Source organism: Musca vetustissima, unplaced genomic scaffold (assembly GCF_032173495.1).
Source record: "Musca vetustissima isolate MV318-11 ecotype Yass unplaced genomic scaffold, APGP_CSIRO_Mvet_v1 utg6013, whole genome shotgun sequence".
NCBI lineage: Eukaryota > Metazoa > Arthropoda > Insecta > Diptera > Muscidae > Musca > Musca vetustissima.
In genome coordinates this window covers 483,954-556,042 of record NW_026889308.1, presented here as the reverse complement: position 1 = coordinate 556,042, position 72,089 = coordinate 483,954, and the positions used below count along the sequence as shown (strand labels likewise).

Below are 72,089 nucleotides of genomic sequence, written 5' to 3'. Positions count from 1 at the left end.
TTATAAATGATAAAAAGCAAATATTTATCCGGAAAACAGCAAATAAAATGCCTTTGGAAATCCTATTGATAATGATGCCTGCTGAACCAAATATTGCCAAGGAATGTATAAAGGTAATAATGAATATTTAAGTCGAGTTTGATGCATTTGGGAGGCGAAAAACAGACATTTTGGGTGAGGATCTGTCTCTCAAGAAAAAAATTATAGAAAAACCAAATTTGCCTAATGAGCCGCTTAACAGTGAAAACTTAAATACAAATTATAAAGCAACACAAAAAAATATATTTTTTAAATTATCGTTTGCATTATTTGAAGGAAGAAATAAAGGAGTAGTTCACTTTAAGAATTTGGAGAGATAAAATATCGAAATTAAATTAAAAGGCACACAATTATGTGCCTGTGTTTTTGCCATCATATCTCTCTCTATCAATTCGCTTACTGGCCGACCTTATATAGGCCAAGGTTTATTCATAAGATTCGAAATCTTCATTGACTGCCAATGAAGACTTCGAATTCGCCTCCCTGATAACCATATGAATAAACCTTGACCTTGATATAGGCCTTGGTTAACAGGGAGGCGAATTCAAGGTCATCATTGGCTGTCAAATTTATTGTTTGTAGAATAAATAAACCAAAAAAATATACAGGGAGTGTAATAAGTATTTTGCCTCAATACAAATTTGACGAAATTCCAATATATACGCCTAAAGCCAGCATACTAAAGATGTAAAATGAATTATGTATGATGGGATATGTTTGTGGACATATTTAGATCTTATTTCCGCAAGAATCACTGCGAAAAACATATTGGTCAAACGCATTAGTATTTGACGAAGAATGATGTTTTCTCCCAACTTCATGTGCTGTCTTGTAGTTTCTGTTGTTTTAGAACTGTTCATTTCTTAGAATCTGACCTCCTTATTGCTATTTTAATCGCATATATTGGTTCCTAGATTAATATTAATGAACCATAAAGTTTTCAAAGTCTGAAAAATGGGGTTTCGCGATATTTTTTTAATAATTTGTTTGTCGGATTTTGGTTTTAATAGTTTTTAAGGTCCTGTCCTCGATATATTTTTTTTCAAAACCTATTATTTGGGATGTTCTGAATCCGCGAGGACTATATCTAATACTCTCATTTTGAGATTAGGACAGAAATTACCATATATTAAATGAAATATTGCTGGAGAATGTATTGAACGTAAATGTGAGAAAATATTCGCGAAAAAATGATGTGGTTTATTGGAATCGTCGTGGTTACCCGCAATGGTAACTATAAAAAGACAAAGCGTGTGTTATATAATGATTTTTTCAAAAATAATAATAAAAAGCAAAATACTTTTTTGTGATAATCATTTTTGGGTTGGTATAAATTTTGGCCGATATCTTCGAGACCAATAGGTCTTTCGCAGTGATTCTTGCAGAAATAAGATCTAAATATGTTCACATACAAATCCCATCATACATAATTCATTTTACATCTTTAGTATGCTGGCTTTGGGCGTATATATTAGAATTTTGTCAAATTTGTATTGAGGCAAAATACTTATTACACTCACTGTATATTTTTTTTCGATCCAAAATATTTTTTCACATTACTATCATTACTTTTTTTAAAAGATATCTTAAATTTTTATCCTGTTCCAAGGTAGATGTATTAGGTAGTCGAATCGACCCAATTGTTTGTAACATTAAATGTCAAAGCAAATTGTTGTAAGTTTTAATTCGCCTTTAATACATAAATATTATTATTTTTTTAATAAAATTCGTGAATTTTTCCAATTTTTTTCGAGAGATTCGGGTCATAATTGTGGGCTGTAAATATAAACCAATTACTTGAAAGATGCCGGTTTTAATCGACATTTGAATCGGGTCGCTAGCATAACTTATTATTAAATTTTTATTGTGTCAGTAGATCAATAACAACAGCTCTTGAAATTTTTGGAATAAAACACCAACGAAACGTTGAGCAAAATATGAAAAAAAATCGTTTTATTTTCGTCATAATTACCTGATCAAAAAAAATCCAACAAAAACGTAAATAATAATGGATAACTTTCAGACAAAACGGCTAAAATTGGACTCGTTAAATTTTCTATGTAGGACTGGAGTTCCTAATGAACGTCAGTAGACGTAATCATAGAATTGCGAAAATGCATTCGCAATATCTATGAAAAACCGACCGCGTCAATTATTATATTCGAATTGAGTGAACGAATAAACCTAGAATCTGGAACGTTGGTATTGAAATTACGGTTTGTTTGTAAATAGTGGTTTATGAAGATGGAACAAAATTTCCGTCTATTGATTGTAACAAAAAAAAATTAAAAATCGCCAAATTATAAAAGTAATCTCCACTTCTAAACAAACATGTCCAATTTGTGGAATTAGGTAATTCAAATACAGATACTTGTAAAACTGTTCAATATTATAAAGAAACAAGTAAAACGTGGTTATGTTCGCCGAACCGAACTTTTTACTTGCCTAAATCCGAACGGTCTTCCAGGAGTTACATCCCCCATAAAAAGGTCAAAATATGTTAATACAATAAAAATCGTCGTACGCACTTCAGAATATTTCTTTCAAATTAAAATCAAGTTCGAAGATGGGATCCATCGGTCCATTCCTTTATACTTTATTATTTATTCATGGCCAGTATACCACACGTAAAAGAATTCCCACCCCACCATTCTCGATTTAAAATGTTCAAGATTTTCAATAGGCTGGTAAATGAATACAAATGATTGTTGAGATTTTTAACTCAGTATATATTTGAAGATTTAAAACAGAAGCAAACTAATTTACAAAAACTTTTTGTTGGTTTTGTGATTGAAGACTTTGCTCAAAAATTACAAAATTGGCGGACCTTTGATTTTTTTTTTTGAAAATCGAATTTTTTACCACAAACTAAGTTTAAAAATAAGGGTGATCACCGATTGGTAGCTATCGTTTGATAGCTATGTATGTTAAATGTCAAAATTTGGAACTGATTGGATTAATAGGCTTTGAGTCATCGTTCCCGCCATTCGTAAAAACAATATTTCGAAAAAAACACGTTTAAGAATAACTCTTGCCGTCACTGGATGCTAACACAAATATCGGCTATATCTTCAGGGTATTTGAAATTTTCACTTATATATATATATGATCTATTATTGTAGTGTGGTATAGCACAGATTTTTGAACATTCACATAATGCTAATTTCCTCTTATATAACATATGTTTAGCATTTAGCTTAAGTGTTGTATAGAAGTACTGGGGATATTTTAATTTTCTTCCCTTACTACTTGGTGTATATCATCCCCAATCTCCTGTTAACATGACGTATCTCAATTCAATGGACCTTAAAAATATTCGATTTCTTCCGAAGAAAGTTGAGTTTTCAATGCTTTTAATCAGAACGCATCACATTTTCGAGGCAACTGCTCTTTTTTAATTCGTTCTAAAGAATTCTGCATCCCCAAACCTAAGGCAGCCCAACAATCAGAATCAACGTGGCCAAAATGACTGCTTGCGATCATATCTTGAATGCTGGTGGTGAGGTAATCAACTTTGATCAACTGATTTTGATGCCGACCAATGTTTCATGTTGCAAGGCATTGGAAAGGCAATTGGTGAACCTTAAACGCGCCCGTGGCGGTCGTCCGTATTAAATTATCTCTTTAACTTTTAGATTTTCTTTAAAAAATGCGTCCAGATCTTCTTCATCCCGTTCAAGAAGTATTCTATAAGATGACATCCAGTTCTACTGTAGTAAGATATATATCTCTTCCTAAGGAAGGCCTCAGCTCTTCTATAAGAAGATATATAGCTCTTCCATAAGAAGATATATAGCTCTTCTATAAGAAGACCTCCATATCTCTTGTGAAAAGATTTGAACTCGTCTATAAGAATACCCCCAGTTAGAAAACTAACCCTCTTATATAGGAATATCTCTCCTTTAATAAAACACATTGAGCACTTCTAAAAAATTCAGAGTTTAAACAACAAAGTTAATTTTATTTCACTACCATACGCATTTTTATGTGGAATATGAGGACGTCATTGCCTGAAAAACACCACTCTTTAAAGTTATTATAAACCGATTAATACTTATTGAATGACTTACCTTTGGACGGCTGTCCTATCCTAGTTACAAATTTACCTTCCTCAGCATTTACATGTATTCCTATTTCTTTTAAACAAATTTGTTTTTCAATTTGTTGTTTGCCTTTTCAATTTGTTTTTTTTTTTTTTGTTTTTTCTGTTACTGACAAATGTATGTATTTGTCACATATACATACATATTTATAAAGTAAATCAAAATCATTTTGACGATGAAGGGTTGTCAAAAAGAAAACAGTTCGTCTGCGGACGGCTCATTCGTTAAACCTTCGCTTAACTAACACGTGTTTATCAAATTAGACAAAATTCTTCGTATACGGATAACCTATCAAATCACAAAACATCAATTAATTGAAGCTGAACTCGTTCGATTTATTAATATACATTTCTTTATATTTATAAAAACACGTCAGAACTTTATGAAACTATAATTCTAAATAATAATATAATTTTTACCAATATTCCAAAGCATGCTATCATTGAAATTTAAAAATAAAAATGTGTTCGAAAAGTATACGACATTCTCCATGACATAACTGGTCTGTTCCCGTACTGCAAGAATCTACTACTTTTTACTACGATAACAAATTTTCCCTTATAATATCGAAGAAAATCTTGCAGTACGGGAACAGACCAAACATGTATTCAGTCATGATTCCATAAATTTCATCAAGGAAATTGTCATGCATAAGAGTATTTTCTACAGGGTATTATTAAGTAAGCCGTTATAGTAGCTGAACAAATATTTTGTTGTAGGATAGGTAGCCAGCATAGAAAGAAGTGGAGATAGTATTTGGAAATACTGTTTCATTGCCATTTACAAATTTTGGAATTTCGGAATTTTGTCGGTACTACTAACAACGCAATGCCATGATACTTGAAATAATTTCATAATTGGTTGCAATTAAAATACATCATCGTAAATCTTTCAGAGTGTTTTATTATTGGCCGGTGCTTCCGGGTGTTTTTGACTAATTAGCATTTGCCTGTCGTCGCCTCAAATCACCAAATACGGTACATAAGACACAGAAAACCAACATCAAAATAGTAATCTTTTGTTCTCGGCCGAACATGAAACGACACATACAATTTTATTAAAACACTGATGCACAAAACACATTACATTATGTACATTGATTAACTCTTACGGGACAGCATACGACTACACAATATCATGGAGATGATCACGCCTGGAAGAGGCTGTTCACCAATGGGAGGTGCTCTTGATGTCTCGAAGTAGGTACACAGAAAGGAAGACCAACTAATATTTAGGATATTTCGACGTGGAATAGTGGGGACATTTATGTTTGTCCCCTAACCAATCTCTTATTGAACGATGAATCGGGGCTGAAAGACACCTAGTAGTGTGTACGTTTCTGTAAGTTACTGGAATGTCGGCCTTACGTCATGGCAGCAATTGCTGCCACTGGCATCGTCGTTAATGGGGTGACAATTTGTATGGATTGTGGACACTGGCGTAATGATAATTGTATGTGACAACGTGTTATTTTACACTCACACATACATACATATGTACATAAATACGTAGAGAGGAACCTTTATATGCGTTGTGTTGTGTTTGGCGTATGTCAAAAATGAAAACGCCCACCCCAGCCAACTCACATCGTGTCTGTAGACAGCGGTTCGAATACAATCGCATATGTTCGGCGACGGGGGCAGGAAAATGGACGACTAAAATAATAGACAAACAGTTCACAAAGTCGTACGATGCAATTCATTTTTTCAGCTTGCTGCTCCTGTACGCAGGATCTAATTTTAGGTTTTCCAAAAAGACTGGCTGCATGTCAGCAAACCAGGCGATTTCCTCCCGCACTTTAACCGGACCATCTTTGCAGGTCAGCCAATAGGTGCTCATAAGGCCTTTACCCTGCAAAGAAAGAGTGGGGATAATGATAATTACACATGGCGGAGCGGTCTACATAAATACGTGCGCCAAATATGGAGCTCACCTTAACATCAATCCATCCACGATGCTCGGTCTTAAAACCGCCAACCTTCATCAGGGCCTCGTTCATTTCCTCGGTAATGTGGATTTTATGAGCCTCTCCGGTCGACTCCATTCGGGATGCCGTGTTGACGGTATCGCCAAACAAGCAGTAACGCGGCATTTTTGTACCAACGATGCCAGCTACCACAGGACCCGTGTGGACGCCACATCGTATTTGCAAAATGTCCATGGAACGTGGTATTTTGAAACATGAGGAAGCGTCCAGCAAATCAAGAGCCATTGTTGCGATTTCGGTAATATGTTTGTTTCCTGTTATATTAAAAAAATGAAGAGAGTGTCCACTCTGGTCAATCATGTCCGTACTTACATTTACATACATATGCATGTATGTATGTACATACGAGATTTAAGAAGTGCGCACATACATACATACATGTGTATGCGTATATAATTAGGGGTAAAACTTAATGTTCTGAATTCGCCCGCATAGTATATGTCTATTCAAAAATATGCAAATGTAAAATGTATAAATTATATTTTGAAAATAAAAAAAACAAATATTCCCCCCATACAATTATACATACATATGTATGTATGTATTTATACAGTTGAAATCGTTTATAAAGACGACGTTTCTAACGACATATCGGTGACAACGACGGGACGCGATATCCCTTTAGTCGATATCGTATAGTGTATAGCGACTATCGTTTATAGCAATCAAGTTCACAGGTTCCTTCACCGTCGTTACGAGTGATTTCGACTGTGTTTGATGATGATGTCAAGGGTAGTACTTGGATGTGACATCATCTTAAGCCAGGGGTAATTTCAGTTATATTATATACCTGACAATATAAGTCGAAAGTCACAGATAAAGAGATTTCATTTCAAGTTCGTCAAGTGAACATTTTTTTAATTACTGAAGTGGGGAAGTTGTTCGATGAACGCCTTATCATATGTAATTTGTTTCGTGAGATCACTTTAGTGTGACCTTCGACTAACACCAAGATAACTTACCATTCTTAACCGGTAATCCAGAGGCCACCATATATGAGTCGCCTATTGTTTCAACTTTGTAAACATCATAGCATTCTATACGTTCGTCGAATACCCTATATATTGAATTAAGAAATGTAACGACCTATTCCGTTGCACATTAGCAACAGTCCATAGTATAGAATCCAGTGAAGCAGCATAAGGTGCACCACATCGCAGGCCAACGAACGGCAATGTCACGATTGAAATAAAAAAAATAATTTATATTCATTGAAAAACTGTCTTCATTTTTATATATGCATGTATGTATGTATATTCGTATGTTTGTTTGCCGGTGCGTATAAATTTGTGTTGGTCTCTTGCAACTTCTTTAGCAAGGATAATTTATATGGACCTCAAGAAATGAACATCGAGAACCATGGCATACTAAGAAAAGTAGCCGCATAGGCGAATTTCTACAAAAAAAAAAAACAAATGTTGTAGTACAATGATACGTCCAGGTCGAGTAAAATTTTTTGTTTACGTTTTCACACGATTAAGTCAAATTTTGGAAGTTCGGGTGAAACCATTTCGCTTATTACACGACCTGTTTATTGGGCCATGGATATGTCAAAAGTATTTTGCAAAAACAAACAAAGGTTCATGCGATTTTTTAAACAAATTCACTCAGAAAATGTTAATAAATGCATTGCTGAACTAGATCTTCAACATTCGGAGATTTTCATTTATAATTCTGTTTTTAAGTTTTTTTGGTTTTAAATTACAACAACATTTTTGACATTTAGTTGTACTTGCGGCTACCTTATTAAATCTGCCTTTTAAAGAACGAAGAGAGGGAGAGAGTTCCCAAAAAACGCTGACTGACAAGCTATTCAGATTAAAAGGTGCAAGTTTTACGCCATTCCGGGTGCATTTTTCAGTTACAGTGCATTAATAAAAATTTACCTCTAACGGTGTGCAACGAGCAGCTATTTCTGTGAACCCCACGATATCGCTGAAATATACAGTAGCCGATTCATAGAGTTCTGCAGGCACCTGTGAATGAGACAATAGGGTATGGAGGCTCAGACGTGTTTTTGGGTCATGTGACGCTGCCCTACCTGTTGTGTCTGTTTCAATTGCATGGCTACGCTGGGTGGTAACATCTGAAACAGCAATGAATCGCTTTTTCGCTTCTCCCGTTTCAACTCCTTAGCCTTTTCAGCCAAGTTCAAAGCGTACATCTAAATGAAGAATGGATAGGATATATCAGCTGGAAACGAATACACAAATTGAGGAAATACAAAGGTGTAAATCGCCACGTCACCTGTATGGTAGCTGCTGCATTCTTCACCAGCACAATGATAATGGGCGAGACACAAAGTACCACAACTAAAATCGAAATGCCAATAGCCTCGTTCTTGGCTGCCACCTTTAGAGTTTCGCCCACGTATTTCCTGCGTTTGAAGTGCCTTGTTATAGCCGATCTATGCCGGGAAATGGGCGAATTAGTTATATACTTACTTAATTTGTTGCCTCAGGTCCTTTTGTAAAATCCTCAAGTCGTCGGTATAGTTGTGCATTGCGTCGTAATACTCGATGGCGCTCTGGATGTCGGATACATTGCGACGCTTGTTCTTCAGAACAACCGAACTCCTAGTTGTAAAACAAGTGTCAACTGTGGACTCGTGGGCAAATTGAAGGCGCCTTAGCGCAATTCTATTACTTACATATTTTTCATTTTCCTGTAGGTGTTCGTTTCTGTAATGTTGATGTACATCTTCCTTAGAGAGGGCACGTAATTTAAAGTGGAATTTATCAGTTCCCTGGCCAGGAACTCATGCCGAATGAACGACGCAAAACCCTCCGAACCCAATAACCCCCGTCCATAGTACTTGATGCCGAACGAGGAGGCTATGTTTTGGCTTTCGATGCTCTTTAGCAGATTTTTAAAGCCAACAAGATATCTGAATTAAAAAAATAAAAAACAAAACAAACATTGGGGTATCCATATTAGATGCCGAAAGTTAACAGATTGGCCAATGGCCAATCCAAATGCTAACCTCCATACACCGCTGTTGTCCGCCTCCTTGATCTGCTCCGAGAGATGGTGCAGCAGAGCCTTGTTAATCGCTGTATACCAATTCATGACATCGGTGATTGAATTATCCTCAGGTTCCGTCCGTACCCTATCCCTATGGTGGGGGAGACATAAAACGTCAAGCAAGCATACATAATACATGTCCATGCAGGGTTTACAAATTTACATATTAATTACATTACACACACACTCGCGCACACAAACACACGCTTACACACACTTCTCTGCAGGATGATTTTATGCTCACACTGGTGGATGCTGTTTTTAAACATTGTAATTGGGGATTTACCTAAATTCATTAAGACGACTTTGGAATTCGCTGCGATTCAATAAAACCCCATAATCGTCGTCATCATCAAGGGTGGGGACGCTAACCTCACTCCATGTGGTCATGTTGTTCAATGCCTGGTCCGTAACAGCAAAGCGTTGTGTCAAATTCGAACTATAATACAATTAATATAGTATGTCTAACACACACACCCATACACGCCTTACCGAACTTTGCTGCCATTCGTAAATATATAAAAAGCTACCTCCGATCTTTCCAGCTGCAGATGTGTAACGACTTTTCCCAAATCCGTAGCAATAGTTACCTGAAAACGGAGTCGCAAAGATGATGAGAATTTAGTGAGTCTTGAAATTAAAATTAATGTTCCGCCTGATTACGACGTAGAATCCATTACACAGTGCAACGAATTGAATATTCCAGCCCTAATTATTTTCCATTGAAATGGCCAACACACTGTTTCCACTTCGATAAGTTTGCGCAGATTATTTCAGTCTATTTCAGATACATCTATATCACCACAGAGACATATCGATACAGTTAGGTGTAATAAGGCAAATATATCGATTTAAAAAAAAAATAAAAATACAGTTATCTCATTTTTTTGTTGTTGTTTTACATTGATGAGTAAACGCGCTAAGTTCAATTCAACACACTTTGCTGGATTCACATCCACTTTTTATTTTTAAAATTTTAGACACGATTTTCAGCCGAATTGACTGTAATTTTGTATTTTAGGTACTTATGGTGTAGCACACCTTCCAACAAAAAATTATCAATATTGGTCCACTTTTTAGTTTGGGTAGATTTTTCAAACGAATTGATATTTCATTTTGTTTAGTGGTAGTTACAGGTAATTAACCATATGATCACAATTTTTCAGAGTGTATCCGACTTCTGTCAATGTACTATTATGTCTGTTGCAGAACTTGCAAGGATGTGCACACTGTAAGCAAGTGTGCCTCGTACGGTACATTATTTTTTTCGAACCCAGGTGTCATCGAATTAATAATATTATAATATGATCTTTGCTAGACCATTAACCGAACATTACATCTGGTGCAGTCATCACACCTTAGCAAATGTGTCCATTGAATGACTATTGTTCAAGGACAAACGTCCATCCTATTCACTATCGTTCTCTTCTCTTTGCCATAACTAGAGCGCATCCACACACACACACACACATATGTACATTTGTATGGGCATGTGTATCCTCCAGATGGGTTGATGTGCAGCCCGAGTGTAAATATTTGCACGCAACTGATATCCCTTTCCACGACTTGTCCTGATCCCACATATTGATTGTAAATAGAACGCAACGAACTCGAAGTGACACCAATGCTATCAAGGCGTATGATTGAACTGATGCGATAAATTTTAATTACCAACAGTTAAATAATGTCTTCGTGAAAAACGTTTTGGTGCTTTCATTTGTTCCATTATTTCGTGGGAGGAAACAAATACATTTACTCAGACACATACATTCACACATAAGTATGTACTCACAAAAACACTACGATAATAATGTGATTTTGAAACTATGGTAATGTTGGGGTTGTCCAGTTGTTCTAAATATTCGCCACGCCAAACTGACCCATGCTCATGGAATAGAAATAATGACGACTGCCACTGTGTGATGAGTTTATATACTCCACCACGGGGTGAGGTTATATTAAATTGTTTGTTCCGTTTGTACACCTCAGAAGTATTTTGTCGGGGACTTCAATAAAGTAAACCCTCGATAATATTTTTGCAGGGAGTTTCCTTTCCAAGGGAAGTGAATGCAATTTCACAGGTTGTTGGTAGGTAAAAGGTTCGAGTATTATAAACGAGTCATTCGTTTATTATATTTTCAGTATGCCATCTTTTCGACGCTAAATAAGTGAAGTTATTTCTGAAGTGTTCAGATCATCATTTGTTATCAACGTTTATCTACAAATATAAGATTCTCATTTATCCGCACACAATTACCAATCTTAAGTGTGGACATCATTACATATTGCTCTTTTCTTACAATATAGTCATGTTTCTCATCTCTCGGCAAATAGTACATAGCATATATTGGACTGATTTTTGTCCAACTTTTGGCACAATGTTGACTGATCTGAACTCATTCCTACCTCACATTTTCATGCAAGGCACTGTGCATTGTACTGGTACCTATTGACACCATTGATCCAAAAAATACCTTCGGGATCTCACACTTAATGTAACACTTAATGTAACCGACTCAAGTGACACCAGCATTATTTTCTACCAACAAATTTGTATGTGGATGTTATTTCCAATTGTTGACCAAGACTTGACGTTAACTTATACGCTTATGCCAGGCTGACGAATATAAAAGTCTTATGTAAAAAATGATGGTAACTATACCTGTGTCTCAATGTCGGCCACCTCTGCTCTATATTCCAGAACATCGTCCAGCGATATAGATGTTTGCACAATCAATGCCAGTATTGGTATGAACGGTAAAATAATCATCTGCAACAAATAGTAAATAATGTTAAATGTTGAGCCATAATAATCAGATCTGGGACAGAGTCTGTATGCATATACATATGTCTAAAACCAGTGAGCGGAGCAGTATAGTCGGACGGGGCCGACCATATGATACCCTACACAACTTCCACGAAAATCTAATTTTCTATGGTTCGATATTCTGAACTTGGGCAATATTTAGCGATATTTGTACCCCCTTGACCGACTAGACATCTACAAATAATACTAATTTTCAGTACAGCTCTTCTTGCTTGTCCAGATCTCTTACTTGTCCAGATCCCCTTCACCGTGGGTTGTGCTGTGATGTCCGGCTTTCAATAGTGGGCTATAAATCGACTCAAAAAAAAAAAACAAAAAATTAAGTTTTCGGGTCACTTCATCCAAATATTATTATCTGATCATCACCGAAAATTATAGGCGTTGTCCATGACCATGCCTGGATTCTCCTGGAAAATTTCATTTCTAGTGTGGTAATGCGCTACTAAATAATATATGAATACGTAAGGACCTGTAAATATTTAAGTGAAACTCCCACATCCGAGTGCACACGACAATGCAATGGGTATCAATGTAAAGGTAAACCACCCCTCTTGGATATACTATCAACTTCTCGGGTCTATGTCCTTCAGGAGTAAATATATACGCCATAGAATACAAATTTTGTAATTTTCCACACAAAAGTCTGGGTCTATTTGACCCGCCAAATATTGACCAATCTTTACCAAAATAGGCATGCTTATTCATTGGCCCGATCCCCTTCTCCATGCAAAAATTCGCGGTGTTTGGGTCATAATTGCTGCCTCTAGAGCGACCAGAAAACCCGACAAAAATAAAGTTTTTGGTCCATTTCATCCCCTAAATATTAACCGATCTTTTCCAAACACAATAGGGGTCTTCATTAGCCAGAACCCATCCTACATACTGTGGCCTGTATCTTGTTTACAAAACATAATGGACAGATCGACTCAGCTAGTCGAGATATGACGATCGGTATACTTAAAGGTGGGTCTAGGACCAATATTTCGCGGCGTTACAAACATTTGGGGCTGCACAAAGCTATAATACCCTGACAACATAGTTGTGTAGGGTATAATTACTTTATGAACTAATATAACATAAACTAGTGAATTTGTCTTATTCTTTATATTTCATTGACATTTGTAACAATCGCATCTTTTAGAACTAGGCGGATCTTTTGGAACACTGATGAAAATATTTATATTTTACTTGATTTTATCTCGACATAAGTTAATTATAGATTTCGCAAGTCTTTTTAATTTTTATACATTATAATTTATTTAAATTCAGTATACATATCTTACTCGTCAAACTGAAATATGAAATATGAATATAATTTTTTCCAAGCTCTTACCTGCATCAGCTGTATGCGGCGCCCTGTTTTTATAGCTGGGTTTCTGGCTGCGGCACTACAGCATTGACCATCGTTCGAAGACGATATGTCTTCGGAACTTACTGAATGGACGGACATTTTGTCAAACTGTAGCTTGTCTGGTGCCCGTACAACGGCTATGGTTACGTGTTGACTCATTGACTCAGAACTACTGTTAGCAATGACATCTTTTGTTTTGCTCATATTCTTCACCTCCCCCGATGATGTACTATTTGCCATTGATAACGTCTGCGGTCTTTTTGCTGTAGCCAATTTTGCTGACATCGCTGTTGAACGATCCATTAATAAATCGCCTGGTCTACCGTTCAGCATATTGCAAAAGGTCAATGAATTCTAATGAAAAAACAAAAAGTTTCTAACAGTCAGTGCTGACGATTACGCATACCAATTTTAATCGATTACAAATATATTGGACAATAATTAAAAAATTAACTGTCTGCAACCATTTTTTAAAATTGCATTTACACAATTTGGGCGCCATCCGCATGATCATCTATGCACAAGTAGTTTTGTAAGTAACTAAGGATAAAAACTCGGACTATGTGTATATTGTTTGGCGATATTATACTGTATTACTCTCATCCTATTGCTTCGGAAGAATCCTGATTTCAGATCATTGATTGAATTGTTAATGTTTTGATAGTACAAAGAATTGATTTTTTTTTAATTTGTGAACGCACCTCTATACTAATCGACATACAATTTATTAAAAAAAATGGCAAGTTCTTATAGTAAACCTCGTTAATTGTAAAATATTATTTACAACATTCAACATTCGTTTTGTTTGTCGCACATTTATTTGTTTTGTGACAGGCTTGTATCTAAACCAGGGTGCTGGGGAATGATTAAAATGCGCTCTTTGTGATAAAGATGCGCGAATAATAAGGTTACAATGAATGAACCAGCATTTGCAATCTTTCGCGAATGTTCGCATTGCTTTTTTTTATTAGTGAGCGAATGTCAGAAAGAATTTCAACCACCAAACGAAATGAAAGATCGTTGTTGTGTGCTCTCACTCGTCGGTGGTGTGTGCGACCATTCCTTTGACCAATGCTCTTTTGCTAAGAATTTATTGCGATAAATTCATAAGTAAAAGGAGCCCAAACGGATAGAACGTATTTTGAACCATTCGTGAGCGATTTTTTGCGCACCCTGATCTAAATCACGCGCATAATTTCATTTACCGTCAAGGTTTATCCAACTGAACATTTTTCGACACATTACAAATATTTTGAGTTTATTACCCAACGTTCAACCAACGGTCTAATGCGTATAAGTTGGCTATTTTCGTTGCAATCCGTCAATGTTTTGATCAATGGCTTTTCTGCTGTTTACATATTTTTAATCAAAAGTTACAAATTTACATCCTTCGAAAATGTAACCGTTGACGACTAAAACCAGACATACACATGCAAACAATTCTCGCATGTAAACGCCATCTGGATAACACCCAATTTAATCCGGCACATTTGTTGCTTGGCCGTAATAACTTTGAAAGTTGTTCCACCCCAATATACGTTGATGTCGCTTTTGCCTACAAAGAACTGAAATGTATCCCTCTATCGGTTTATTGCTGTCTTTCTTGATAATTAATTACAAATTAGTTGTGGGACATTTAAGTTCATTAGCACTCCTTCAACGGTCAGCCAGGGTATTGTCCCTCACACTTCATATTTAACCGCAGTAACATAATCTGACATTGTGTATTCTGGTGGGTGGTGATCCGGGGATCGGATATCCAGTATTTTGGTTGACTCACATTTTACGTACTTACAGTACAATAGATGTATGTCAGGTGTTCCCAGCCGGTCGTAAATTTTACACATCTCTACGTGTCAGTGTGTTTGTCTGAGACCAATGGCTGAGCAGTGTAGCATTCATTTTTGATTATTGATTTTCATTGATTATGCTTTCAAAGAGCAACAAATGTAATATATTTCACAGGCCGCGTTTGTATTATTTAAATTACCCGATATTACATAGTAAGTAATCTGCATTCAGTTTGATTTAAATTGATATGAAAATTTGCATGGACTATTAACTTCGCACAAAAATTAATAAAATTGGAGACCTGTAATGTGAAATCAGCTATTTCTTAAAAGTTTTTAAAATCACCCTTAACATTTTTATAATACATTTATGAGTACAATAATTGGTATGTTCCCGTGCTGCAAAAATCGACTATTTTTTTACAATATTCGTCGATATCATAAAGGAAAAATTATTATCGTAGTAAAAACTAGGAGATTCTAGCAGCACGGGAACAGGCCAACTATAAGTTAGGATAACTTGAGTTAACTAACAAAAAATCAACTCAGTAGGTTGTTGTTGTAGCAGCCCTATTGCTTTTACACAATGGACTGAGGTGACAGACGTTGGCCGAGTAAGACTCGGGTCGTTTCGGATCGTAGATCCCTCTGTTGTGGAAACGAACTCAGTAGGTAGTGGCTTCTGTTGTCAAAAATAAAATAAATAAACGCAATGAGTTCATATGTTTATTTGAATATTTTCCAACACCTAATTAAAAACACGAAAAAATAATGAAATGCTATGAGTTCTTCCCAAAACTGAGTTGGGAATGCCGAGATATGTTTGCTTCATCATAGTAATTCCTTCCGGACGATTGCCGTAACAAATGGGTTTCATGACATAATTAATAATGTAATAAATATCTACATTTTTGATCCACATTGTTCTTAAGCTATATCTACAGATGCTACAACTTATATTTATAGATTATAGAGGCTGGGAACTTCAAAATATTAAACCTGCAAGCATGTACAATTTTTTACGACGATAACAATTTTTACTTTATGATATCGAATAAAATAGTAAAAATTAGTAGATTCTTGCAGTACGGGAACAGACCAAAGTGTATTTTGATTTGATTGAATAAGCCACCTTGAGAAAACTTGTAATCAGTTGGTAGCTATGCCCTGCCTTTTAATAATTATGACTATCTTGTAATGATTTACGTTAATATTGATAATTTTTGGTAAGAAGATTTGCTAGCCAATGAGCACCCAGATTACTAAATTACAGCTAATTTGTTTAAAAAATGTTCCGTAATACCGAATAATTGGAGGTACCACTTTATGGATATTGCGGGCTCTATCGTGATGTTAAGAGACAGACGAACGCGGCTAATTCGACTTAGTGTTTTATTCTGATCAAGCATATATACAATAAAAAACACTCAATTCCTACACTTTTGCACTTATAATCAAAAACCAAAACATTAAGTGATTTTTTTATTTTGTTCGCCATATTTGCTCCTTTACACTTTGAATGCGCATTGCATACTCTCCACCAAATTGTTTTATGATTTTATTTGGGATTTTGATCCATTCCTCTTGTAGTTTTTGCCCGAGTTGGTGCTCTTTCATACACTGTCATGTTCAATTTTAAACGACTCACATATTTTCAATAGGCTTACTTAGCTGGCTCAAGGCAGAACATTTGATCCATTAGCCGAGCTTAGGATTTCCATGTTTTTGAAACCATGGTACAATAACAAGATTGAGGCTAATGGTAACGACTGATTACAATTTTTTCTTGTGGCGCCTTTTCTATCTAATGTGACATTACAAGACATTACACTAGACTACAGTCTTTGCTCATTACGTCAAGTAATCCTACCTCTTGTTATTATACCATGGTTGAAATGGTAACTCTTCTCGGAATATTCACTTTTCTCCACATATTCTGGATACATGATTTGAAGAATATTGAGATAAATTTCCTTCTTCAAACCTCTGCGGTCTAATTTTTCGTATTTTTACAAAATTGTCGTTTTTTGTTGATAGGATTGGTTAATTTTTCTTGACTGCAGCAACTAGACCAATCCTACGTAGTGATCTACGAACAGTCCAATCACTAACGTGTGTATTTATTGCCTTGGCTACTAATTTTGGTATAATTTCAATCTTGAAGAACAATCTTGAGCTAGCAGATATATATATATATATATATATATTGAAGTGAACAGCGCGCTCTTCATAACCAAATTTGTATTTCAAGCAGAGCTCCGATTTGCTCGATTTTACTCGCGAGTGAAAAATACTCCCGAGTGGGAGTAAGCAAAGAGTTTTTAATAACCATGTGTCTACATCCACTCTTTTATTTTGTTTGGGAGTGCTCGCAGGTACTCCTTGATGAAGAAAAAGAGTGTGAGTCAAAATTCTAGAATGTGTTCACTCAAAAAATCCAAATAAATTTGGTTGTTTGGTTATTTGTGTGTGTGTGTAGTAGCAAACATTTTTTGATGTTGATCTTTTGTGTGCTGTGGGGAGATCGATTATTTTGTTTACTGAAAATGTGAAATACAAATAAAAATCGTATACCATATAAGATTTTTATATGTTTTTTATTTCAATTTATAAAATGAATTCAACCGTGTGATTTAATTAATTCAATATTTTTTTAAAAGCATAAACACCTCCAAACAAATTTTTAAAATGGTATTCATTAAAAAATGTGGAAAAGTATTCTCCAAAAATATTAAAAGAATGCATAAGTGGTTCATTATTTAATTTTAGTATCAAAATATTGTCGAGGGTTTCAATTTGGAGGCTGGTTCGTCTTGCTGTCACTATTTCAGACTTACATAAAGTGAACGCTTGTTGATGCATGCTTTCCCAGCAGTATAGCAAACCAAACATCACAAAACAAACAAACAAACAATGAACACAAACAACATCGAGTAAAACAACGGTATCACAACAAAAACATAAATAAAAATAAAAGAGTACTCGGCAAGAGTGTAATCTGCACGATTTTGCACTCCCACTCGAAAACGAGCAAGCACTTGCGCTCTTATTTGAGTGGCAGAGAAAAATATCATTTACTTTTTCTATTGAAGTGAACAGCGCGCTCTTCATAACCAAATTTGTATTTCAAGTATGTATGTAATTTTTTGTGCGAGAGAATAGTCACCATGAGAAAAACTATATGGTGCACTCCTTATACTAAGGTGACCATACGTCCTCTTTTTTAGAGGACAATCATCTTTTTTAACTGGCAGTCATCTATAAAAGTATGTCCTCTATCTGTCATCTATTTCTATAATCTGTTATCTTCGTCATATATATTTTTAAAACTTTGATCAATATTTATTTTTGTAAACTAAAACAAATTAATAAATTTTATGAAATTGCTGTGAAATATTTAGAAAAGGTATTTTCTTTATATTCAGGATTTTTAGACATATTTTCCAATCGAATTAACTGTTGTTGTTAACAAATTTCCATAAAAAATATTAATTATTAAATGTTGGTATTTTTAGGGTTCATGGCCACGTATTGCAACCGAATTAGCTGCAATTTGATATTTTGGGTTATATAGTCTTCTCATGCTGTCAACAAAAACTCAAAATATCTTTCGGAAAAAATAATGATAGTAATGTGCACATATATTTTGGATCGAATAAAAATATTTTTGTTTATTTATTCTTCAAACTAAAAATTTGACAGTCAATGAAGACTTCGAATATGCCTCCCTGTTAACCTAATGAATAAACCTTGGTTCTAGGTGTACCAAATATACAAAATCCCAGCTTTTCATTTTGAAAAATATCCTTGAAAAACATAGTCGACGTTTGCTATGTTCTATATATAAAGATCCCAAGACTATTCGCTTAGGACAAAAAAAAAATATGATCGTAATTAACGACTTTTAACTCAGTTTACATATTTTTTTATTAAAAATATACTTTTTTCTTTTTATCATATATTTTCATTTTTAAAATATCGTTGCCTTACTTATACACATATGAAATAAGATGGTGAGCGCAATATCGTCACATCCATTCATTTATTTTCCTAAATTAAATAACATACATTAGTATCCCCAATAATTCATTATCCAATTTGCAAGTATAATAATATCTTTACAATGAAATAAAAAGGTGGTGGCAGCTGCCACCCCCATAAGCTACCAACAGAAAGTTGCTTTTGAAATACATATGATATGTATTCAAATTGATTTATGTTCAGCTACGTAATGCATACGAATTTGAATTTGAATTACGAAATGTAAGATATTTTTTGAAGAAATCCAAAGTACTCGCCTCTCAGTTTTTAGAACTATTGCCATTTACAAAGACACATGATAACAATAATCTCTGTTATTATATTATTCAAATCAAATCCGAAATATTCCCAAACCAAAAATACCTTCTCATAGGAGCCAGTAGTCGACACATTTGGGATAGTCGGATAGGATATTTTGTTAACAATGTTATTTGTTAATATTCCTCCAAATACAAGATTCTCGCGTATGTGGGTAGTAAGGACGTTCAATAAACGGTCATAACACAGAGTCAATTCCCAAAGATTCATAGCCAATCATACAGAAAAGACTTCAGTGTCGTGTAGAAGAATAAAAAATTCTCATTTTTTTGCAATTTAACTGATTAAATATAACAAACAAAAACATGTTTTGCCAATGGTCCAATTTATTCCCGGATGTTACATTTAATATAAATCCAACTCTGTATAGCATACATTCAACGTTAGTGAAAATGTATTCCAATATACCAAAACTTGAATATATATGCAAAATAGTAGTATATTTAAAAAATAATTGATTTAAAATTTCTTCAAATGTATTCTTTTACAAGTACATTCTGTCTCTTTTTCATAAAAATCTCGAAAGGTTTTGGTAGGGAAGCCATAAAAGTCAAAGGACGTCTGCCATCCTGGGATTCTGCAGAGTAATGAAATATGTATACCGACTTATATCCTGCTTTACTTCTTAGGACATAATTATTTATTATAATAAAATAGTTGGTAGGAACTCTCTTAAATGTTTTCCATGTACACCTTTTATGCTATGAATGTCTGAAGTGGCATATGTAAAATGTGATATCGATTGGGCATACGTGACGACTTTGACGCATAATTTAGATGAAATGGGAGTTATATCTAAACCTGAAACAAGTATCACTCATTGCCTCAGGTTTCATCCTTGTATCGAGCAGACTAAAATATTTAACTCCACATCACAGTTGATTACTTTAGATTTGAAGACAATAACAACATTTTTTAAATACGCGTAGTAAATTTCTACATCAATCACTCTTTAACCGGTATACAAATAATAAAAGATCAATGTTAATGTGGCCGTTTCATTCGAATTTTATTATCGATCGGCAAACTTCGTGCGTGCTTCGATTCAATCAGTTCGTTAATTCTAAACACATTGCATTTCGTTGTTGTATTGCAAAGTCAATACAACTGTTTTCTTTGAACACATTTCGATAATTATCGGAAGGAATAGTTCATTAAAATTCTTAAAGTGTTTTTGCACTTTTATTTTTGTTCATGTCAAACCATCAATTGAAATGTAGCACTGTCTAATGTTTAAATGTCAACCGACCGTTTTGATTATTCCTGTTCGACAGTTACTTTGTATACGTCTCCAGTTCTTTTTAATCCACACGCTTCGACTTCTGGTTGAAAACTGAAAACCAACCTGTTGAGTCTCTTCGTGTTTATAGCAATACAACGAGCATCGTAATATGGTTTGTGGACATTTTCACAAAGTAGGGATATTTGCAACCCCAAAAAGTGACCGAGTCACCAACACATCCTCGTTGTGTATGTGTGTACGTATGGGGTGTTCACACTGGAAGATTCCAATGTAATACGTGACTACTGTTAAAATGTTGTTCATATCAACTCCATTCACTTTACCAAAGTGTAGATTCCTCAAATGCATTGTTCCCGTAATTTCTTAACCCAGATATAGCATGTGTAGTACAGCTGTTAAGATAACAATTCTGTGCCATTGGTTTGTTGAGCGAGTTGAGGCTTTGCAGACCATACCACTTTATTGACCGTATGTTCTCCAGAGCTGTGCCAACAAAATAGCATTTGTTAAGTAATACATTTTTTATATCTTCTGAATTAAATTGTAGTTTTGTCGTATAACAGGTTTATACTTTAATTTTTTTATATCAAAAATATAATCAAAGGCAAATGTTATTTGGAGAGTTGTTTTTAAATCTTTGGCAAGTCAAAAATACGTTACAGTTTTATTATCTTCTTCAGTGGCGCGATTCTTCAACTGTTATACGACAAAACTACCGACAACAACCTATAACATTTCATGTGCTTATAAGAAAATATTCGGTTATTTTACGACTAAAATAAAGTAGTCGCTAAGTCCTACCGACACATATAAAAATTGGCAATAATACACGATATTTTACTTTTTCGTAAAGGAAAATTTGTTACCGAAGAAAAAAATAATTCTTGCAGATTCTGGAACAGAACAAATGTTTACTTCATTTTTACTTTATCGACAAAAAACATATTTCTGATTTGGAACTGGGATTTGGATTTATTATTTATTTGCAAAGAATCTTCCCAGCTCTCATATTTAAGCCAAATTGTTGAAATTGTTGGTGATACGTCCACGAACTGCAAGTAGTTACTACTTTTTACTACTATATTAAATTTTCCTTTATAATATCGAAGAAAATAGTAAAATCTAGTAGATTCTAGCAGTACGTGAACAGACCAATAATTTAATCCAGATAATCACCCCTATTCCGTAAGTCGTCGTCGTTGTCGACGACGTTTCTCTTTCGACATCACTTCGCATCGACATCGACATCACTTCGACACTGATTTGGTATTCTGTAACACTCATGCGACGATGTCGACTATTTATCGATAATATCAATAAAAACAAAAATTTTGTTGCATATTTTTGGGCAAAAATGTGTTTGTATCCTTCACCGCACTGTGGCACAGGGCATTATGTCAAATGTGTTTGCACTTTTTAGTATATAGTATGTACATAGAATTATTTTTCAGTCGATTTATGCATGTCCCTCCATTCATGTATTATTTTAAACAAGTATATTATGATCCGATTCCAATTAGGATGAAATTTTATTTCCACATAGACATTGGTAAATATCGGTTTAGATTTATATATAGATCCCATATATTTTTCTTTATTTACACTTTATTTTGCATTAAGTATTGAATAGATTCTAGAATGATATATCCTGTTCTTGTCCGGTCATGTTTTTTTTTAATTTCAAAAAAAAAATATTCAAACGCTTCACTCGTCAACAAAAACTATGACGAAGAAATCTAATGTTGTCACACATTGTTACGGAATACCAAAAATGTTTCAATAGTTATCGATAATTGTCGACAACGACATAGCGAATACCAATTTGCAAAAGACGACTCTCTTCGACGTCGTTTCGTGTCGACGACGACATACAGAATAGGGGTGAATATCTCGATTTGCAACCATGCTTTTGCACCAAAAAATTAACCAGTTTTCCTAAAAGTATGCATTAAAATACGTTACAGTTCAAACAAATCAATTTTAGACAAATCAATTTTAGATCTTTTTAATACTAGTCTAAACAACTAGGATTTTGTACCTCGATTTATAAATAGATTCAATCAGCTCATCAAATCTACTGTATTCGATTATTAGTGACATACATTGATTTCCCTAGGTATTGTTTGATTGACATGGCCTTATCGCTTTATGGTTATGTCATAACTAATTCTACCTATAGTCTAATCCCGTCTTAATACATATTCAGCCTTATTCTGGATGTCAATTCCACGTGAATTTACTCGCTCTTTTCCTTCGTCTTATTCTGAACAACATTTTTGTGTGAATTTTTTCGCATTCTCGCTTTCGCCTTATTCTGAATGAAGTTCGAAAGCGAAAAAATCCGCTTTGGGGAAAAATTAGGTATTCTGGATTACAGGGAGTAGGAAATTTTGTGCGAAATTTTTCGCTAATAAATTTAAGGGGAGTTGACTACAAAGACACAAGTAATTACTATTTTTATGAAAAATATTTACACAATACTTATTGTATGACGATTTAGAATATTATAAATGATAGTAAGCACACTTTTAACTGGAAAACAACCAATAAAATGCCATTGGAAATCCTATTGATAACGATGCCTGCTGATCCAAGTATTGCCAAGGAATATATGAAGGTAATACGGAATATTTAAGTCGAGTTTGATGCAGTTTGGAGGCGAAATACAGACATTTTGGGTGAGGGTCTGTCTCTCAAAAAAAAAAATTAAAAATTATGGAAAAACCAAATTTGCCTGATAAGCCGCTTAACAGTGAAAAACTTAAATAAAAATTATGAAAGAACAAAAAATATTTTTTTTAAATTATCGTAATCATAACATAACATGTCACTTTAAGAATCTGGGGAAATAAATATCGAAATTAAATAAAAAGGCACACAATTATGTAGTGAAATAATAAATTGAATTAATTAATTCAATCGCAGATTTCTTTCCATTATTCGTTGTGTTTTTGTCATCATAAAAATGTTCTTTTATTTATAATCTTGTTGTAGTTGTTGCACCAAATTGCATCAAAACAATGAACAGCTGTTTCACATGCCATATTGTAGGTTGCCATATTTTCAAACTTTAATTTATTTTCTTTTAAATACAAAGCATTTATACAGCGGATTCTTGATATTTCACATTTGTATTGCTATATAGTGTAAATAACAATAAAAAGTAACAATTTTTAATAACAAAAATCAATAAATAATATATTGAAAAATGTTACAAAATTAAATTACAATGGGGCAACACACATTGCAACTTAAATTACAATATGGCCACACACATTGCAACTTAATTTACGATATGGCAACACGAATCTTTTTTTCAACCACCATTTTCGAAAACTCGAATCTGCATCTCGCATTTTTTGCATCTCCCCATTCATTCAGAATAAGGCGAGAATGTGAAAGCGAAAATTTTTTACATGCGAGATATCTCCCTAGCAAATATCCAGAATAAGGCTGATTGTGTTATGTAGTCAGTCCATTCCGTATTTGATCCTATACTGGCATAATTATAGGTATAGAACATTTCGACGAAATGTAGTGGATATCGAATGTGGTCATACCAAATTGAAAAACTGATAAAACAACTCGATATCGACTTCAGATACACTTGGAATATTCGTTTCCTCTTTGGCCACGTCTTCATCGGTTTTGCGAGCTACAGAGAGAAAAATCAGAAAAAAATTACATAAAAAAATTACATTTTACAAAAGGCATCAAGTCCTTTATTACGTTTTAATTCATCCAGTTCTATGTTATTAGTCTACGAAAAACTATATCAGTAACATACATTGTGGTCGAATTTTGAAATTATTAAAAAGTCGTTACATTTTTATATATTGAGAAGATTTTTATGCAGAGACACCGCTAACGATTACACTGTACAACATCTTACGGTTGTTCGGTGCTAACACATTTAATCTGCAAAATCATTTGCAATTTCTTGGCAAACGTGTACCTTAGGGTACACGGTCTAGTTAACCTCGACGCGGCGGCTTCAACAACAACGATTTACAATTATATTTGATTGCATAAAGCCCCTGATTTTATTACTAATTACATTACATTCGATACACATCTGCTATTATTCATATTAATATATTACACTCTGCATTAATAATCTTCATATTATTCCAAAGAGTGTCAAAATATTGTGTAGTGCGACAGGAAACTTATACATAGAGAAATTAAATTGAGATCTTCACTAATATAATTGAGGCGATGCGTTTTAAAAACATGAAAGAAATTTAATTACAAATTTAGATTATTACAAAAATCGTGTTGAACGAAAAACTACGAAGAAGGGAGATAAATACTATTTAGATTATTTGTAGACCAAGCTACAAGGTGACTCATATCGCTCATTTCCTGCAAGACCAACTTAAATAACAAATTCACATTTTCTGCAAAATCATGTTTTTTTTTTTTTTTTGCAGCAGTTGAGCGGCATATACTGCTATAGATTCAATCGCCCAGCACATGTATGTCGTCTTCTGGATCATTTTCTCGTTGGCGCATTGCAACTGCAGTCTCCACCAGCAGGTACAAACATTTGAATTTGTCTATTATGTTATTAGAAACACCTGAAAATTGCAAAGATTTGTTCAAAATTAAAAAACTATTAAACGAGTCAACACACCTTTAAATATGTGGCTAATTCCATTATTCGAAATAAAATCGTTATGGTTTAATGTAAGGTTGTTGATTTGATTAGCGGCATTATTTGACGTCATTATCGTAGCTTCAGCACCAACACCAGATACTTCAGGACCAATAACCTCTCCACTCGGTAGAAGGACACTTGTTGATTGTTGTTGCAAAACCACACCACCTATTTTAAGGTAAAAAAATTGTCGTTGTCGTTGTAATAAATATAAAATATACTTTAGTATTAGGCATATTTGATAACCCAATAAGTTGTAACAATTTGTACAAATTGTTAATGAATCGTGTTCGATGATAACTTAAGTCCAAGGCCTACATGAGGTCAGACAGTAAGGACAGCTGAGTATTAAGTTTGCTGTGAAATCATATTTGGAAACGTATACACACATACAAGATTATATTAGACGTCAAAATAAAAATATTTATAATTTTGTCAACATTTGGACTATTTCACGATTTTAGAGAACATCTGCAATAAATTATCTTACAAAATTTTAAATTGTGTTGTGTTTTTTATTTAAAATACAAAAATGCGAAACAATTAGTTTTCGTCTCGACAAATTGACGTTAAACTTAATAGAAGCAGCTGTTTTCTCTATGAATTCTCTTACTGGTCAACCTTGCTTAAGTTAGTAAATCAGAGAGACATTTTGGGAGTTGTTTACTGAGTATCAAGGTTTATTCATAAGGTTAATTCGAAGTCTTCATTGACTGTCAAATTTATATATTGAAGAATAAATAAACAAAAACAGAACAAAATATATGTGCACATTACTTTCATTACGTTTTTCTGAAAGATATTTTGAGTTTTTATCCTGTTCTGGTTGGTATTTCGCGATTAAAATGTTGACAGCAAGAGAAGACTAAGACATTAACCTTATGAATAAACCTTGCTGAGTATTGAAAAATTATTACTGGTTAAATTTTACTAAGTAAATATTTTTTTTATGTTTATCTTTTGTTGTCAAATATAAATTGTCGAACAGCAATTTCGATTTTTAAATTTTTGAGATATTATATTAAAAATTCTAAATAATTTCGAGTTACAGAAAAACTCCATATTGTGACGCAAGCATTTTGCGAAAAAAATCTGTTTTCTTGCTGGATTTGATATATCCACTGAGTGAGCGAACTGTAATTTCAAACAAGGATCTCGCTTAATCTTATAAAAGAATTTACTAAGTAATGATTTCTGCAAAAGTAAGCAGACGAACCTATTGTAGCCAGTTTAAAATGCACATTTACCTGTGGGTGTCCTTTCGGCAGGACGGCCATGCGACAAATTAGAGTGTGATGATGACCAGTATGTGTTGTTCGCTGCCGCTGGACTGCTTGTTGTCACTTCTTCAGTACTAATAATAAAATGAAAGTACGTTCGATTATACAAGAATTGAAAATGCGAGAACGAGATTCGAAACTTACTTCATTACCGATTGCCAAGCGTCGGAATTTTCGAATTTTCCCTCTTCTCCACTTTGAGCTTCGCAGGTATCATATTCGTTTACACTGTCGTCCTCCGACCTATATGGAAACATGTCATTTTATAACTATATACATGCTATTCACATCAAATTATTTTAATTTTAAAGGAAAGCAGCTACCTCAATTCTTTTATAATACTTTTGTGAGAGAGTTCTTTATTTTCTAAATGAAAAATTTGATTTAGGGTCTGCGAATGTAAATTGTAGTCCACATGTACTGAATATTGACTACTCATTGTTGTACCATACGGAAGTTCTGTTTTAAAAGTAACGTCTGCAGACGATGACATTTCGGAAGGAATTGGACATTTATTTAAAAAAGTCAAAGGTACAGCACTCGAAGTAGACATTTCTTGCTTTTCATTGGTTGTTTGAAATCTTGCTAAAACCTTGGACTGAACTTGTGGACAAGTACTCCAAAGGTCTTGGGGATTGCTTTCATTTTCGCATCTTTTTAATAATAATTTCAGAGGCTCTCATTAATATAAAGGGTATTCATATAGTTAACCATTATTTTTCTGTCACAAATACATACCTATAAATAACACTATCGTCGTATTCTATATCTGGTTCTACTTTCACCATTTGCCCTCCTGGTGTTTGTACAAAATGGCCCAATGCTGTTAACACGTTAGCTACTCCATCATGAACTTCCTCGCCTTCCACCTCCTCAGTAGCTCCAACAATCTGTGCATGGTTTCCGTTTTAGACACTTTATTACAAAGGATATTTAAAATTAAACAAACTCACCACTTCTGATGCCGGACTGCCGGTAATAGGATTTGGCGCATTTCCTGATATGTTAAGGCTTCCCGTCGAATTCATGGATGAGTTAAGTTTTTTACCTCTGCGCGAAATTGTAAAGTGCAATGGGTCATTTCCTTCACGTCTAATCATTTCGGGCAAAATGCGCCTCCGTGCATTTATAAACCAATTACATACCTAGGTAGTACAGTATTAATATTATTTTATAATTATATACATATGGAATATATTAACGCTGTTGTTCTTGACCTATGATTCCTACCCAATGCGCATAGGCAACAATAGTAGGATCACAGATCCCACTGTCGTAAAAATTCTTTATAATATAAATGATTTATTATCTAAATCGAATAATATAATTACTGCATATATAGGAAAATATAAATAACCTGATGGCATATTCCAAGAGATTAACATTTTGTTTATAAACAAATACGGTACCTGCAACACAGTTAAATTGGCTTCTTGTGATAGAGTGAATTTTTCAGCATCGCTCGGATACGCATTGTATCGGTGTTCGTATAGCCATCGTTTAAGTATCTTAACGGAATGTTTCGGAAGATTTCCTCTTCTTTTGCGAAGCATACTTCCGTCTTGTGAGTCCATAAGAATGTCTTTGTATTCTTTAGTTTCATGTATATCGGACATATCATGTTCCGAAACGTCTTCCTCCACTATCGTTTCATGTTGGTCGTCTTCCTCCACCACTCCCAGAACTGTAACGGCACCGTCGTGGCCCATATTTCCATGTCCATCATCTTCAACACTAGAGGTCGACTGATATCGTTCTCTTGCTAAACAAATAAAAAAGTTTGTCAGCAGCACTCAAAACTCCACAAAATGCTTTACCAAGTTTGTATTGTTATTCATGGCAAATGACATTTCTCCAACTAGACATGTAGAGAACGACGTTTGTATTTTTGGTGGTATGTCGTATACATACGTCAAATTACGTAATCTGACATATAGCTTGTTGGAAAATATTATGGCAGCCAAATGACGGACGTTACCGTCCGTCAATCAATACACAACTTGGAGAAGCCAAAAACATAACAAGCAGACACAACATACCTTCGTGCGAAATAATTTGTGCTTGGATTTGGGCCTCCTGAGCCATATCTTGTATGTCCTTGCGTATCTGACGATCTAAGGCCGAATTCACCTCCTCTTGGTGATGTAAATCTGGCGACAGCATTATTCCGTCAATCAAAAAGCTGCGTGCCAGTACAAGTCAATATCGGTGAAACAAATCAGAAACTAGTCGCGCCTCCTCCGATACCACGCCACGTCCTAGCTAGCAGTGTTTTATTGTAAGACTATGAAAGAATCGTCAATCTACAACAGAAAATCCGAAATGTATTTTCAACGCCTACTGAGCACGCTTGCTTTGATGTATATAGAAATCAAACATATCCCAAAGTTCCCAGTGTTTACGGTTAACAAATCATGGAAGAATCGGTGTTAAATTAAATTTATTCGCTCATTTGTTTATATTTTATTTATTTGTGCTATATACATGTATATATATATATATATATTTAGTTTGCGCCAAGACTTTGACAGACAACTATATGTCAATTTATTTATTTTGACTTAACTCGTAATAAAAGAAAATGGCTGACGTTTGCCTGGGATTTGCTTCTTTCTCTTTCTCAAAACAAAATTAGCAGGGACCTACAGATCGATTTAAGTTGTCAACTGAAAAACGTGTGACGAAGCATTCAGATCGATATCAATTGTGAAGAATAAATGCATGGCCCAAGATCTATTAATATGGTCACCAAGATAACAATCGAAATCGGAAAACAGCTGTTTTTTCTCAAGTCTAATGTCAAAAATTTCGACTTTGTTTACGTTTTCATAATGGAAGTCAATTCACAATAATGCATTTTGACAGCAAACTTGAGAGGTATCAATAATCAGCTGGTCTCCCTTGGTGACCTTATTTATAGGCCATGGCATGGCCCAAGATCTATTAATAAGGTCACCAAGATAGCAATCGAAATCGGAAAACAGCTGTTTTTCTCAAGTCTAATGTCAAAACCTTATTTATAGGCCATGTCATGGTCCCCAAGGGAGACCAGCTGATTATCGATACCTCTCAAGTTTGCTGTACGGGAACAGACCAAATATGTTCATTTACAATTTTGTTTTTTAATTTTTTTGGTTCAACATAACAACAACATTTTTGACATTTATTTGCACTAACAGCTGGGCCGATGCGGCTATCTTATTATATATACCTTTATGCAGGCTTTGGCAATTTTTGTTTACTTGTTTCGAACAACAGGGCTGACTTTTTACACTAGAAATTCAAAGAAATTATTTTATCATTGATAGAAAACCGTGGTACAAATATACAATTATACAAGGTAGGGTAGCTTTTGTCAGAAGAGAGAAAATACGCCTCTACCTTATGAGTAATAATGTCAGAATAAATAAAAACAAATGCAACAAGTCGTTCTATACATTTGACATATATTTAAAATTTTACAAAAACAAAAAAAAACGAGAAAAATGAATGGAATGTCAGGTTTTCTTTTCAAAATCGAGTTGAGGATATCATTTACATATTAATTCATTCACAAAACATACATTTCTTCTTACAAATGTAAAATTCATCTTCAAACAAATCGATTTTCGAATATATTTTGTTATATTTTCAAATTATTACACACACAGTCACACTTCACAAGAAATAATTCAAAGAAATTATTTTATCATTGATAGAAAACCGTGGTACAAATATACAATTATACAAGGTAGGGTAGCTTTTGTCAGAAGAGAGAAAATACGCCTCTACCTTATGAGTAATAATGTCAGAATAAATAAAAACAAATGCAACAAGTCGTTCTATACATTTGACATATATTTAAAATTTTACAAAAACAAAAAAAAAACGAGAAAAATGAATGGAATGTCAGGTTTTCTTTTCAAAATCGAGTTGAGGATATCATTTACATATTAATTCATTCACAAAACATACATTTCTTCTTACAAATGTAAAATTCATCTTCAAACAAATCGATTTTCGAATATATTTTGTTATATTTTCAAATTATTACACACACAGTCACACATTTTGTATATGACTTTGGCATAACAAGCCACAGTATGAAAAACTTGTAATTTATAAGATGGTGTACACATTATATTTGAAATAAAAATACGATAATACAATTTCAGAACTAAATCCAATCGATCTCAACTGTCAATTCCATAGTGTACACGTCAAATACAATCCACTGTATTTGGGAACATGATTAAGGTGACGTATACGCTATGGAATTGACATTTGAGATCGAGTATATCTAGTAGTCTAAACGTGCTCTAAGTTGTATTTGGGTAAAACTCCTTGTACATTAGAACTTTTTACCGGGTTAACATACTTTATGAGGATTTATTTGACATATATGCAAAGGAAATGGCAATTGAAACCCACTGGGTTAACGAAATCCGGTTAAATGTAAACGTACTGTAACATTCATTGAAATACATCTATTTATTTTTCAGCGAATAAAATCGTACGCATACGCTTAAATTTAGGTACGCCCATGATCCAAATATAAAGTCATCCAGAAGGCGAATTCCTACCAAAATACAACCCTACATCTACATTTATTGTCAAACGTTATTGTTTTATATATTCGTTCAACGCGAACGACAAAATTAGTACACGCACTGATTTGTTGTTAACCAATTATTTATTTTTCACACTATTTGATATAATTTTCTTGCATTTTTACACATTTGTTTTTGAAATTGAAAAATTATTTTACATATTTTTGATAGCCAACCACGTTTTTAATTAGAAATTAAATATTTTGACAATAAAATGTAGATAGCAGCTGGCCTTACTGGATGACCTATTATATAGACCATGGGTACGAGCATCAGAACTACTTATTCAGAATTAAATATATTTTAACTTTTTTTGTGCATTTGAAAAGTTAGGCTGTGTTTCTGTCACCTAAAACTTATATTGTATATTCACCTTTAAATTATATTTGGAAAACAAATGATATTCTAATCGGAAATAGAACTTTCGATTAAAAAAAGTCGACTACGATTTTTGACATTCCAATACCATTGGGCATTAATCGAAAGTTGACTTAGGTATCCCTAATACCAAGTTCCAAATATAAACTTGTTGTGAGAATATTTTTTGTTCGTTTGGTTCATTTCCTAATTATATTGCGTATATATGAATAAAAAGAAACAATATCCAAATTTTATTTCAATTTTCGATAGAACATTTTTGGAATTTTCGTAGAAGGATTTATTGCATTTGGAAATGTTGTTCCAGCTATCGTTTTGACGTAATTAAATCGGAGAGTATACACAATTTTTCATTTACGATAGTTCGACCTGTTTTTTCTTGTATAAATACACACAAGAATGTCGTTGAGTAAGTCCAGCGCGAGTGACGACGCAAACAAATGCAGCGTTAAGACGGATGACTCGACGTCAGCTGCGTCGAAATCTTCAATTAATCTGGTCGTTCGTAATTATCAAAACTCGGATGAGAACTTGCGGGCTCTCTTCGACAGCGTCTTGAATCCGAGCGAATCGAATCGACCTTTACAAGTGCCTTTCCGCATGCGCAAGTTGCCGAATTCATTCTTTACTCCGCCCGCTGCCAGCCCGAAGTCCCCAACAGTGTCACACTCGCGAGCCAATAGTGTTGACTCCGCCTATGATTGTGGTTCCCAACCCAATATTAACCAGACTTCGGTGGCATCTTCTCTATCAGACTTACAGACAAATTCAGCAACGGCTGTACAAGTGCAACAACAGTCCACATCGACAATTAATACGCAATCAGCTGCTTCCACTTCGGCTGCACCTCAAGGTGAACCACGTCTACAAATTTGCCATTCACGTGCCCACAGTAGCCCAGCATCTCTGCAACAAACGTACAACATACATGGCGGTGGTAATGTGGCTGATGAAACACCATTTTTGCAGCAGCAGGGTGACGTTGCTCGAGCAGGAAACAATGCAACAAACGCTCCTGGTTTTCCCAGCAATTTGCTGGGTTACAACGCGGCAACTGCTGCTGTGGCCGCTGCAGCAGGTCTAAACGCCAACAGCATATTAGGATTATCTGGCGCCGGAGCCACGGGTCCTCTGCAGTCCTATCACATGAAGCAGCGTTCGTACGACGTTATTAGTCCAATTCAATTGCAGAATGAATTGGGTCCTCTGCCACCTGGATGGGAACAGGCGAAGACTCATGATGGTCAGATTTATTACTTGAAGTGAGTACATGTTTAGTTTTATCCCTTCATAGCTACCTTTGCGCTAAGTGTTATTGCTAACTATGTTTATATATCTTTTGAAACTATAATCTTTCTACATGCTGCTAATAACAATTAACCCATGCAGAAGTACGACAATTCCCCAGTAAGGTAATTAATTGTCTTACATATGTACAGCGTTACAATCACGTATTGAATTATTCTCAAGTATTAATATTTCCAACTATGTTCCTCACCCCAAACTATGACATTCAACAGGTTGCAGGAGAACAAGCCTAATGGTTGGTAAATGCTTTTGTAAAGTAGTGATAGTAGTCTCACTATTGTATTGTTTGAAATCCAATAAGATTTTCGCATATGAAGTCTAATTTGAAAGTGAACAATCGATTTGATGAGAAACAACAAGGGGTGGGTGATATTCTGCTGATTTGTTTAATTTTTTCTTAGTTAAATTTGTATTCATTTTTATTTATTCACAATTATTTCAAAATCCTTAACTAATGCTTAGTTAACTTATTGACAAATGTGTCATGTACACGATTAGTGATCATTCATTTGACATATTTTCAAGGTAATTGACAATTTAGATCTACTGGCTTAAATTCAGTACAATGTAAATGTACTACATATGTTGTTATTGAAATATTTTTTGAACGAAATTAATAATCCTAGTTCAAATCGAACATGTACTTTTCTAATCCCATTTGAATTTTTGACTCTGCTGCTCAAGTGAGCGGTAATCACGCCAGCACACGGTGGAATCAAATGCAGATCAAGCTAGAAAATAAAAGAATGAACTTAAAAAAAGCTTTGAAACAATAATATTGTGTTAATCTATAGTGTTGACCTTTTTTATTTATTATATATATTGTCTTGTCATTTTTCTAACGACTTTTGCAATTCCTGTAGTTTTTTTACATTCCATTCTAAAGAAATGTCATTTTTTATTAACTTTTGATATAACTGATCAAAAAATATGCATCTGCATTTGGTTACATAATTACGTATAAGAAAATATAATTTGAAAACTCCGAATATTACAAGAGCGAAGTGTCTCCAAATGCGGGACCCCATATTCTCAGATTCAACAACTCTAGAATGTCTCATTAAAATTTCAAATGAAGATCTGAACTCCTATTGGAGTTATAGCTGATTTATGGTGTCAGCATCAAACTAAGGTAAGTGTGATTCTTAAGAAATAAATGCGTTTTTCCTTGTAACAGCGTTGTTCACTAGAAAGGTGGTGGTTTTTAATTCCTTCAGTGAATATACATTTATTTTAAACTTATTTCTCTGACAAAATATATGAAATTAAAACGGAATCCTTAGAAAAGGAAATCCGTCGAAAACCCCAATTACCGATATACCGAAAATTGGGCGAGACTCTCATATGGGGGATATGTCAAGACATAAACCTATAATGATCATTTTCTGCGCAGAACTGTGCTTGGCGAAACACCGAAATGGCAAATTAGAACGTTTTCGGTTGAAAAATATGACTATTAACCTTAAAACACCCAAAATTGTGCAAGACTATAACAGACTATAACCCAAAATTGTGGGTGCTATAACAAAACGTGGACCGATATACCCAATTTGCACAACCAAACAACCTAGGAGTAATATCAATGTCAGTTTAAAATTTCAAAGCTTTATCTTTAATATTGCGATCTCTATCGTGAAATCGCACACACAAGGAATAACAATTTTTATTTTTTCAATTTCAATATAGTCATTTAAGGACATATAACAGTATAAAGCATGAATAACAATTTAATTTGTATAATTTAATCATATATTCATTAAGTGAAATTGTCATTCTATACCTATTCTTATAAAAATAATGGATAATCATATAATAAAACATCGACTTTTTTCTACGCGCTAGATCTGTATCTTATCCCACTGTGCAGCAGTCGAAAATAATGCAGAATAAATAATGTTAAGATAAATATTTCAGATCTACATTTAGTACATCTAATACTTATTAGTGTGCATAGATATCAGGTTTTCTGAGCAAGAAACAGTTAAATATTGGAAATAAAATATTTGGAAGTATAACTCTAAAATATTTTCTTTTATTTTAAAAATACTTCACAATATGTAACTACACAATGACATGACAAGAAGTTCACACAAAATTAGAATATAACCGTCCAAGGCCTATATAAGGTCTGCCAGTAAGCACAGGTGAGTATGAAGTTTTTTGTCGAATCATATTTTGAAACCTATACATAGATACAAAATTATGTTAGACCTCAAAACCAAAATATTAATATTTTGTCAATATTCAATTCAATTTTATTTTATATCGTCTTTTAACAGAACATTTGGAGTATTTCAAGAGGTTAAAGAAGATTTTCAAGTAAATTATCCTATAAGTTATAGATTGGGTTGTGTTTTGGCTGTGATTTTCATTTAAAGGCGAAACAATTAATTTCCGCCTCGACAAAAAAAAAGATTGACGTTGAACTTTATTCTATGAATTCGCTTACTGGCCGACCTTATATAGGTCTTGTAACCGTCGACTTGAGGAGTCATATGCAAATTAAAATATTACCATCGTAGGCATAGGAAAATAAAAAAAATATTTTTTACAAATTTATCACTTTAGTTCTTTAGTCTTATTAATTTGCTTTTGCTTCCAACGTAGTATATCTCTTAAATTATATATTACTGCTCAAATATCCTTCTCGCGACATTAAATATTTGCATGGATGGGGTAATTCTTATGTATTATTGAAAAAACTTATATTTTATTAATAGTTAACTAGTTTTGAATAAAATGTATATTTAGCATGATACTGGGAGGGTATAGAACAAAATACAACAATAACAAAATTTATGAATATTCACTAAGATAACGGTAGCAGTAGTTTTGCCATTTTTTTCAAAATGACGTTCTCGCCAAATGAGTTAAGAAAGTTACGACTATTGGTAGATGCCGACATAAGGTAAAGTCATACACAACGTCTAATGTTTTAATTTCCCTTTTTAGTTTTTGGGCATTCGTAATATTTTTCGATGTATAGATTTACTACTAAACAATGCATTCAATCGATTAAATTAAATCAATAAAGAATAACACGATAGATCGTCGAATCTATTAGTTATTTTGTATTTTGCTTTAATTCTCCAATTTATGGTAACTGCTTACTCAAATACATCACAACACTCGTAAAAGGGACACAAGTCAATACATTGTCTAGGCGAAAAATCACTTTCTCCTTCGAAGCGCTAAAAGTAAACTCACGTATTACTGCTAGTAATCATCTCAAAAAACTGTTTCGAAATATAATTTCGTGAGGCCGAATCGAACTGTAAAATTACATATACATTTATAATGGAATTTTGAAAACTTTTTTGTGGTAAGAATCACAGATTTATATCTTACCGCAATTTATTTACTGAATTGTGATTTTTGAATTAATTCAATATTTATTTTGGATGTGCTTTCATTTAGAATTCATTCCATAGCTAATTTAAATAACATTAAAATATATTATCAATTTTCAGTCATACTACAAAAACGACACAGTGGGAAGACCCAAGGACACAATTTAAACAACAACAGACTTTGAATGCCGCTTGTGAGTATCCAAAATAATTGTTTATATATAGACGGTACGTGCACTTTAACCCCAATTTTTGTTTCCTTCTCCAGCCAACACAAGGGCTATAAATAAGACCACCGCTGGAGAAAATATTTTGACTGCAAATAATCTGGGACCATTGCCCGAAGGATGGGAACAAGCATTAACGGAAACTGGGGAAGTTTACTTTATCAATCATATTGACCGTACAACATCATGGAATGATCCACGGCTAAGTGACCCGCGATTTCGTAAGTATATCTGATAGGCAGCAATTTGACGAGTGTAATAATGTATTGCCCTTAGCAATTTTAATTCAAAAAGAATTAAAACCCAAAACGGAGATGAGTTGGGTCAACGCAACAGAAATCGATAAAGATTCTGACGTATTTAAACAGAAAGCAGGACAGGTTTGTATCAAATAAACCAAATAATGGGTAATAAAATAAAAAATGCTTTTGTTTGCAGAAATCATTGAATAAACATAACATCAGTTTACATATGGATCCCTTCTTATCTGGCGACAACCACGCTCGACAGGAATCGAGTGACAGTGGCTTGAGCCTTTCATCAAATTCATTTGCCGTCAATAACGACTTTATAACTCATATGGATAATAGTATGGACTGTATAAGTGGTGAGTAAATGTGGAGCAAACGAAAAGGAATGACCTGACCATTCATCAAATCTTATTAAACTTCCTTTTAGAAAATGGCAGCATTATAGATAGTTTGGACACGACCTTACAGCTTAATGATAATATCATTATGATGAACGATGTGCTCAACTCACCATCGAATAAGCCCGATAACTTGGAATGGTATAAATTAAATTAATTTATTTGTTACGGCCGCGATCATAAACATATTTATACATATATGTATATATATTTAATATGTAGCGGAAAAGTGCGTATATTATTACAATTACAATTTCAATATTATTGTATGTTCATTAAAAATGCTAAAAGTGAAAGTATTTCCATTTTTCATAGATTTTATTAAAATTTTTTGCAAGCAAAAAATTCAAACAATCAAATTAAAATATCTTATATATTTTTTGCAATACTGCAATAACTTACATTTACACGACAGCTTAAATAAAGAAAATTGTATTTTCTATAAAACTAAATTTATACTCATACTTTAATTGTCGGATGGGTTTTTAGACATAGACTTTCTATATTGTAAGAGAGAAAACGGTTATTGTTCGTATATAAAATTATTCACTACTATAGTTTAATGATTTTCTTATATGCGATTGTTAAATCATCTGACGTCGAAGACAATTTATTATTCTAGTTATAATGTGTTAGAATATTTGAAATACTTTAGATATATTGGATATAAATTCATACGGAACAAACTACGATTTGCTTCTTAGTTTAGCCTTTTTATCGACATAATTGCCGTTGAAGACAAAAATTGAGAGATATTTTTATTTAATTTTTTGGATTTCTTAATAATTTGTACAAATTGTTATTGGACGTGAGTCGATAACTTCCAAAGTTTATTAAATTAGAGTAATTTAAGAGAGAAATTTTGGGAGTTGTATATTTAAAATTTTCCAGTAAGATTTCAATACTCTGTTATACAAAATTGAAAATAGTTCTTTCAATTAAAACTCTTTAACTGAAGTTTTGTGTAAAAAGAAAGGCATTAATTAACAATTTGCAACAATTGTTACAAATTGTTATTGGTCTATGCATGAATTACAACAACTAATAATAATACAAAAACAACATTATTGTGGCAGAATATAAATTGTAAATGCCTAAAATTAAATATTAAAGTTTTTTCGAATATATATAATAATATTACGCAAATCACTCTAATAAACATACTGCTTTATTATCGCGGCAAAATGACGAAATTTAAAATACCTCGTATTTTTTTCTGGCACGTTTTGGTACAAATTTGGAAAAAGTTCATTGAAAATTTTATTTGAAGTGAAGACCCTAACATATTCTGACAATTTATTTTATAAAAAAGTAAAAAACATACTGATTGTCACTTGCACCTTGGTTATTATGTATCTAGTTGCTTAAAAACTTCAAATTAAGCATGAATTTGTTTTCTTAAACGGTATGTACCATTATTCAATATAGGCCATAGCAACATGTAAATTACAATTTTTTCATACTGTGGCTTGTTATGCCAAATGTTTTGAAAAATATATCAAAATATATTCGAAAATCGATTTGTTTGAAGATGAATTTTACATCAAATGAATGAAGAAATGTATGATTTGTGAATGAATCAATATGTAAATCATATCCTCAACTCGATTTTGAAAAGAAAACCTGACATTCCATTCATTTTCGCGTATTTGGTATTTTCTCCTTTCTGACAAAAGCTACCCTACCTTGTATAATTGTACCATGGTATGTACATTAGAACTTTAATCTATTTCATGGGGATTTTTTTGACATATATGCAGTGGAATTTACACTTTAAACCCACTGGGTTAACTAGATCCGGTAGAATGAAAATTCACCATTACGGGATCAAGGTTTATTTATAAGGTCCTTTAGTGAATGTCCAAATTTGTGGTTTGAAGAATAAAACGGCATTTACACTAAAACTTTTTACCGGGTTATCCTATTATATGAGGATTTATTTGACATGTATACAAAGGAATTGACTATTGAAACCCACCTGATTAACGAAATTCGGTACTATAAAAAAATAACAATCAGCCTTATTCTGGATGTCAATTCCACGTGAATTTACTCGCTCTTTTCCTTCGTCTTATTCTGAACAACATTTTTGTGTGAATTTTTTCGCATTCTCGCTTTCGCCTTATTCTGAATGAAGTTCGAAAGCGAAAAAATCCGCTTTGGGGAAAAATTAGGTATTCTGGATTACAGGGAGTAGGAAATTTTGTGCGAAATTTTTCGCTAATAAATTTAAGGGGAGTTGACTACAAAGACATAAGTAATTACTATTTTTATGAAAAATATTTACACAATACTTATTGTATGACGATTTAAATATTATAAATGATAGTAAGCACACTTTTAACTGGAAAACAACCAATAAAATGCCATTGGAAATCCTATTGATAACGATGCCTGCTGATCCAAGTATTGCCAAGGAATATATGAAGGTAATACGGAATATTTAAGTCGAGTTTGATGCAGTTTGGAGGCGAAATACTGACATTTTGGGTGAGGGTCTGTCTCTCAAAAAAAAAAAAAAAAAATTAAAAATTATGGAAAAACCAAATTTGCCTGATGAGCCGCTTAACAGTGAAAAACTTAAATAAAAATTATGAAAGAACAAAAAATATTTTTTTTTAAATTATCGTAATCATAACATAACATGTCACTTTAATAATCTGGGGAAATAAATATCGAAATTAAATAAAAAGGCACACAATTATGTAGTGAAATAATAAATTGAATTAATTAATTCAATCGCAGATTTCTTTCCATTATTCGTTGTGTTTTTGTCATCATAAAAATGTTCTTTTATTTATAATCTTGTTGTAGTTGTTGCACCAAATTGCATCAAAACAATGAACAGCTGTTTCACATGCCATATTGTAGGTTGCCATATTTTCAAACTTTAATTTATTTTCTTTTAATTACAAAGCATTTATACAGCGGATTCTTGATATTTCACATTTGTATTGCTATATAGTGTAAATAACAATAAAAAGTAACAATTTTTAATAACAAAAATCAATAAATAATATATTGAAAAATGGTACACAATTAAATTACAATGGGGCAACACACATTGCAACTTAAATTACAATATGGCCACACACATTGCAACTTAATTTACGATATGGCAACACGAATCTTTTTTTCAACCACCATTTTCGAAAACTCGAATCTGCATCTCGCATTTTTTGCATCTCCCCATTCATTCAGAATAAGGCGAGAATGTGAAAGCGAAAATTTTTTACATGCGAGATATCTCCCTAGCAAATATCCAGAATAAGGCTGAATATTTTTATTCCAGCAATCACCCATACTTAGTCTGTTCCCGTACTGCAATAATCTACTAGACTTTACTATTTTCTTCGATATCATAAAGGAAAATTCGTTATCGTAGTAAAAAGTAGTAGATTCTTGCAGTACGGGAACAGACCAACTGTTGGAATGAAAATAAACGTAGTCGGTATTTGGTCTGTTCCCGTACTGCAAGAATCTACTAGTTTTTACTACGATAACGAATTTTCCTTTATGATATAGAAGAAAATAGTAAAATCTAGTAGATTATTGAATGAAAATGAACGTAGTCGTTGGTTTGGTCGGTATTTGGTCTGTTCCCGTACTGCTAGAATCTACTAGTTTTTAATATTTTTGTTGATATCATAAAGAAAATTTTGTTATCGTAGTAAAAAGTAGTAGATTCTTGCAGTACGGGAACAGACCAATTATGTAAAATTTACGACTATGTCAAATTTTTAGAACACTTTTTATATAGAATTTGAAAAACTACGTCCATGGTACAATTATAAAAGGTAACAGCAAATCCCAGCTGATTTGATTCCAACGTAATACTAGTGTCAATATGAATTTGACAAATTATGTTTTTAAAAATCACCCAACAGGAAAATTGGGAACGCATACAATTTAAAATTGTTCTGTATTAAATGTGATCCTGTTTTCAATTTACTCAATCTGCCTGCTGGGAAAGTTTGAGGAAGCAAATCTTTCTTCAAGGAATATCTCGCTATTCCCAGCATTTTCATATGTGTTACACATATATATGGCAATGGCTCAATTATAGGAAAGATGTGGAATAGATAGAAATATAAATTTGATAGATTTTCATTCATGTTTTTCAATTTTTATTTTAAGGATTCGAAAATATTTCATTTTCAAAATAAAAATTATTTGATGATAATTTGTTTGTTTGTTTACATTTTTCTGTCAAATGAGTTGACACTAGTAGAACTTACAACAACAAATTTCCATGTGGTTGTTGTATCGTTTTTTGTACAACAACACTTGCTGTTACCTTCTATTATTATACCATGAACTACGTCCTTTATGGGTCGATTACGGATGGCAACCATAGTTTAGTGGCGTTGCCAGTTACCAAATTTGCATTATGGATGGCAACTGTTGTCAACTTCAGTTGCTTCAAATATAATTTTTCGGCAACCATTTATTTCTGGTTGCTGTTTATAATAACTGAACATTGTAGGCTATAATAACTGAACATTGTAGGTCCATGATATGTACGTGTGTATCATCAATACATCCGACAACACCCAGGAACTTTGTTTTCGATTAAAATAAATTTATTCGATAATGAATTTTCCTTTACGATATCGAAGAAAATAGTAAAATCTAGTAGATTCTGGCAGACCATTATAACAACTTTCATAATTCCGATTTGTCGTAAAAATACGACACTGCACAAATTTCCACACGACTTCCCAAACTATTTTGTGTTTTTATCGTGATATAATTGACTAAAGGGATACACTGAACGTTCGCGTCAAGCCATCCGTCGCATTATGTGTTATCGAAAACAAAACAACCACAAGGAAATGATAACACCAACGCTTGATGTTGATGTGCCTTGCGCTTCAGAGTATATATTTTAACAAAATATATTTTAACATTTTGCGAGAGTTAACGGGATAACAAAAAACGCGTAATGCGAACATTCTGCTTATCCCATAATGCATGAATTCGCCTCCCCGTAGATCTTTTTAATAGGTCTTGTACTGGATTTTACTGGACTTTTTCAATAGCTTCACATGAGAGAGCAAACTCTCTCAACGTAATTTACTGAGTAATTTTTACTGGAAAAATGATCGTCGATTTATGTACAAAGAAACAAATATTTTGGAAAACATTATATGTTTTTAATGTTGCCAAATTTTGTGTTTATGTTTTCATACGATTAAGAATGGAGGTCCCATTCTCCGTTTCAAAAAATAAAAATATATATGGGCAATAATGTCAATTTTTTTTTAATATTCCATTTTCAAAAAATCGGATTTTTTGTTTTCGTGGTAAATCAATGATTTTTGGTACACATATAGAGAAAAATGTCCTTACTCCAAATCCGTTCGCGATCAAATTTTTGGTTGATGCGCGCAAAAGTTATCAAGGTTTTAATTTTGGGCATAAGAAAAAATCTTAAAATTACGCGGTTTATTGTATTGAACAAGAAAGTTTATACATATCTTCCTTCGTAAAATAAGAATATGAATATATTATAATAATCGCGAAAAAGTTGCACATCTTCGCGAAATATTAAAATAATAATAAAAATATATGAGATTACGTCAATATATTCAATATATTAACGACATGTATCAACCTAAAAATTTATTTAAAAATATTTACATAATCTAAACACCACGATGAGTCAAATATGAAAATTAAACCAGTCTGTGTAGCGGTTTGTTAATTACAGCGACAACAAAAAAACCTTACTGATCGCGGGAACCCATATCATTCAATTGATAGATCTAAAAATTTGGCCCGAATAATACGTTTTTTAGAAATTTGATCGCACAAAATTTTCACATTCGGATGAGTATTACTCTAAAGCTGTGCATACTACATACACAAAATATATATACAATTACTCAGATTCGCGACTACAATAATTTTATAATCGATTTATAGAAATTCATGTTAGCGTATTAAAACTAGAAGTAAGATTCAAAAAACACTCAACATCGAGCTTGAAAATGTCAATTTCGTTTAAAGATAGATGCAGTTAAAATTTTGAAAAATGATACATTAGAGACGTAGTCCCCATTTTGTTGACTTCTAGTTTTACTTTGACACGAAGACCGTGAAATAAGTAGCTTAGTTGCAAATCGATAGAGAACATAAAAAACTGGTTTGCCTCATCCTGTTTTTATACATTAAAGTAGACACAGCTTCCACCCAAATAAAGTTTGGAGGTCAATATCATGAAAAGTTTGTAATGACCGATCAGTTAACCCAAAACTATTAACTTTTTTCATATACTTAAGTAATTCCCGAGTTATAAAGGGGTGAACCTCGTTTTCAGCTATGTTAAAAAATTGGCAATATTGCCCATATATTTTTTAATTTGAATCTATAGCTTATCAAGAATGTCTCTAAAAATTTTAAGTGGAATTTTCAATAACACCAAGATATAATCGATTTATTGTAAAAGCGACACGTGGCAGCGAAAGCGTTTCTCAACTCTTTAGTTCCGTTCCAAAACCTAAAAGAATCTACCAAGGTGTATTTAATAAGGTGTATGCATCAGCTACAACAACTAACATTTTACAAAAACAACATTGCTGTTATAGAAATTAAATTGTCATGTTGACAATTAGTTTTTGCAAAAATAAACAAAAATAATTATCCATTTATGTTTATTAATTTCTGTCAAGAACTATTCTTTTTTTGGAGATTTGCCTTCAAATTTCGCCTCCTTAATGAACGTTTGGTGGACATAAATCCCCGGCCAAAGACTAAATCAAGGAAATTGTGTTGCCCTTGTGCAACCTGGCACATTTGGATTGATACCAATAGACAAATTCCAATATAGGCTACATATGTATGTGTAGCTAGGATTTATGAACAGCTTTCAACACGGGATACAAAACATAAACTATTTGGATTAAATCAGCGAACGGTTTTAAAACTGATTTAAGCCTTTTTCGTCAGTTGCTATGAACATATTTTTTATCAAAATCATAAATTTGAAGGCAATTTTGTAAATCGTAATTACAACGTTACCTAAAATTCGACGGGGCGTACAGAAAAATTCAACTTCCCCACTTTTGCAAAATGTTTTGTACGGCCGTATTACCCAAATACGTCGAATCGATATCTTCAAGCGAATACATGGTATAATAAAAGAAGGTAACAGCAAGTGTTGTTGTACAAAAAACGATACAACAACCACATGGAAATTTGTTGTTGTAAGTTCTACTAGTGTCAACACATTTGACAGAAAAATGTAAACAAACAAACAAATTATTTTTATTTTGAAAATGAAATATTTTCGAATCCTCAAAATAAAAATTGAAAAACATGAATGAAAATCTATCAAATTTATATTTCTATCGCTTCCACATCTTTCATATAATTGAGCCATTGCCACTTATATGTGTAACACATATAAAAATGCAGGGAATTGCGAGTTATTCCATGAAGAAAGATTTGCTTCCCCAAACTTTCCCAGCAGGCAGATTGAGTAAATTGAATACGGGACTACATTCAATAAAGAACTTTTACAAATGGTATGCGTTCACAATTTTCCTGTTGGGTGATTTTTAAAAACATAATTTGTCAAATTCACATTGACACTAGTATTACGTTGGAATCAAAGCAGCTGGGATTTGCTGTTACCTTTTATAATTGTACCATGAAGCGAATAATAGAAACCGCAAAACAAAATCGAAAATTTATTGAAGTAATCCAAATATTTTACGTTCACTTTCGAAATTTCATATTTTCTGAATGTTTTGTTTTTATTTTCAACAAAAGAAAAAAACAAAAAATACGCTCTGTCAAAGTTGAAAATTTTCAACTTTAAATTTTGTACGCTCGACGTATTTCGGTAACATTCATAAAAAATACATGTGTTCTACTTTTGTGGTGAAAAACATCGAACGAGCTAGTTGAATTTTAGGTAGGTAGGTTTTTGACAATTTACTTTACAAACAATAAAGAAAAAAGTTTAAAACCATATGATTGTCACTTACACCTTATTTAATACACCTTGGAATCTACTAATTTTACATGTTTTTCAACTTTTTACTCGAAAACCGTTCCTCAACCCACAAAACTGGTAAAACGTTGACTCAAATTTAAGAGAGCACAAAAAAATGGCGTTCTCTTTGTAAACTTTTTACTCGAGAAATTTGGTCGAGTAAAAATGGCAAACAGGAATGCCTACTTCTGATTGGCTGTTATGTTGATTTTGAAGTATTGCCATCTAATTTTGGCATATTTACTAGATTTGCGTTCCCGAAGTTTTCAAATTATTTTGTACTCTGAGAGCAATTTTGAAATATTTCCCTCTTACTAGATTTACAATAAAAAAGTACTGGAACAGACCATTTATGTGTGTTTTCTCGAAAAAGCGTTTTTATTAATGTCGGGCACGATAACTCAAACCCTATTAATCCAATCGATATACATAGGTCGAAAATATGCGATTTCCACAAAAATACTTTTTTTAGGTCCGCCATTTTGCTATTTTTCTAGCGAAGTCAATAAACATAGTTCATACCAGAGCCTGGTATTTACTTTTTCTAATTGCGTTGGAATTTGGAGATTCGTATGTTCCTCGCATAGAAAAATAATATTTCTTCAATTGCACAACAAGACAACAACAACAACATATTTCTACTTATTTTCTTCTTTTTTAAGTCATCAAATTCTTGTAAAGAAAGTTACGCGTCTTTGACATAATAGGTTCGTTCGTTTACTCAATAATTTGTACGAATTTGTACAAATTATTACAAAATGTTGTTCGTTTACCCAAAAGTCCAGTAAAAGAGAGTGAATTGAGAGAGCAGATTTGACAGTTGTGTTACTGAATATTTGGAAATACTTACAAGGAAAATTTACTCAGTAACAATTTTCTTGTACCATCATCTGATATTTAATCAGCTGTTTTGTTATGTTTTGTAAACAAACAAAAAATTGTTCTCAAGAAAATTTATTGTTTTTTTAATTTTATTTTGATTTTGTATCATTAAATACCAAAATGGATGAAGAAAACGCAAGTATTTAAAAATAAGGTAATATAAGAGTAATTGGCGAACGATTTTTTAGGTTCCAAATCCAAACAAAAAAGTGTGCATCCCTAACATGTCTGCGCCAATTTGTTACTTGTTTTAATCAGCTGTGTCGAAACAATCTTTTTACTGGATGTTGTTCGTTTACTTTTTGCAGTTTTCTCTCTTGAGAAGGAAAAAATCATATTTACTCTCTGCAAATTCTTACTGAGTAAATATTACTGGGAAAGTAAACGAACGAACCTAATGTATGCTCATTTTCCAGAAGGTTTGTCGAAATTTTAAATAGAGATGTCCTTAAAACAAAATTGAAAGCATTTTGACAGGTCAGGTGAAATCATGTGGATTTATCGTATAACCTTATAATTGGACTATGATTTGTGATTTATTTCTACCACAAAGTTGTTAGTACAAATAAATGCCAAAAATATTGTAATTAAAAAACAAAATATTAAAAACCAGAATTATAAACGAAAATCTCCAAATTCAAATAGGCCATTTAAGTTACACAATATTATTAGTCCAGAAACTCATACTTATTCGGAATAAATTTGATGAAACTGATATGTCAGTTGTTTGTAGTACTAAATTGTGATGTGGTTACCTTCTTAAATATGCCTTATCCCCATCTGTCAAATTTGTTTACGTTCTAAAACGAATAAGTCATGGCACAATGAATAGGTAGTCCATTTAGAGCAGCTGATGTCTTGATTAACTGTCAAAGTGCGTAATTTCTACTTGAATTCGATGTGCAATGTTGCCAACCATGTGAAATATTATAAGGAAAAATTTGACAGAAAATTGAATGCAGTTTGACAGGTCGTGTGAAATCAACTGGCCTTATCGGACGACCTTATAAAAGGGCCATGGTTTTTGATGAAGTAGTTTTTTTTAATAAATGCAATTGTCAGCTGTTTAGTAAAAATATATTTGGAATTACTGTACCATGAGCAAGGTTCCACAGCCAAACACAGTTTGTGAAAAATATATAATTTACTCAAGAGAATTGTTGGACATATTTTGTTTTCAATAAAAATAAAAGCGACATAATAAGTTATATTTGCTGTTAGAGCATTGGTGCCCGCTTCTAGTGAATACAAATAAGACCAAAAGAAGGACATAAATAGAGTGAAATCAGATCGCCTTAATAATAAAAGATTGAATTCCATAAGAATGTCCAAATTATGTAAACTTTTATAAATAAAGTGGTATGAAAGCAAAATATTGGGGAGTCTTGCTTCATGTTGGAAACCCATTGACTGTACGTTTACTTATCTGCTCAGAAATCGATGTTTCATCACCTGGACCACTTGATCCGAAATGCAAATAATGTAAACACTCAATATTTTAAAGGTATTGGCTGTGGATGCGCTTGTTTCGCTTCCAGTTTTAACATTCGATTCTACTCTAGATACAAGTTTGTTCAATGTATGCATAATCGAGTTTTTACTTGTCACATGAAGGCTGCTCTCCACGGGACTACATCCAGGCATTTCGGATAATACATGAAATCTCTACATAACACCGAAAACTGTCCTGGCAGATAATTTATTTGTTACATATAAATAATATTTACCATCGACGGTAAATTAGCGACCATTCCATTTTATTCCATTAGTAAGTGACAGCAATAGATCAAAGTTGAAGCAGCAATGCGAACAAAGCACTTCATTGTGGTTCTTTGCTGTACTGTTACCTCAACATTATTATTTATCATTTTGGGTACAAGCGAATCAAGTGACTTAAAAAATATAGTTTCACACACTCATCAACAAATAAATAAGATCCAGGTGAGGACATTGTTTTGTGTTGTAGTCCAATAACTTATGTGTTTTGCATGTTCTTCATTCCTTTATATTTCATCAATCGATATAATTTTTTCCAAACTTATTTTCTAGGAAAATTTGCGTGTTTCTGAGGAAAAGAAACTTGATATTGACTCGAAATATCTTACCATATTGGGATTTACAACGTCGACGTCGTCGGCTACTTATAATGCTACAAAAAATGCACTAACTTCAGATTACTACAAATATGAGGCCCGAAATAAAGGGGAAAAACACTCATACAAATATCCGGGTTATATGCTTGATGTAGAACTTTTACCAAACTCGAAAGAGGAAACAGAGAACTCTCAATCTCAAGTGCATACTGCTGCGGCACATTTATTTAATGGCACCAAAGTCAATTTTACCATTGTTACATACGTCCAGGAAGGGCAGGCTCCGTCTGCCATTCTTTTGTCGCAGAATATTGCTTCAAAATTTCCAAATGAATATTTAATGATATACGATCTTGGTTTATCCGAAGAGGAATTACGAGCTTTGACCGCGTACTGTAACAATTCCCGATGTACTGTAATATCGTATGATTTGTCAGTATTCCCATCTCATGTTGCGGACCAAAGGATGCATGCATATCGGCCGATCATAATAAAGGATGCTCTTATACGCTCCAAGTCAATTCTGTTTGCCGAGAATTATATAAGGATTCGGGGAACAAGTCGAGATTTAAGTGACTTACAAAAACATTTGCACTTGGTAGGAGTGTTAGGGTGGAACAGCCCTACCGCCGTTTCTACACGTACACACCCAAAAATGTTCGATTACTTTCAAACGGATGCAGACGATTTTATATTTTTGAGGATGGTGGATCTGGATACTGTCCTTTTTGAGGATACAGCTTTTGTTGCCGAAAAAATACTCTTGCCCTGGATTAAATGTGCGCTTACACTAGAATGTATAGACCCTATCGGTAAGTTGATTTGTTGTGCGTTATTTTATATTTGATTGAATGGTGTCGAGGCATATACAACTAGCGGGCCCAGCGAGCTTCGTGTTGACTCACTAAGAATTTTTAATTAAATTTATGAATCCTATCTGCATGATAGATGCACGGGCTACATTCACAATTGCAAATATCTGTTGCAAATTCGTACTTTATTCTTAATATTATTCAGCTTTACTTATTTCTAAGAACCAACCTAAAGCATTATTTCATTAGAAATAGGTGCATCGAGATAAATTTATTAATCAGAAATACATTCAATTGGACTGAAGTTCATGAAATATGATAATCCCATGATTAATTTTTTATTTTATTTTTATTGCGCATCACTTCTCGACAAGCTGTATACAGTATATAGCCTATGATTCAGTAGGTATAATTATCGCGTGCCTATATTTTATAAAATGTGACTGTAGGATAATCTTTTTGTATTATAAAACTTCAATTTAACACAAGGTTTAAAATTTTTATTGAAACATAGTGACATATGTATATTGGTATTTTATGATGGAATTAAAATATGCATTCAACCATATTCAGTATCGTTTGAAATAAAAGAAAAAGTATATTTTGTGACATATAAACCTGTAATATGGTTTTATAAATTCTCTGATAATGTTGTGGATAAATATATATTTGCAAAACAATTGTGTTAATTGCGAATCTACCTTCTGTTTCCAATCAATTGTAAAACATAAATAAATATACGAACAACATCCATATAGAGGTTTAATGCTGCAAATATGTACTCTTCAGGACTTATGCTATATTTGTGGTCGCCACCCATCATAATTTGTGTGTCGTATATGAGGAAAACACAGGCTAGCAAAGCTCCACAACCGGCATATATGGTCTGTACAATATGTGCTCTCCAAAACATTCCGACAATGCCAAATATCATTAGACAGACAAGAGCAGCAATGAGAAATCCACCCCAGGCAGTGAAGTCGTACTTTGTTTGCATTGCAAATAACGTTAATGCCAAGCACAATATCGCCGTTATTCCCACAGCCAAAAATACCTTCAATTAGATTAAATTCAGAATTGTCGTTTCCATCAAAATATTTCAACATTTACCGCCTCTGAATTATAGCGACTGGCTATAGCACCAACTAAGAAAGATTCGGCCAAAGTGAACACTCCAAGGCATATAAAATTGACAGGGAATGAACGTCGGGCAGATTCACAGCATGCCATCGCTATCACAACAACCAGTGTAGTTATTGCAGCTGCCAATACTAATCCTGGATTCTTTTGCGAAAAACGCAAAGTAGGCTCGTGGAAAAGGAACAGTGCCACCATTCCGAAAGTGAACAGCAATTGAGCCTAGAACAAATAAAATCTATATTTAGCATTTTTGCCATTTGCCTTTCCCCTCAACTATACATTCCATTACCATTAGTATGAGGTATACTTTACGTATGAATCCCTTGCGTACACTTTCCTCATTAAAAGAAAAGTTCTTTGTTTCTAAATTTTCTGGATCCAAGAACCCCCCTCCACTGGCCGGAGAATTGGCCCCTGGCGCGTTCGGCTTCCATCCGTATGGCTGCTCTGTAAAGATAACAAAATAAAACCTAACTTAAAATGCGAATAATATGTATTCTGCATACACACATATATACGGTCATTTCAATATGTACGACTTGACCATTAACTTGCACAACTTGAACCTGTTGGAAGAGTGAAAGATATATTCACCTGTTGTGGGACCCTGTGCCTGCTGGACACCGAAAACCTGATGCTCATATCCTTGTTGCTGACTCATATTGATAATTGATTTTTACTGAAAAATATATGAACTGCAAGTAAAATGGCTTGTTCCTACTGTGAGGTATTAGTGATGCCAACCCAGCGCGTGAAACTAAAACGTCGTTTTAAGTCACGACTGAATTAGTAGACTCGTGACGTTTCAATGGTGTACGTCAGTGTTACCGTTGGGAATTTTAAAACAGTTTCCCTTGGAAAAAAAGTCGCCCAGAAAAGTAAAATCGTCAATAAAACTGTTCCTAGAATATGTCAGATTCGCTTGGACCTCCAAAACGAAGAAGACGAATCCAAATAAGTTTGAATTAACACATAAAAAAGAAAATATAACTTAAGAAAAACAGAAAAGAAAAGTCGCACAAAACTTGAAAAGTTGCAAACAGAGTTACAGAGTATCAAAAAGGTTGCAAATTGCGACTTTAGTCGCACAACGGTAACCCTGGTGTACATAACCATGATGCAATAATAGGGGGATGTATCAAAACAAAACCATTTTTTGTCTCGATTATCTGTCAAATTGTTCCATATAATATTTAACATGGTTGGCAACATTGCACATTGAATATAAGCAGAAATTATCCACTTTGACAGTTAATCGAGACATCAGCTGCTCTAAATGGACTACGTATTCATTGTACCATGTACGTAACCATACGATTAAAGCATTCGGTCTTTATCAGTCCCGATCCACACTGAAGTAATTTAACGAAACAAAATACATGAACTTATAGTACATTTACATTGTACTAAATTTCTGATTTAACCCGGTAAAAAGTTCTAATGTACATGCCGTTTATGTCAACAAATCACACCATGAAAAATAAATAAAATTGTTATCATGGCCCAATATCAATGTCATCCAGAAGACGAATTTCAGGAAATACACAACTCAAAGTTACTTCTTCCATCAAATCAAAATACATATTTTAGTATGTGTGTGTATTGTTTTGAATACCATGTCAAATAATTTCAGAACTAAATTGAAATATATTCAAATTTAATTGAAATGAAAATGATGTTCTTAACTCGGAAGTAATTACTTTGTTATGGATGAAACAAAGTCCTGACTTAGATTAGGCGAGTTTACTTGCGGCAATTTTTATCGTTCCCTTTTGAAATTGCTTCATGCGTCTATACAAGGCAATTTTCAAAACATTTTTTTTTATATTTTGTGCATGTTTTTTATGTTCGAAAATGTTCTGGATTGGTATTTCGAATACACAAAACAAATTGCCAGAAAATTGTCGGTGCGAGCATTTTTTTTTCCATTTCCATTCTCCTTTCCCCTCTTTCCTGCAAACAAAAACTTGCCGCAAGTGAACTCGCCTAATCGAAATTCGGACAAATATTTCATGGTATTCCCTACTGGATTTTCGAAAGAAATCATAACCTTTGATTCATTTTTTCGCTTTTTTAGTTATGTATTGAAAAAGTGTCAAATAAACACAACCACTTGTTGTGTATATTTATTTTTTATTTGGAAGAAGAAGCCAATACCTACGTAGTTGTTTTTTTGTTATTCATGCTGCTCAAGCTGCTATCTTAAAAAATTGACAAATTATTTTTCACTTTTTGAATGTGCACAACAACATTTAAACACAACACAGATTTTATCAAAACAAATAATTGATTTTTTCCCACTTATGATAAACATTTTGTGTATTTTATAATTTTAAAATAAATTGAAAATTATATCGGTGCCTTTTCCAAAGCTATCTATGGTTATTTTTTCGAAATACAAAAAAAAAAAAAATGGTAGATATCAGCTGGCCTTAATAATCGTTGGACAATTAGTGCATTAACTTAGTCCACAGGCAGATTTTTATTTGGCAAATTTTTTGTTGTCTCTTTTGAAATTTTCGCTTGCTTTTCCATTAGCAAATTTTTCTTTGCCAAATTTGCGAATCAAAATACAAAAGAAAGAAAATAAAAGTCAAAAGTGTTTGCATTTTAAAGATTTTTTAATATTTTATTTATTTTTTATATATTTTATTATATAAATTGCAAAAATTAAAAATTAAATTTCACTTGCACAAATTAAAGCAACAGGTTTGTAAACAAAAACCGGCTGTGTGTCAGTAAAGTGAATAGGTTCAAAAGGAAATGTCAACAAAATTATTTTCAACGAACAGAGCAAAGCAGAATTTGCGTGTACAGCAAATTCTGAACAGGCAAATTTTTGTTTTTCTTCCTCGCACCCCTCTCGCCTACAAACTCAGTATTAGCCAAATAAAAATTTGCCTGTGGAAAAGCAGACTTACTAAATTTCGTTCAGAAGTACAACACTGTACCATGGTCCAATTAACAGGTCGTGTTAGAGGCGAAATTATTTCACCCGAAATGTCAAAATTTGACTTAATCGTGTGAAAACGTTTGAGGGATTTTCTACCAAAATGGCCGATAATATTAGCCTCTTACACGACCTGTTAATTGGATAATGCACTACATCTATTGTCAAAGGTTGTACTTGGAGCAAGAATCGTATTTGGAAATTATTGTTTTTTTTTCCAAATTTTAAGCGCGTACAACACAAATTGGTCACCACACTATCAAGAATCTTCTAATTTTTACTATACGTTTCATTATCATAAATAAAAAATTGTTATCGTAGTAAAAAGTTAAACATTCCTGCGAGTTCTGGAGCAGGCATCATGGTATATTTATAAGTCGATTTTTTGTATTGAAAAGTCTATATATAAAGTATTCGCTATGCCTCACCTACGGATATAAACATTTGATATAAATATCAATTTTAACTATAAAAAATATGTGTTTTAATTTTAATAATATTTGTCGTTATATGACATGTCTGGCATAAAGGAGGGTGTAACTTTATATTTGCTATTAATCTTTAATTTTTTTTTTGGCATGTACAATGAATGAAAGAATCTTAATCTGACGATTTTTCTTTATAGGTGCGCAGTCAAATGGTTGCAAATATAACAAGAAGCCACAGTATCGCTATTCCGGTTGTCATAGCTATGATACATCTGCATTCAATATTGTTCTAGGCTTAACATGGCATCTAGATGACTCAAAGTATTCACTGCCAAGTAAAAATTATAACATATTTTATAAAGAAACATTGGAGCAAGCAACAAAGATTCTCGAAAATCGAAGACGAAACAGTAGTGAAACATCCGAACACCCATTCACAGATGATTAATTTGTTTAACCGTAGTATATTAATACTCCTTGAAGCACCGCTTTAAGTAATATAACCAAATCCGATTGCATAGTCCTCAGTGACCGGACAATAAATTTTTTAAATTTCTTTTTTATCTCGCACAAAGAAGAATAATAATTTGCGGAGTTAGGAATCAATATCCCAGAATCATATATAAATGTTTGCCATTTCCTACTCTAGTTGCATTTTTAAACCTTCGCTGAACAATCGGTAAAAATGTTTCTGAATACAATAATGTATGTGGCGGGTATACAATTTGCATACGTTTTGTTACTGCATCCGATAGTTTATATCAAATCATCCTATGAATTCCTGCTCGTGTCGTGATAACAAGATATTGAAAAGAACCTAAATTATGTTACTAGAATCGTCCAAGATACGTCACAAGTTACTTGATACAAATAACGTCAACCTAACACAATATTAAATGTCCAAAAATACTTACAGACTTACTCGGCTGCATGACTGCTTTTCGGGGATGATTTTTTGTTTGTTATCAATGTTACAAGCAGAGACACAATATCGCTCGTATATATTTCTTAAACATAAGTATAATAATTTTCTTAGAGAAAATTAAAAACAATTAACTTAACTAGTATTGCAATTGAAATATATAATACCGTGTATTTTTAGAATAGTATAAATGTAATATTGTTTGTAATTGAGGAGAGTGATTTTTGTTAATATTATCTTTTATGTTATTATAATTATTATTTATGCCTAGCAAGTAGTTAAATTTCGATCAAACGGCACCACTTAATAATACTATTATTGAATTCCCAATTTATTTGTGAAGATCCCAAATGATGGTGGTCAACTTAATTGTGATTTTCAGTTTAGTCAGACAAATGTATAACTTAAATGCGAATGGAACATGTAAGACAAAACATATTTCTGCAAATACAAAGTCGAAAGGTATATTATAAGAAGGATACAATAAAACTATTATTTATAGCTTAATACCATTATGCGAACACAATAACTAATTATTATTTTGAATCTATTATTGATACACAGTAAGTAAATCTGAAAAACGTTCATACTTCAATTTCTGTGCGACGATAGGAATGTTCTCTGCCGATGTAATAGCATATTCGTAATACAACTTGTTCATAAATTACAGAACGGGGCATATTATGACAGTCGATATCGAGTAAGTTTTTAATCGACAATAAATTTCGATACAATCATACCACAGGATGGACACCATCCGATCGGAATTGTTCAATTATTCTGGACATCAATTCCCCGTGAATTTGTTCGCTCTTCCCTTTAAAGTTAGTCTGAAAAACAGCTGGCAACGATTTTTTTCGCATTTTCGCTTTATAGTTATTCTGAATAAAGTTCGAAAACGAAAAAAAATCCACTATAAAGCAAATAATTATTCTGGATTAGCATGATCACCATTATCGAAAATCCGAATAAGGGGAGGGGCGAGAGCAAGGTAGATATACAAGGTAGCCGCATCGGCGAATTTCTACAACAAACATCAGTTGTTGTATTTTGATATGTCAAAAATATTTTGCCAAAACAGATTGACATGATTTTTTTACACAAATTCTTGTTGAAAATGTTAATAAAAGTATTGCCAAAAAATCTATTCGAAATTCGGAGATTTTCATTTATAATTTTGTTTTTTAATTTTTTGGTTCAACATTTCAACAACATTTTTGACATTTATTTGTCCAACAGCTGGGCCGATGCGGCTACCTTATTAAATATACCTTGGGCGAGAGTAAGTGGCAATTGATCTATCAAAAGCATATTTCCTCTGTTGCATGAACTCAATTATGTCCTAAATATCAGGTCATCCAAAAGGCGAATTCGTAGAAAAGTACAACACTGCACCTACATCTATTGTCAAAGGTTGTACTTGGTGCGAAAATCCTATTTGAAAATTATTATTTATTTTCCACATTTTTAAGCGCGTACAACACAAATTGGTCACCACACATTATTTTCGTAACAAATTCAATTGTTTTTTTTCTATAATTTATTGGCATTCAAATCAAAACAAGATAGTTTGACAAAATATGTAAATATCAGTTGTCCTTGTTGGATTACCTAATGTATAGGCATTGGGAGACACAAACGCACAGGCATATTGACCTGAAATGGAAATCTTGAAGTTTTTGGCGGATTTATTGATCAAAAAATTCTTCAAATATTCGGAATTAATGAGTTTTATGCCTTTTTATGGCGAAATATCATTCATGTAAATGTTTTTTCTTATTTATTTCTCTTTCGAGATGAGGTGCATGATCGAAGTTGCAATGAAAGCCAGAGAGATACTACATCCCCACCATTTACTTAATTAAATTGTGCAAAAAAACTATAAACGGGGTAATATTTTAAATGCTAATTTGTGTAACAGTTTATTTATTGTTATAAATTGATTGTGCATCTTCCCTGGTATAACATTTATTGCCGCATAATTTTTTAAATCTTCCGATGGATAAAATAATTGTCCTTTACTTTTAAAGGTATTGTCATTGAAATTTTTCAAATGATTTGTTCATTAATTGAATAAAATTCAGGTTGTACAAATTATTGATTTATCAAAAACACCTAATGTGATGTTAATTCACAATAATAATATATTTTGACAGCAACCTTGCGAAACAGATGATCTAAATGTGTGACTCCAGTAGACCTACATATCCCTGGGAATTCAAAACAAAGTGTCATAACTATGACCAAAAGTCTAAAATTTGAATAATAGAAAAGAGCATTGAATCGATTTGATAATACCGAATTCTTCAAATATCTTCTGTTAGAATTGAAAATTTAGTAAAAATGCAACTACGGGCTGGTTTTCGTACATTAAGAAATACTTGGCAAAGGCATGTGTAACGTAGCAATGTATTTGCGTTAAATAACCTCAATTGTTTTTGTTTTAGTTCTCCGAGTTTAGTACGTCGTTTATTTGCAACAGAAACGTCCACTGATGAAATCGGAGGTGGGACAGGCATTGGAAATATAACCGGTGCCTTGCGTAAAAATGCAGACGGTTTGTACACGGTTAACGAACCTTCGACAAAGGTGGTGACAAAACTGCCACCTTTGACGCAGGCATTCAATAAAGGAAATATTGAGTACGAATATGCCAAACCGCTGGAGGAGGGCTCCACAACCAAAGTAACGGTATTAAAGAATGGTTTGCGTGTGGCATCCGAGCCTAGGTTTGGTCAATTTTGCACTGTTGGTTTGGTGATTGATTCCGGTCCACGTTATGAGGTGACGTATCCTAGTGGCGTATCACATTTTCTTGAAAAGTTGGCGTTCAATGTAAGTTTACATGTTCATATTTGCAAAATGACTGAAATGAAATCGATTTCTTTTTCAAAAAGTCTACAATAAACTTCCCTAACAAAGATGCCATCTTAAAGGAACTGGAAAAAAATGGTGGCATTTGTGACTGTCAGAGTTCTCGTGACACATTAATATATGCTGCAAGTATAGATAGCCGGGCTATCGAGTCAGTAACTAGACTTTTGGCAGACGTTACACTGAGACCAACACTGCATGACGATGAAGTACTATTAGCTCGACGAGCAATTCAATTTGAATTAGAGACATTGGGAATGCGTCCCGAGCAAGAACCCATATTGATGGACATGATACACGCTGCCGCTTATCGGGAAAATACTTTAGGTCTTCCCAAATTGTGTCCACCACAAAATTTGGACTCGATTAATCGTGATGTTTTAATGAATTATTTAAAATACCATCATACACCTGAACGTATGGTAATAGCAGGTGTTGGGGTAAGTAAATACTTACATGCTATATATGTATGTACAAATACAATATTGCTAATTATTTAACATAACTGTTGCCAGTTTAGAATTGGTGAATTGGATGTCCTAATTGAATAATGTTGGATGTTACAACTTCAATATAAAAAAAATCATTGCTGGTATTGGTAGTAAAAGTAGATAACAAAATGCCATAATTTTTCTACATATATACATATACACGATAAATACGATTAATATAGGAAACAAAGTTCCCTCCATTCTTTACGTTGCAGTTCAAAGAAAGTTGTATCGAAAAAATTCATTTATATAGGTGTAAATTTGGCAAAAAAAAAAACATCCGGTTTATTTCACTCCGATTTCTTCAAAAAATATTTTAACTGTAGAGCCGTATTTATTTTTTTAATTCTTTAATTCATTCTTGTTTTAAAGGTTTTTTGTCTGTTACGTCCTTTTGACATGATATTTTCTGAAACAAAAGGACAAGTACAACACAATTGTAGTACAACAAAGTGACTAATTATTATTCGATTGAGACTAAAATGTGTACAGCGTAATGAAATCGGTTCAGATTTAGACATAGCTCCCACACCCTATACTTGTATCGATTTCCTCGAAATTTTGCGTACAGTATTGAGTCTAGAGTGATGTGTTTTAAGTTTCGTGAAAATCGGTTCCGATTTCCATATAACTCCCATATACAGTTTTGAGTCTAGAGTGATGTGTTTTAAGTTTCGTGAAAATCGGTTCCGATTTCGATATAGCTCCCATATACAGTTTTGGCCGATTTTATGTAAATGTTGCACTAAAGACTTTAAATATTTCTCCTATAGCGATAGAACTTTGCACAGGGTACTTTTCCACCCATTGGAAAACAAAAATACCTAAATATTGCTGATTAGTTAAAAAATTAAGAAAAGCTTTAACGTACCGAATTTTGGTGTACCGCTGTATAGGGGCTACCGTAAAAAATTGGTCGATATATGTATCTCATTTTCAATATAAAACATCCCAGAAGTAACATTAATATCAGAAGTTCAGAATTTCTATCTTCAATATTGCGAATTTTAGTTTTTCACAGGAGTGTAGTTACGTCTGTTTGCATTAAGGGAACCCCCCCCCCCCCATTCTCGATTTTTTATTTTTAAGATTTTAAATGGGCTGGTAAATGAATACCAATGCTTGTTAAGGTTTGTAACTTGGCACATATATATTTGAAGATTTAAAAAGGAAGAAAAATAATTTACCAAAATTTTTTCTTGTTGTTTTGTTGTTGTTTTTTGGGTTCAAAGAAAAGTCCTTATTTTCGATGGCGGGCATGATAACTCCTCACTGGAACATCGGAATCCGAAAATTCCAACTGTGTTAGAAAGAGGACATGTCTGGCTCTCGTATGAACTAGGATTATTGACTTCGCACAACAATTAACAAAATGGCGGAACTTTGAAAATTTTTTTATGGAAAATCGCCTATTTTTACCACAAACTAAGTTAAAAAATAAGGAAGATCTTCACCGATTGGCTTTATCCTAGTTCATACGAGAGCTACACACTCCCAGAGAAACGTGTCAAAATTTGAAACCGATTGGATTACTAGTTTTTGAGTTATCGTGCCCGCCATTCGTTTTGAGAAAAACGCGTTTAAAGTTTGAGAAGCCCTTTAGCCGTCACTTGATGCTGACACAATAAATCGGCTATATCTTCAAGAGTTCTTGAGATTTTTACTTGAAATTTTGTAGGAAAAAAAATTTTGACACCGATAATGGGGGGGGGTCCCCTTAATAAAAACATACTATTGTAGTTACGGCCGTTTGAATTTCTTTAATTACTTTGACGTTAGATGTCGAATTTTTTGTCTGAACATGTAGTTTGATTAGACGGACAATAATCAAACAAAAAGTCAATTTCGATTTTTTCTGTAGTTACGTCCGTTTGCATTTATGATGACGACATGTATGTTTTGAATATCATGTCAAATAAATTCAAAGTAAATTGAACTGTATTCAAATTTAATTGAAATGAAAATGTTCGTCTGGAAATGACTACTTTGTAATACATGATACAATTATAAAAGGTAACAGCAAATCCCAGCTGATTTGATTCCAACGTAATACTAGTGTCAATAAGAATTTGACAAATTATGTTTTTAAAAATCACCCAACAGGTAAATTGGGAACGCATACAATTTATTTATTAAATGTCCTCCCGTATTCAATTTACTCAATCTGCCTGCTGGGAAAGTTTCTTCATGGAATAACCCTGGAAAGATGTGGAAGCGATAGAAATATAAATTTGATAGATTTCATTCATGTTTTTCAATTTTATTTTGAGGATTCAAAAATATTTCATTTTCAAAATATAATTTGTTGATAATTTGTTTATATTTTTCTGTCAGTGCTCATCTGTTTGTATAGTAGAGTGGCTCTAGTTTTGCCCAAGCAATAATTTAGACAATTTCCTTTTCCATTCATTATTATTTATTTTGCAATTATGCTTTTGTTTTTTAAGTGAATAAATTATTTTATTTTTTATTTTTTTTATTTATATATTTCATAGTGCCCAGTTTTGCCCTTAAGGCTGTAATACATTTCACAATTAAATATAAAATTTATCGACAATTTCCTTTTCCATTCATTATTATTTTGTTTTTTAAGTGAATAAATTACCCGATTTAAAACTGAAAAAACCCAATACGATATGTTTATTTTTGAAAAAGTTATACGCCATTTATTACCTTGCAATTTCAGTTGTTTTAATTCTGGCCACCAGTGTATGTAGATAGTGGATTTTTCTTTCAAATATGAAAAAAACGTATGCAAATAGTGGCTTTGTTTATTTGACATTTTTCCAATACATTACTAAAAACCCGCAAATGAATGGAATGTTATGATTTCTTCCCAAAATCCAGTAGCGAATACTATAAAAATAGGACAAGCGGAAGCTTGGAATCTTACGTTTCCGGGTGAAGAGTACATTTCTGTCTTTATGGTGTTCCTCTGTTGCCCGACTTCCTCACAAAACACACCCGAACAGACTAATTGATAGTTCTACTTTACAGCATTCTATCAATCCATTCTGTTAGATATCAGGAGACATGTGTACATTCGAGCGCACAAGGGATTATAGAAGGCTCCTTCCATATCGAGGAACGTAGACAATGTGTAGCAAGAATTTTCCCATGTTCTTTTCAATGTGTCCGACCACCTCATGGTAGGCAGTATCCACAGATTTGACTTAGATGTAGGCATGTAGGGATTTGCTGATCTTATTTAAATCAATGGAAATTTTCTTAGAGAATTGCATTTATTTTTTTCTTTATTTCATTTAATAATATTAAAGCCTTCAAGGTCAACCATATATTATTACAAAGCTCTTATCAAAGTAGACACTAAAACTGAAAACCTTAACAGACGTGTTTTTATATGTATATATATATATTGGCTCCCCAGTCGTAACTAAAGCTAAAAAGGTAGTGAAAGCAGCAATAGATGCAATTATGTCAATTATAGAACAATAGCAAAAAGGTAAATTTAATACAAATGAGATATATATTTCTCGTTTTAGGTCAATCATGAACAATTAGTATACAACGTAGAACAATATTTTGTACAGGATTCAGCAATCTGGAATAGTGAGGAAATCAAAGCGACAGGCGCTCAAGCAGTGGATAAATCTGTGGCACAATACACGGGTGGCTTACGAAAAGAAGAATGTGAAATACCAATATATGCTGCTGCCGGATTGCCCGAACTTGCCCACGTAGTGATTGGACTTGAAGGTTGTTCTCACCAAGATCCAGATTTTGTTGCACTTTGTGTACTTAATATTATGATGGGCGGCGGTGGCTCATTTTCGGCTGGTGGACCGGGCAAGGGAATGTATTCACGTCTATACACCAATGTATTAAATAGGTATCATTGGATGTACAGCGCCACGGCCTACAACCATGCGTACTCCGATACTGGGCTGTTTTGCATACATGCAAGTGCACCGCCTAGCAATGTGAGAGACATGACCGAAGTTATAACACGTGAATTGGTAAACATGACAACCACCCCTGGTAGAGAGGAGCTGAGCCGCTCAAAGATACAACTCCAGTCCATGTTGTTAATGAACCTCGAATCGAGGCCAGTAGTATTTGAAGATGTGGGTCGGCAAGTGCTGGCAACTGGCCATAGAAAACGTCCAGAGCATTTCATCAACGAGATCGGTAGGTCTGGTAAAAAACATTGAGGTAAACAACTAATTTTTTATAATATTCGAAAATATAGATCGAATAACCGCTGCAGACATTCAGAGAGTCGCCAAGAGACTCTTGTGTTCACCCGTATCGATGGCCGCTCGTGGTGATATCGGTGATTTACCCGATATTAAAGATGTTCAAAATGCTTTACACCGAGATGGACGTTTATCAAGTCGTAGACTTTCGCTATTCAAATAAAGCAGAGGAATGGCTAGTATATATTTCACTTTTAAAAAGTGTCAATAATATAAAGGAGTTAATATAATTTTGCTTGTTTCGACTATAAAATAAATTATTTAGTGTTTTTAATTGAATTGCATTTTTGTTTGTTTTGTAACAATTTGTAAAAAAGTAATAGTAGATTTTCATTGTACCGGATTTTGTTAACCCAGTGGGTTTAAATTCTATTGCATATATGTCAAATAAATTCTCATAAAGTAGGTTAATCTTGTAAAATGTTCTAATGTACATGTCATTTAAACTATATCTCTAACCCTGATAATGTGCAATATCTTTAATTGATGGATCGAATTCGATATTAAATCGAGATAATTTCAAATACAACCTTGCTTTTGAACCAAAAAATGTATCACTTCCAGAAGTGCCAAAATGACAAAGCCATGGCACAATAAATAGGTAGTCCATTTGTATCACTTTCAGAAGTGCTAAAATGTATCACTTCCAGAAGTGCCAAAATGACAAAGTCATGGCACAATAAATAGGTAGTCCATTTAGCGCAGATGATGTCTCGATTAACTGTCAAAGTGGGTAATTTTACTTGAATTCGATGTGCAGTGTTGCCAACCATGTGAAATATTATAAGGAGAAATTTGACAGATGGTCGTGACAAAGTTTTTTGTTTTGATACAGCACCTTTCTATTGCATCAAGGACAAAGCTTTACACTTTAAAATACTTTTTTCAATCAACTCGATTAACGTATGGGTCGATTACGGATGGCAACCAGAGTTTAGTTGCGTTGCCAGATGCCAAATTTGCATTATGGATGGCAACTGTTGTCAACTTCAGTTGCTTCAAATAGAATTTTTCGGCAACCACTTATTTCTGGTTGCTGTTTATAATAACTTAACTTTGTAGGCTCCCCATAATGGTTAATATTACTACAAAAGAACAATCAGAGGACCTTATTGCCTGGATGGAAGCTCACCCAAATGTAGCACGCGGCGTGCGGACTTTTGGTCAAACCAAAGCCACTATCGATGATGTGTGGAAGGCCATTTCAGAAGACCTTAGCTGCTATGGCATTCCAAATGAATGGCAGAAAGTGGCGAACATCTTCTTTTGGGTCCATGATATGTACGTGTGTATCATCAATACATCCGACAACAACCTGGAACTTAGTTTTCGAATAAAAAAAAAATATTCTCCCCTTTTTCCTCCTCCGTTAATTTGGATACAATCAAAATTTTACACAGTTTTTCCTCTATTAGCCGGATAACTTCGGCGAAAATCACCGACATTGTCGGTTGAGCCATGCCAAAGTTGATATCATTGCTATGGGACTTTTGAAAACTTCCCTCCACAAAAAACATCAGAGCTGCACACAGTTTTATCTCTTAAATGCCTTCTAATAAATGACACATCTTGAACATATTTTTCATCATCGAAAAATAGTTCCACTGAGCTTATCATCACATATAATTAGCTTTTCTGATATATCTTATTCATTTTTTTGTTTGTTTACAATATTTCTAGTTGTAGGAATGTCAAAACAGTATTATCAACAGCAACTGAGAAAAGTTGCTATTCATAATGCTAAGTTTTATTTCAATTGCGTTGCCAGTTGAACTCGCAACTGGAGTTTGGTTGCTTTCCGTAATCGACCCAGTAATATTTGCTTGAAATTTGAAAATGGAAGACTTACTGAATACAGCTGAATACAAAATCAAGTTCGAAGATGGGGAAAATCGGTTCCCTGCTTTGAAATTTTATTTATTTCACAAGAAATTATACGATTATACCTTCCACATGACACCACCTTTATTTTAATATCTACAATACGAAAAAAGTTATAGCAAAATTAAATGAGGTATGCAATTTTTATAAACCCATCGTCTGCGCCATCTATTGGTGTCTGTAAGACGTTGCCCATCCCAGTGATCGGTAACAGCAAAATTTTTTGCTTCGGAAATGTATTTCATGGCCTGTAACTTGCTCTATTAACACAAATAAAACGGTATATACAATAGAACTTTTTTATCGGGTTAACCTATTTTGTGAGGATTTATTTGATATAAATGCAAAGGAATTGACAATTGAACCCCACTGGGTTAACACAATCCGGTTAAATAGGACATAGAATCGGCAAATTGTATTTTGAAAACGTTTGTAAGGCAATAACATAAGAATGTATCCTCCTACATAATATTTCAAATAAAACATTTCACATTTTTTTTAAATTTTGAAAAAATCATAGTCAGACTACTTTTCATATGATAAATATTATTACAATACCTCCAGTAGTTCCAAAGTTATGAGACAAAAACCAGGACATTAAATTCTACATTTATGAAATTTCCAGTTACGGCATCAATATATGGCGCTCCGTTCGCCAAATTGTATGGTCGTAAAGGAAATTGAAATCGGTAGAGTAACTTCGGGCAATGTGGACCGCCATTTTCTTTTTTTGATATTGTGGGCGTACCAACGGTAAAAACTGAAAACAAATTGTTTTCACAACATAGTAGATTTGTTGGCTAAATATATTCCAGGTCAAAAATTATATATATTCTTCTATAAAAATGTTATTGCATTATATTTCAAAAAAAAACTCTAAGCTGCAAATAAAAATAATTTGGAGGGTAATGTGGACCAGTATGTGTGGGTAATGAGTATCAGCAAGTTAAAGGTAGGTTGTGGTTGCAATGAATGAATGGAATAGCCCCCATTTAAGGGTACTGCCCCATTTGCGGTATTTTGAAGGTCCTTGCTGCATTATCCAACCGAATTTCGCATATCGAGTTTTCAGAGGATAGAATACCTCCTCGCATTAAAAAATGCACCCAAGTTTCGAACTCGTCGTCATGAAAATGTCCCACTTTTTATAGTGGTCCACATTACACGACATTGAATATTTTTATTTAGAAATAATTATCGGCTTCAAAAATGAATAAAAATTAAAAATCGCCGATTGTAATTACAGGTAAACGTATATTTTTGTTAAAGAAAACAAGAAAAACCACATAACGTCTTTATATTCGAGAAAAAAAACAAAGTGTTCGACCATTTTGCAAAAACGTTCAACTATTGTGCTAAAAAATGTTCAAATCACACTTTAAAATCAGAGCTACATTTTCTACTACTACATTTTCCACATTACAATTATTTATTAAAACCCAATTTTGATATTTGTTTTCACTAATAAGGAAAATATTTATCAAGGCGGCATTGAAATATTTCAAGCATTTTCATAGAATTGGGGGTGGTCCACATTACCGGAAGTTACTCTATATATCTATATGAAATGGAGTAAAAAATATCTGCTTGAATGGATCGATATACAGCCATTAAATTGATGAAACCCGCAATGAACTTTCCTTACAAAGCACGCATTTTAGTTATGAAATTCAATGATTTGGAAGCGTTAATCGTGTGTATGACGATTCATCGTTAAATTATGGACCAAACTGAAGATGTATGACAGAAAAACAAAACACGAGATGTGTGTAAACTGTTAAAAACAGTGTTGCCATGAAGATAATGGCTAAAAAATCACGTTTATAGGTGTATTTGATATATAATGTCATTGTATAATAAAACTGCAGAATTCCCTCTAACCATTGCTGCAAAATTCATAAAAATCCGGAGTTATTCGAATTTCAATTCTACCATGCTCCGAAATATACTTTCTGTTCGATGCTGGGTGCCTATTACCAAATAATGAAAAGCACCACAATCACACCTACATATCAAGCAACAAGAAATTGCACCTTGAACTGCCCTTTGCCCCTACAAATATGCTATAATTGTCATCCAACAGCAGACATTATAAAAACAATTTTTGCCTTTTTTAAAAGGCCGATTTTTGTGTGGTTTTTCATTTTCAGGTAATAGGCGACCAGAATCGAGCAGGAGGTGTACTTCGGTCCATCGTTGAATTGAAATACAAATATCTCGGCAACTACAAAACAGATTTTTATAAAGCTTTCTGTAGTTTTATTACATACTGCCATTCCATATTTTTACAATTATAAAGGGTGATCTTTTAGCTATTATCTTCTTGGAAACACTGTTTTTAACAGTTTACATATATTTCGTGTATTGTTTCACTGCCAAACATCTTGAATAGTCATACAAGCAAACAACCCTTTGAAGTCATTGATTTTTTTAAAATGGTTCACAGCCCGTTTCTTCAATGTTATGGCTGTATAATCGATCCACTTAAGCGGCTATTGCTTACTTTTTTATTAATATAGATATATACCAATTTAAATTTCCTTAACGACCTGGTAATTTAGCGGCCGCAGCGTCATCATAGTTATAAATGAAAAATTTAATGTCGTGGTTTTTTTGTCATAACTGTTGAACTACTGGAGATATTGTAAAAAAAATTTGTAAAATATGAAAGGTAGGAAGTCTGGCTATTTCGTGATTTAATTATAATTAAAATTTAAAAAATATAAAATGTTTTATGTGAAAAATTATTTGGAACCTTAACTAAGTTTTCGAAATGAAATTTGCCGTTTCCCTACCAACGACCAATTTTTTACTTCATTATGATACCTTTCAGGTCAGGAAAGACAGCCCTGACACCCACTTACATTTGTGGTCCCTGGTATTTTTTAATGAATCCACGCCCATATCTGGTCCCTAAAACAATTATGTTTAAAAACTCACGACTTTATGTATTACTCGAAAAAACATTTTTTTAAAAAAATTTTTTTTTCTAAAGTCTAAATGTAATTCCAAAAAAATATTTTTAACAAAATCAGTCTTTTGAAAACTTTCTAAAAATAATGTTTTTTTTTTTTAATTTGCAATTGTGGATTTTTTAATATTATTGTTTCATGCGACTATTTCAATGAACATTGAACCGAGGTAAGATTATCGATGAAAATGGGAACCATTACCGTTTTTTAGCATTTCTTTAAATATTAAATAAGAAGTCTTAGTGTATTTTTATAGCAGTCATCTTTATTTAAGGGCTACCAAATCAGTTATGTTTTTAATTTTTTGAAATCCATTTCCTGATATGAGCCCAAAAATGTTGTTCCGAATATCAATCCTGTGGGCCTATTCTGTAACTTTTAACAACATTCGATATTGTTTAATTTTCTTTTGTTATTGTAAAAACAACAAAATAAACAAATGAATTTGTTGTAAAATAAACAATGTCGAATGTTGTTAAAAAGTTACAGAATAAGCCTACTGGTACATGTTACGGAGCTAAAAGCCCGCAGTTGTCCAATTAGTTAAATTTTCTATCTACCTGTTCTGGATGCCTGGTAGGTTTGAGCAATTTCTGAAAGGAAATATCCAGCTGAGCCTGACATCGTTCATCAACTTATTCCTCTACACTACCATTGTATTAAGTACTATTAAGTAAATAGTGTATGTAATTGAATTATTTACATATTGAAATAAAAAAACAGATTAAAAAAATACTAAAAATGTGTGTCTATTTATGGGCGTCTAAAAAAGCTCTTCGTGGGGGTTCACAATATTAGTTTCTTATTAACAACAACTCCAAAAGTCGCCCAATGTCATGGCTCCCAATGAAAAAATTGGTCCAATTTTTCGCAAATTTCACAAAAATACCAGGCGCCAAGAAAGAAATAGCAAGTTTCCCGCAAAAAAAAATCGGAAAATTTTTGTCTGGCAAGCGCCTAAAAGTATGCTACAAAAGTATGTAATTTCTTTGTAAGGCATTGCCAGATGCCATTTTTAACATATTATTCTGGGCGCCTGGTATTTTTGTGAAATTTGCGCAAAAAATGCTTACAACCAGGCGAATGAATTAAAAATCGTGACGCCATCACACAAATTATATCGCATGCGTAGGGGCATGTAAACTTACCATATTTGTTATATCCGTAAATAAAAACAAATAGTTTTTTTAGTACATTCATTATTCTTTATTTTTTTATTCAATATTCTTTGTAAAAAATATATACATACATTTAAATAATATATTAAATATACATTTTAAGAAATAATTTTCTTAACAACTTAGCCCACTTATTTGGACTATATTCTATTGTAATCCTTCCTTGTGGAATTTTATGATTGAGAGATGAGGATAATTCCAAAATATATATTGATCGTTATCGGCGGGCCTTCCATATTTTCAAATAATTTGTAAATATTTGTATATCGATTGTCATCATGCGGAAATTCGAGCATATATAATTCATAAAAAGCTGGAATGAAAAATAAAAGACAAATTAAAAATATATATAAGCATTAAATAATCTATCTATACTAATAAAAGAGTAAATTTATTCACTGACTGACTGACGATTCCCAGACGAAAGGGCTGAAGATAGAATCTTGAAATTTTGGTTGAGGGTCTTTCTTGGTCCAAAGGTGACACATAAGGCTGGGTTTTAGGAAATTCGTACTAGAACCGTACGAAAAGTACTAAATGTGATACCATTTGTATTTGGCGAACCGGTAGAACTAGAACTTTTAAATTTTAAATGAGGGTCATTTTAAATGATGGAGTGTAGAATAGATATATTTCAAAGCGGTTTTTGGACATTGGAACTATAAGTATGCGAAAAGTACTAAATTTAGTACAATTTCGTAGCATGTGAATGGATAGAACTAAAAACTTGAAATTTGGAATTCGAATTAAGGTCGACTTATGTGTACTAAATTTGGTACAATTTGAGTTTTGGGTGAACCAATAGAGTTGGAATCCTGAAATTTGTATTTAGGATCACCGTTGGGGTGTAGGATTGGGATACGTAGGAATTTTGGAAATTACTACTAACGTGTACTAAATGGTACGACATTAGGTGAACCGGTAGGGCTGTAAACCTGAAATTTGGAATTAAGATTATTAATGCATTTTAGAACGGAGATATGTTGGTAGTTTGGAAAATTCGTTCTTATGCGTACTAAATTAGGTACAATTTGAATTTAAGGTGAACCAATAGAATTGGAATCCTGAAGTTCGAATTTAGGATCACGTTTGGGGTGTAGGATTGGGTTATGTAGGTAGATTTGGAAATATGTACTAAATTTAGTACAATTTGAATATTAGGTGAATCGATATAGCTAGAAACCTGAAATTTGGAGTTAGGGTCACTGTTGGGGTGTAGGATTGGGATATATATGAAATTCTGGGTGAACCGATAGAGATGGAATCTTGAAATTTTGAGTTATGATCACTGTTGGGATGCAGGATTGGGGTATGTAGGACGTTTTGGAAATTCGTACTTATGTGTACTAAATTTGGTACAATTTGACTTCAGGGTAAAGCGATGGTGCTGCTGAAATTTGGAGTTTGGATCACTGTTGGGGTGTAGGATTGAGGTATATAGAAAGTTTTGGAAATGCGTACCTGTGTGTACTAAATAATAATAATGGTACCAAATAATAAATAAATGTAGTACAGTTGCGTTTAGAATTGGTGTGTAGGGTTGAGATATGGAAGTAGTTTTGGATATATATACTTTAGGATATCGATATCGGTCGATATTGGTGTTTTAATAATTCCCACATTCGCTAACGAAGTAGCGGGCATATGCTAGTATATTTATATTGTGTTATTTTGTTTCCGTTCACGAACTTGTTGGCATTATATTCTCAATTGAATCATTACAATATCAATAAAACCCATGTCATATGAGTCTGTTGAACTTTTCAGTCGCATTGGTATTGAGTTTAGTAGCCTTTGCTACTTGTCTAGCGTAAGGTCTCCCACGATTAATCATTGATTCCATCCATCACTTTGATGTCATTGCCATTATTTTTGTGTTTGTTTTTATAAATAATGAATGCTCCAAAACGATGAAGTACACAAATACATTGATTGGACAAAGCATCACCCACTGAGCCAATGCACAACTGGTAGCAGCCATAGTTTATAGTCATTCGCTCTATGTATGTTGAGTGAATAAGGTTACAATAAAGGAAATTCAAAATTTGGCAAATATAAATTCAAGTGGAAATTACGCACTTTGGCGGGTAATCAAGTCATCAGCTGATGAGATAAATAGACAGACCCTACATCGGATTCATTGTAGGTTTTTGTAAAAATATTACAACGTGTTACTCCACCTGCCTGAAATGATATTTTTAAATTGTTCAGTCTTTGTAAGCGGTGGACCGAAAATAGTAATGTTTGGATGTATTCCAAATATTCATTAAATTTTTTAGCACATTATTAAAAAAATTGTGGGAGTGTTAAGGGCTAAGCAGAGTGCTCGCGTCGAGCCATCCGTTGCGTTATGTGTTATCGAAAATACAACAACCACAAGGAAACGATGACACTAACGATCATCGTTTCTATGTGGTTGTTGTCTTTTCGATAACATATAACGCGACGTTGCGTTTTGTGTTATCGAAAATACAACAACCACAAGGAAACGATAACACTAACGCATGAAGTTGATGTGCGCTGCGCTTTGAAGTTAAATATATTTTAACTTTTTGCGTGCGTTAACGTGATAACAAAAAACGCTCAACGCGAACATTCTGTTTAGCCCTTTTAATCTAATGAACGCATTTGTTTTTTTCTTTTTCAAATTAGTTTAGGTCGTTCTAATTTAATAACCACTTAATTTGATTATCTACGTCGTAAGTGTGGTTTCGCTTAATCACATGTATTTAACATCGAGAACACACAAAATATTCACATTTTGCAAAATCTTCATACAAAATTGCTTTTCTGACTGTTGGTATGTTCGGCAACTGAATACTTTTGCTGTCGTCCAGTGAAACAGATCGATGTGTGCACTGAGTGGTGGAATTATCGGAAGTGTTGAAAACCAAATTTTACAAAGCGATAGCTGACAAACCTAATATCGTTAAAGATTATTCATGAAATGTTTTGCATATTTAGTGATAGAATTTTTTAGTTATTTGAGGTTATACACAACACCGAGTTCTTTGGTTTTACTATATGTATTACAATTAGCTGTTGTAGTTATCCAATACACCTTGCTAATGCCATGTTCTGACGGGCATTCGAACAACGTAGTTCGCTCTCAGAATTACGTACATGAATTAACCCGTTCATACAACACTATTCTTAATTCATGTCATTAAAGTTTTTTTATTTCAAACTTTTCATTTCTAGTTTTACACCAAAATGTTAACATATTTGCGTGAATCACATATGGATCTAAATAGAAAAAAATAATTCTCTTTCTCCTGACTATAGTATGAACCTTTATCTATTTACTTTTAATTCATGTTTTCCGAAAATATTGCTGCTATGAATAAACTAGACAATTTGTTACTTTTCATTCATCATTTTCAATTTTACTAAAAAAGTTTCAAAATTTCATAAATATTTTCAAACTATCAAAAATAATTTATTTTCGATAAATACTCTCAAATGTTAGGGATGGGACAAAATTCTTGGTTATTCAGATAGTGATTCGAATTGAACAACGTACAAAAGTCGGTGTTCGCTCAGAAAATTTTGTATGGGGAAATAAGTAATTACTTCATAATTAGGGTTCGAACAACGAATGAGGGAGCGAACGACGCTCGTCTGAAAATGGCATAAGGGTCTGTGTTTGAATTGTGTCTACATTAGGGGTGTGCAGAGAGAAAATGCTCGGAGAAGAAATGAGAAAGGGCCATATAAAGTGACTTGCTAAAAAAGAACACAGATCCATGATCCATGTAAACGAGGGCACCAGTTCCCATGCTTGGCCAGTTGTAGTCTCCAAAAAGAAAAGTCATTCATTTTATTTTTTCAGAGTACGAGTATGTATGTTTGTATGTATATAGTATGCATAAGTGTGTGGCCGCACAATCATACGATGGTACATTATTGGGCATGCATCGCAATTGGCTGCGACAATAGCTAATTGAGTGTTAAAAAGATTCAAAAAGAATAGTCATCAATACACCGAACAATTTGATTGTTGTAAGACTTTAATTGCAAATTATTGTTAACCACGCAGCCAGTCAGGGTTAAATTAACAATAATACTAAATTAATTGGCTCC

General features: G+C 33.2%; 5 protein-coding genes across 5 annotated transcripts; 3 read left to right on the top strand and 2 right to left on the bottom strand.

Moving 5' to 3' along the window:
- Positions 1-5,838: 5,838 nt before the first annotated feature.
- LOC133337023 (uncharacterized) lies at positions 5,839-13,664 on the bottom strand. Its single transcript, XM_061545287.1, has 13 exons — positions 13,314-13,664; positions 11,816-11,923; positions 9,646-9,743; positions 9,440-9,592; positions 9,113-9,244; positions 8,780-9,016; positions 8,574-8,705; positions 8,377-8,506; positions 8,171-8,293; positions 8,016-8,105; positions 7,092-7,215; positions 6,076-6,383; positions 5,839-5,993 (listed from the first exon to the last, which is right to left on the bottom strand). Exons 1-13 carry the CDS (start codon positions 13,662-13,664, stop codon positions 5,841-5,843), a joined length of 2,139 nt encoding a protein of 712 aa, XP_061401271.1. The 3' UTR covers positions 5,839-5,840.
- Positions 13,665-25,184: 11,520 nt separating this feature from the next.
- On the bottom strand, positions 25,185-28,827 carry LOC133337021 (uncharacterized). The gene is made up of 8 exons (XM_061545286.1): positions 28,703-28,827; positions 28,073-28,425; positions 27,617-27,808; positions 27,402-27,553; positions 26,808-26,906; positions 26,631-26,737; positions 25,360-25,551; positions 25,185-25,303 (listed from the first exon to the last, which is right to left on the bottom strand). Exons 1-8 carry the CDS (start codon positions 28,824-28,826, stop codon positions 25,185-25,187), a joined length of 1,338 nt encoding a protein of 445 aa, XP_061401270.1. The 5' UTR covers position 28,827.
- A 2,964-nt stretch (positions 28,828-31,791) lies between these two features.
- On the top strand, positions 31,792-37,397 carry LOC133336992 (transcriptional coactivator yorkie-like). The gene is made up of 6 exons (XM_061545255.1): positions 31,792-32,892; positions 36,409-36,482; positions 36,557-36,736; positions 36,792-36,895; positions 36,954-37,122; positions 37,194-37,397. Exons 1-6 carry the CDS (start codon positions 32,030-32,032, stop codon positions 37,319-37,321), a joined length of 1,518 nt encoding a protein of 505 aa, XP_061401239.1. The 5' UTR covers positions 31,792-32,029; the 3' UTR covers positions 37,322-37,397.
- A 10,419-nt stretch (positions 37,398-47,816) lies between these two features.
- On the top strand, positions 47,817-53,919 carry LOC133337049 (uncharacterized). The gene is made up of 3 exons (XM_061545313.1): positions 47,817-47,989; positions 48,098-48,953; positions 53,669-53,919. The coding sequence occupies exons 1-3, from the start codon at positions 47,852-47,854 to the stop codon at positions 53,917-53,919; spliced, it is 1,245 nt and encodes a 414-aa protein (XP_061401297.1). The 5' UTR covers positions 47,817-47,851.
- A 1,157-nt stretch (positions 53,920-55,076) lies between these two features.
- On the top strand, positions 55,077-62,138 carry LOC133337020 (mitochondrial-processing peptidase subunit alpha). The gene is made up of 5 exons (XM_061545285.1): positions 55,077-55,093; positions 56,799-57,228; positions 57,291-57,707; positions 61,262-61,907; positions 61,969-62,138. The coding sequence occupies exons 1-5, from the start codon at positions 55,077-55,079 to the stop codon at positions 62,136-62,138; spliced, it is 1,680 nt and encodes a 559-aa protein (XP_061401269.1).
- Positions 62,139-72,089: the final 9,951 nt, after the last annotated feature.

Bases quoted from the DNA above. Each gene is read 5' to 3' on its own strand.
- LOC133337049 (XM_061545313.1), top strand. From the start codon at position 47,852: ATGCGAACAAAGCACTTCATTGTGGTTCTTTGCTGTACTGTTACCTCA. The intron at 47,990-48,097 runs GTGAGGACATTG...CTTATTTTCTAG, and splicing joins AACAAATAAATAAGATCCAG to GAAAATTTGCGTGTTTCTGA. The intron at 48,954-53,668 runs GTAAGTTGATTT...TTTTCTTTATAG, and splicing joins AGAATGTATAGACCCTATCG to GTGCGCAGTCAAATGGTTGC.
- LOC133336992 (XM_061545255.1), top strand. From the start codon at position 32,030: ATGTCGTTGAGTAAGTCCAGCGCGAGTGACGACGCAAACAAATGCAGC. The intron at 36,896-36,953 runs GTTTGTATCAAA...TTTTGTTTGCAG, and splicing joins TTAAACAGAAAGCAGGACAG to AAATCATTGAATAAACATAA. The intron at 37,123-37,193 runs GTGAGTAAATGT...ACTTCCTTTTAG, and splicing joins TAGTATGGACTGTATAAGTG to AAAATGGCAGCATTATAGAT.
- LOC133337020 (XM_061545285.1), top strand. The intron at 57,708-61,261 runs GTAAGTAAATAC...TTCTCGTTTTAG, and splicing joins TGGTAATAGCAGGTGTTGGG to GTCAATCATGAACAATTAGT. The intron at 61,908-61,968 runs GTAGGTCTGGTA...TCGAAAATATAG, and splicing joins GCATTTCATCAACGAGATCG to ATCGAATAACCGCTGCAGAC.
- LOC133337021 (XM_061545286.1), bottom strand. From the start codon at position 28,826: ATGCTGTCGCCAGATTTACATCACCAAGAGGAGGTGAATTCGGCCTTA. The intron at 28,426-28,702 runs GTATGTTGTGTC...TTATTTGTTTAG, and splicing joins ACAAATTATTTCGCACGAAG to CAAGAGAACGATATCAGTCG. The intron at 27,554-27,616 runs GTGAGTTTGTTT...AACCATGCACAG, and splicing joins GCAGTCCGGCATCAGAAGTG to ATTGTTGGAGCTACTGAGGA.
- LOC133337023 (XM_061545287.1), bottom strand. From the start codon at position 13,664: ATGCTGAACGGTAGACCAGGCGATTTATTAATGGATCGTTCAACAGCG. The intron at 9,744-11,815 runs GTATAGTTACCA...CTCCGTTTTCAG, and splicing joins TGGCCGACATTGAGACACAG to GTAACTATTGCTACGGATTT. The intron at 5,994-6,075 runs GTGAGCTCCATA...CTTTCTTTGCAG, and splicing joins GTGGATGGATTGATGTTAAG to GGTAAAGGCCTTATGAGCAC.